Source organism: Mytilus californianus, unplaced genomic scaffold (genome assembly GCF_021869535.1).
Source record: "Mytilus californianus isolate M0D057914Y unplaced genomic scaffold, xbMytCali1.0.p SCAF_4, whole genome shotgun sequence".
Taxonomy (NCBI): Eukaryota; Metazoa; Mollusca; class Bivalvia; order Mytilida; family Mytilidae; genus Mytilus; species Mytilus californianus.
In genome coordinates this window covers 26,715,414-26,781,288 of record NW_026262690.1, presented here as the reverse complement: position 1 = coordinate 26,781,288, position 65,875 = coordinate 26,715,414, and the positions used below count along the sequence as shown (strand labels likewise).

General features: G+C 34.4%; 1 protein-coding gene across 1 annotated transcript; it reads left to right on the top strand.

Moving 5' to 3' along the window:
• Window positions 1-24,701: 24,701 nt before the first annotated feature.
• LOC127736894 (uncharacterized protein DDB_G0283697-like) lies at window positions 24,702-64,202 on the top strand. The gene is made up of 4 exons (XM_052247458.1): window positions 24,702-24,738; window positions 52,902-52,991; window positions 53,415-55,001; window positions 64,189-64,202. The coding sequence occupies exons 1-4, from the start codon at window positions 24,702-24,704 to the stop codon at window positions 64,200-64,202; spliced, it is 1,728 nt and encodes a 575-aa protein (XP_052103418.1).
• The last annotated feature ends 1,673 nt before the right edge of the window (window positions 64,203-65,875 follow it).

Genomic DNA, 65,875 nt, shown 5'->3' with positions numbered 1-65,875 from the left:
ATTAGTGTTTTGTATGATGGAAGTCCTCAGCTGAAATTTAAATTAACCACAATTTCATAAATGAGTTTTTTTCATAGAACAATATGATATATCAAAATTATTGAAAAATATAGACTGGTCCATGTGCTGTTTTTTTTTAATACATGTACCTTTTAAACCATTGGCGGAAAAAAAATTGTCTTTGTATTCTTTAATTGAAATATACTTAAAAAATATTAATGTTGAAACTGAAAATTTTACTGCCACTGGCACTGGAAAATGAGGGTATAGAAGAAGAAGAAGAAGAAGAAGAACAGGGGTGGAGGTATAAAATGTACTGTAAAAGAAAAGTTACGAGTATATGCAGTGATTTCTTTAAGGCTATAATTTTGATAAATAAGTATTGTGAGAAAAAGTGTTTTTCAAGAGTTTTCTAGTTGAATAAATGTTAGTATAGGTTGCACTTTGTAAATACAGCTGTTAAGAAGAAGAAGAAGAAGAAGAAGAAGAAGAAGAAGAATTGTTTATTATAGTGCAACCTGAATATTATAAAGTATATCTTTACATTAAATACATAATATAAAACTTCAGCCAGCCAAATAGGCGTATGATGCACTGTTTAAATCGTTATTTAGCATACATACAATTAAGAGACTTTATCATTGTTCATAAAATTTAGTGTCATGTTATATATATATATAAGCGAATTGCAAAAAAAGATAAGATAAGATAAATAATTTCAAATAAAGTATATCGGATAGGGAAAGAAACTTTGCATTGCAACAGGCCACATACAGACCCCTTAATGGGTTGTTGCAAAGCTTCTTAAGGTGAAAAGAGCGTGACATCCCTCTACACGCCCCCTTCTAGCCTAACGTGCCTGTGTACTTGTACATCCCGCACAGCCAAACGGATGCCCAACTTTGGTAAGGGTTTTACTGCCAGTATAAAGAGGACCTAAGTGACCATATTTCTATTCCCACGCCCCCTTGTAGATAAACAATTGTAGAAAGGATTGTTATAAATCATGTCAGTACCAAAGTTCTGACTACTGAGCTGATGTTAAGCCCGGGGACTTATCCAATGCATTTGATAAACAATGAAATAAATAATCTGTAAGCTTTAATACGATCTTTTTGAAATAATAATAATAAAAAAAACGAAATGCGTATATAATATGCGTACACATCACAAATGTACATTGTCAATTTTTTCTTTCAATTTCTCTATCAAACACTAACCACTTTTTTGACAATTCGTTTAACTCATCCACGGACTTATTCACGAAGGTTCCGTAAAATTTTCAGTTGCGGAAAGTTTACGGATGTTTTACGGATTTATTCCGCATCTACGACGCAACGTTTACGCCGTATTCACAAAGGGTCCGTAAAGGTACCGTAATGTACGGAACGTTTCCGCAAGTAATGTTTTACTAAAAATGTCTTATAATTTTCATATTTGAGTATTACATATGTATAGTCTACTCTGTTGTTTCCTTTGTTCCTTTTTCTAAGAAATAACATTTTCATCATTTTCAGTCTCGTTATTTCTTATTATGTTGAATATATTGAAACATCACTTCGAAAGTCAATAATTTAAATTTATATATTTTACAGATAAAAATACTATCTTGGCCGAGAGTAAGCTATGAATTTACCCAAAAAGTTATATAATATATAACCCTTGTTTTAAGAGTCCTTTGTGTGTCGTCTCTATATTTCATTGTCAAATTTCTAGGCAATGTCTAATTTAAAGATGTTATTGTGGCTCAAATTTAATTTGTCATAAAATATTTGTAATTCGGTAATTTTAAGTTAGATACATGTATATGAATTAATTGAGATGTGGGTTGTACGTCAATAAGAAAGCAACCAAACAATAAAAATAACCTTAAGACATGTAGAGAGCAGTTACAACAGTAGTCAGTTACATGTATCTATACAATATTGCAAGCTCTAAATAGACCAGAGTCTATAAAATTCATTATCAAGTAAACACATGTACATATCCTTTAATGGGTCTGTCATCGTAACCATATTTTCTATATAACAAAATGCATTCATAAGTAAGTAAGACAACCCTTAACAACATTGTGGACTCGGGACAGGCACTCGATAATGATTATGTGACGGGGTTGAACTAGTTTTTATGTTACAATTTGCAACATATCTTAAATTTTTGTACTTGTTATTTAAGATTTAAGAAATGCGTTCGTTTCCGTCTTTCATTCCGTTTGCGGGTTGAGCATTTAGAGAATATCACTCTCTTAGCATGTCCTGGTGATCCGTTGGTGATTTGATACAAAGCAAAGTTTCCTGACAATCGTCATGGTCCAACCACTTTTCAGAACCTATAATTTTTATTCATATTTATTGAACTATTTTATAATTGGCGATTGTCCTAAGTATGCGTGAAACATACCCCCTCCGAAAGTTAACCATAAAACATTTATGATATGTTATTTGATACAAAGAACTAATCACACGTTGGATTGGAGAATTATTGAAGTACCACAAAAAATAGTGAAATGATAGTATGATTGATTGATTGATCGTTGGTGTTAAACGTAAATTTCAGTTCTCTTTGCTACATCGTCGCGGGTATTTTTTATCGGTGGAGAAAGCCGGAGTTCCATGAGAGAACAACCGACCTTCGGCAGGAAAACTGGCAATCTCAGAGTAGAACGCACCTGTCCCATGCGGGGTTCGAACTCATAACCTTAGTGTTGACAGGCTTATGATACTGTAGATGAACTACTTAAAATACTCTGCCACCGAGGCTCCTGAAATAGTAGGATTGAATGGGAATAGAGAAAGATCTGTATTGCTGTTTCCCATCATGGCACTTGCTTGAATGTATTCATTCATGAAAGAAGTATCTGACATCTATAAATAAGGTCAAGACTGTCTCCTATGGAAGCCGGTTAATGTCAGGGTGTAGTTTTATTTTAAGTCGTTATAACGACTTTGCTAACATGTTATAACGACTTACCTAACTCGTTATAACGACTTAGTTTACCTAACTTGTAACAACGACTTAGTTACTCGTTATAACAACTTATATAACTCGTTAAAACGACTTAGCTAACTCGTTATAACGACTTATCTAACTCGTTTTAACGACCTAACTAACTCGTTATAACAACTTAGTTAAGTCGTAATAACTCGTTATTACGACTTAGTTACTTTCTAGTTCCAGGACTTAACTATAATCTATACCCCTTAATATCTTGGTTTATTTTCGAATGTCTTCTTATTTATAGATTTCCATTATCTCCATATTCTTAAAACAAGAATGTGTCCATAGTACACGGACGCCCCACTCGCATTATCATTTTCTATGTTCAGTGGACCGTGAAATTGGGGCCAAAACTTAAAATAAGACAGATCATATTATAGGGAATATGTGTACTAAGTTTCAAGTTGATTGGACTTCAACTTCATCAAAAACTACCTTGACGAAAAACTTTAACCTGAAAACTTTAACCTTAAGCGGGACAGACGGACGGACGGACGGACAAACGAACGGACGCACAGACCGAAAAACATAATGCCCCTAGGTGGGGCATAAAAATAGTAATATATAAGGTTGGGCTTCTTCCTCCTCCCCTTATCAACATGTAACCACTCCCCCTTTTAAAAGTTCCTTGTTCCACTACTGATAAAACTAAGCGAACCAATAATAGACTTCTGTGATTTACCTCTTCCGATTGAACAATTCATCAAGACAAATTAAACAATTTAGATTTATGAGTAAATATCTTAAATTTGGCACCCTTTTAAAGTTCTACATTATCTGGAATTGCTTTCTCTCTTCGATGTATTTCGGGCATTTAAGTAAAAAATGTATTTCATCTTCAATTTCATTTTTTTCAATTGTACATCTTCTAACTTCTATTTTTAATCAATGTGCACTAGTCGAAAATAAGAAATCTATAAAGAAGAAGACAATCGAAAATAAATCATTACCAATATATTAAGGGGTATAGTTAAGTTTTGGATTTAGAAAGTAGCTAAGTCGTAACAACGAGTTAAAAGCCGATCGTGATGAGAAGTAAAAACGTGTTATATGTGAATGTGCGATTTGCTCACCCCTTTTGGTCAATTTAAGATACAAATATAAATAAGAAGATGTGGTATGAGTGCTAATGAGACTCCTCTCCATCCAAGTCACAATGTGTAAAAAGTAAACAATTATAGGTCAATAGGCCTTCAACCTCTACTTAAATCCTTAAGACTTTGCACTGTGCGAAATCTGCAAGCGTCACATATATATGTATAAAGGTTAAAAATACCGTAAATTCGGAGAAAATAAATCAAAATTGGAAATCATTTTTTTATTAATCTTTTTTAGGGGGGGAGGGGTATGGAAAATTCGGTCGTATGAATTCAGGTTTTACGATTCAGAAAAATGCGAAAATAATTGGAATTCATCGAAAACAAAAAAATAACCGATTTTGGAAAAAGGGGGAGGCCAAAAAAAATTGTCCTGTCCCCAAGTACCTATGTTAAAATGTAGTTATTTTTTATCCTGAAACAAATATTTTCGTAAAAAAGATTTAAAATTTACACAAGTGCCCGATTCCGCAACGTTTACGGATAGTCATGACGTCCCGTAAATATTCTCAGGTATTACCGGACATATTCTGCAACGTTTACGGATGCGAAATTTCCGCAGCTTTTGTGAATACAAAATTTTCAATTCCGCAACCATTCCGCAATGTTTACGGGTGCGGTAACTTTACGGATGCTTTGTGAATAAGGTCGTGATTTACCACAAATTCTATCTACAATGAATCATGATCCGCACAATTGAACGACGTGTCATCTGCCAAATTTCTTCAGAGAAAATTAAATGTTTCCACAATGTCAACACTAAAAAATAGAACGGAAAAAAAATCCACCAGATATTGACTCTGCCATCTTCAGATCTGTGGTCGTTACTTTCTATACAGAAATTACGAGTTAGTGAAATTGTTGAAGACATCTTTTCTGTGGAGAAAGATCTTATGAATCAAACATTTTGTTTTGTCCATTGTGGTGCATTGTTTCCTTTCCCAAACCTTGTTGTTAAAAATTGTTTGATAAGTGAGGTATATGTCAATGAGACAGGGTATTTATAGTTATTACTTTATCCATCTTTACTTCCCGCTGTGTGTCCAAAACAAACGGTTTCCGGGTGGTGACTTCAGTATCACTTGCTTGATTAAAATGACACTTATACAGACAGAAGGTGTAGGAAAGGGGAATAATCCTATTGATTTGGGAGTCAATGGTCAAGGTCGCTGTTGCTAAAAAACATTAAATTGTTTCCACCGGATGGCAACTTGATTTTCACTTGCATGATTGGAATGACACTTATAAAAATGAAAGATAAAGGAAAGGTAGCTTTTTTTTTTATTTTGGGGTCAATAGGTTAAAGTTAAAGGTCATTGTAACTAAAATATAAAATTTTGAAAAATGTTTCCCTTGGTTGATTTGAATGATACCTTTACAGATGAAGTTTGATCGTTTATATAAATATACATTGTTAATTTCCATTGTGTAATGCAATGTAGGTGTACATATATTAATAATTTTGCAGCTGATATAATAGTTTTAGGTAAATAAATTGAAGAAAAACTACGGTTTCTTATTGGTGCATTCTGAATAAAATTCGGATCTATCATAACTTTCATTCGTATACACCTCTATGTCTTGCATTGTTCTGGACATAATATTCAATTCCATGAATGATAACATAGTATCAACAAATGAAAAAAAAATAAGAATTTAGCAATTTTTCCATTTGTAAAGGGGCATAACTCTAGAACAGTAAAAGTGACGCCACCATAATTCAAACTTGATCTGTGTATTGTGGTGATAAGCATTGTGTATAAGTTTCATAACATTTGGTTGAGGCAAACTTAAGTCAGAGAACAGAAATGAAAAATTTTGCAATTTTTCCATTTATAAAGGGGCATAACTCTAGAAAGGTTAAAGTGACGCCACCAAAATTCAAACTTGATCTGTGTTTTGTGGTAATAAGCATTATGTATAAGTTCGGTTGAGGCAAACTTAAGGTAGAGTACGGAAACCAATTTTGGGACGTACGGACGTACGTACAGACGGACAAGGGTAAAACTAAATGCCCCCTCCGCTTCGGCGGGGGCATAAAAATATGGAAATAGCATCTTCATCTTTGCAGGATGCTGATATGGCTTTATAAAGTTCCATATTGAACACACCAGCATTTGGATGCTGGCATCATACATATGAATAGACTTTGATATACCTTTAAAAATTTGTTTGGATGCTGGCATCCCAATTATATGCATGCAGACTCAACTTTCTCTTTGGGTGCTACCATTCCATTAAAAAAATTGGATGTTCATCCTTTAAAGTTAATCTCAGGGATGCTGGAATCCCAGTTGTAAGTAAAAGTTATCTCAACACATTATAAATTGAATGCTGACAGTCATTTCCTTTGGATGCTGGCATCTGTTTCTGTGAAAGCCGGTGGCCATTTTGTTTAAAGGCTGACATCTTTGCATTATATGTTTCTTTATATATATATATATTTGACCAGGTGACTTAAGTTTAATCGCTCAATTGAAAAGTCTTTTATCTTTTAAAAAAAATTTCACATATTTGGTGTTTGTTTATTATTTACGGTATATAAAAAATATATAGGGAAAAGCGCATAAATCTAAAACTGGTGACTATTATTGTGATGAATTTCAAAAATACAAATAAAACGAAACAGTAATATACAATATTATATTGTATTAAAGAGTGTTTGGGGTTACTGAAAGTGAGCTTAACCTCATAGCCTGCTGAAATGATATCATAGACATACACTCTACTATTCAGATTGGTGACTGCACTTTATTAAGGTGCTTCATATGAAGTCTGTAAGCCTGCGTTATAATTTTGTGTCTATGACAATGTGAGCCAAAATTTGTTCCTGTGAAAAAAGTTCCAGTGGAACTTATATCACAGGAAATATGTTCTGGGAGAACTTTTTTCACAGGTAATTTCTATATAATTTGTTCCATCTCTATAAAAAAAGTTCCACACTTTACCTGGTGAAATAAGTACCGGGTTGGTGGAATTTGTGCCTTACCTAGTGAAATAAGTTCCGGGTTTATGAGATTTGTTCCTTACCTGGTGAAATAAGTTCTGAACTTGCGAGATTTGTTCCTCACCTGGTGAAATAAGTTCCTTGTCTGTGAAATATGTTCCACTGGTTAAACAAGTTATCTTATATACTGAGCATTTGTCATCAGTGAGTTTAAAGTTATCATTCAAGTGCATTATAGAAATAAGTATTATATTAATAATATAATAAATAAAAAGTGTAAATCATCCAGTTTGGATCCTATATAGAGTATAGCAAATGTTTAATTATATACTCTGTAAAAAATATCTAAATGACACTTTTGAAACAGAAAAGATAAGAATAAGAAAAATCATTCAGAAAAAAAGTATAGTTTTGTCACAAATGTCACACCGGAACAAATTTTTTGTTACAACAAACCCCCATTTTTAATTAAAGTATATACTGGCATTAAATATATAAGATATCATAAGGAGATCTGTCTTCCCTAGTTGCCTGCATACAATAATACACGTACTGCTTTAATAGCAATGCAAAATCTTTTAAATTTTTATTTTAATTATCAGTACTGGTCTCTTTCATCTGTACGCACTGGATATTGTCAATATCACTGGACTTGCTATGTGCACATCATGTCATGATCTGTTTTCATTTCACAAGGAGATCTGTTTTCCCCAGCTGCCTACATACAATAATACATGTCATGCATGAACCACTTTGATAACAATGCAAAATCTTTAAAATTTTTATTTTAATTATACGTACTGGATATTGCCAATATCATTGGACTTGCTGTATGCAACTTCTCATGCGTAGGCACATCATGTCATGATCTACTTTCATTTCAATCACAAAACTTACATTTTCTTTATTACGATCATTGTTAAGCTTTTTTCTGTATTCAATATTTATCAATCATCTAATAAAATCGGTTACATGAACTAGAGCTTTCTAACTTTCTTTTATCATTTATTATTTATCTGAAATCAGCTGGAATCGCAAATGATCATAATGATCTGGTGCTGTTTGGATGTTTTGTCGCCTAAATTCAACCTGTCCAGTAACTTAAAGTATTACGATACATAATACACAAGACATGAATAGTAACCGGAAAGGTAAAGCCACTTCTTAAAAAACACTGAAACGAGAAATGAAAATCCAGTATAGTTTTTAATACAGATAAATATTCTGACCAATATAAATGTTTAAAGAAATTGCTTTAAATGAGTTTCCTGTTGCTTACGTCTTTCATCCACGACAATTTGGGCTCATATTTGTCTCTAATGCAATTATATCACATCTCCTTTAATAGTTTTACATTCACAGTAGTATATAAACTGGCCTCAAGCAATCAATGAGTCTATATACTTCATATAAAATCTTGCAAATATATGAAAGATTGTCAACAATAAGTTTTCGTTGTAACATCACAATACTTTTAAAGTAGATATTCATGTAGAATATAGTGTTAAAAATATATTGCTTTCCTCCCAATGTTCAAAATGACTACTTGTGGTTGCAAAAAAGAACTACTTACACCCTCCCATCCTTTTCCACCCCCAAGAAAATGCATGATTATTTGAAGAAAACCTCCATTTAAACTACACTTTACCAAAGTTTTCCATACCAAGCCTGGTGCTTCTGCTAGTCAGAGATAAATCTATTAAAAAATACATCTGAACCACTAATTAAATCGAATTATAATTATGGAACAACACTCAGATCTATACACTATCAAATAAACAGCTGCGCCATGAGCGCATGATACGCCCGTCGCTTTTTAAAAGAATAAAGTTCAATAACTTCTCAATGTCATATTAGAAATTTATGAAAAACTAAAGGGAGGTTATCTTAATAGATATAAACCAGTCACCAAAGTTTCATGACAACTCCTCAAAGCACTTTAAAGATATTGTCTGAAAACTGGAAAATCACCCCTTTTTTATGAATAAAATCCTATAACTCGGAAACGTAAAATAATCTAAAATTTATAATAATCGAAATGGAGCTTACGTCAATAAATATAAACAATTCAATAAAGTTTCTTACAAATTGGTGAAAGTGTTTTTGAGTTTTTTTCCGAAAACTGGAAAATCCCCCTTTATAATGAATAAAACCCCATAACTTGGAAAGTTAATATCTAAAATTTATAAAAAACGAAAGGGAGCTCACGTTAACAGATATAAACAATTCACCAAAGTTTCATGCAAATTGGTTAAAGTGTTTTTGAGTTATTGTCGGACATGTTGACGACGAACGGACAACAGTATACTATAATACATCCGGTAAACGGGCGTATAAAAAGGGTGCAATTTCATCAATGTCATTCGTTTTGGAGAAATATACCCTACATGTATTTGGAGATATTTCATGAAATTGCAATCCCATGGGTAGATTCATTTTACATCTTAATTTATGTTCCGTTTTTTGCTTGACCCTAGTCCTAAAACACAAACCTTGTGTGGCGATATTTACATTTTCTTTCATTTTTTCGTATTTTCTTTTTCATTCATTTTGCTATTTTCAACTTTTATAATCAAGCTGTCACGAGCTTCAAAATTAAAAAAAAAAGCAAGAAATGAAAATATCAGCTTTAAAGGGGCATGAGCTACATGTACGAGATATGGAAAAAAAAATTTCTATTTTGTTCAATCATTAATGAAAGTGAAATAGTGAAATGATAATTCGCTTTTAGCAGCCAGTTTGGTTCATTAAATCCATTTTTATGTGACCTTCAATAAAACCCCTTAGCTAGAGATTGATTAGGCATAAACTAGGCATGTTCAGCTAATAAAAGGAAAAGAATGTCAACATTGAAACTACAAAAGTGAAACAAAAGTAAACCATTTGGTTGACTGATTCGATCAACAAAAACTCATTCTTATACAGGAAAAAACCATGATTAACATATTTTTTAACCTACAATATGAAATCAAACAGACCAAGAAAAATCCAATTGCACGTGTTTGCTATCTATTTATATCTGTATTTATGTTTATATCAGGTTACATGACCGTCGGCAGTCTTGGAGGTCACCTCGATGGTTAATTAGAGGCGTCTACACTAAAATACAGACGAAATTCTGATACATACTATCGAGTTCATACATTGCAAATTGTTTATTTAAGACTTTTTTTAAATTGGGATATACATTTTAGTATATTATAAATCAAATATGAGAAATTTGAGTCATATCGGTGAACATGAATTTGACAGCTAATGCCCCTTTAAAAACACTAAATAATGAAAAGATGACGCAAAGGCATATATATATATATATATATATGCTCCTTTCTTAAACATTATTTACATAGTATTCATTCACCCTTAATATTCATACATGACAATGCAGTAAGGGTTTTGCTCATTGTTGAAGACCGTACGGTACCCTATAGTTGTTAACTTCAATGACATATGGTCTCAGGCTGGTGGAGAGTTGTCTCATTGGCAATCATACCACATCTTATTATTATATATACTGTAGCTCTGGTTCCTTAACTGATTTGGGTTGGGTCCTTTTCAACATTTTTATTAGCTGTGGAATTGCAGTGGCGGATCCACCGGGGGGGGGGGGGGGGGGGGGGGGCTGGATCATCCCCTGAATCATGACACGTATATGATCCTTGTGATATGATTCGACCCTCAGTTTTAATGATATGAACTATTAAATCAACCAACTTGCTAGATGAGCAAAGTATTATCAAACTTTAAGGTAAGCCTCTATAGTAATAGGTGAAAATGAATGTTATGTCAGATAAATCCCCCCGCTCCTCCCCCACAAAGAATTTCAAATACTTGTTCCCTTCAGACCCGAAAATCAGTAATTCATGATATAAAACAAGGTAAGCGTCTTGGACCTACTTTATCTCTGTATTTTGATACTTGCGGATATCTTCTCAAAGTTCAACGGGAATATTAGAAAAGAACCCGGATAGGACCAAGAAGTTGGGTTTCTATAACCAAACAACCTGGATGTTGAACCAGTTACCATGTCCTTAATAGACGTGTTAGGAAAGTCAATACGATTTTGACGCTGATTTTAAATACCAATACCACTACCGGCTATAGTGGGGACTATCTCAAAAAGCACAGATAATCATTCATTATAGTTACCTGTATGGGTTTGTTTGATAATGCTGAGATTATTTTTTAAACATTAAAATAGTAAATTTATTCCGCAATACACGGACGAGGATCAAGCAAAACAACACGAACATTATTCTTGCATTGTGTCATAGAAGGGATCGATTAAGTTTAAGATCGTTGTTCCCTCATTTCTTACTATTTTGTTGAACAACTACAAGGAAAATCTACAAAGTGATCAAAATAAATGAATAGAAAAAAACACAGGAATCAAATCACATTCGAATCCGATTTTTTACTCTACATCAATCTTTGTTCAAAACGTTCGTTTATTTGAAATTTATTTAAAAAATAATTGTCATGTCGGGGCCTTTCTTAGTTTTTATATGCGGGAATGGTTTTGCTCCGTGTTAGGGGTCTGTCATACGGTGATCTATAGTTGCAAACATTACGTCATTTGGTCTCTGGTAGATAGTTGTCTATTTTGACAATCATACCGCATCTCCTTATTTTATATCATTTTCTAGAATAGAGAAATGTGTTACACAGTAGCGTAAAATTCTAAAAATAAACCAAACTAGAAATTTGTGTACTTGACAATTAAAAAAAAAGACTGAAACAAAAGCGTTTTTAATTTGATTATCTTTATATTTTTATTTTATCAAGAAAGGTCACTGACAATTTTATATAATGTTAAATGAATTAATTCTTATTCACATAAATATTTTGCCCTGACATTTTTCGTCTATCAACTTTTATCAGTTAGTTTTTCGGAAAAGAGAGGTTATCGAATTAAGTATTAAAAGATTACAACGTTTGGACATTATCAAGCATGTTAAATTTACGTTTCGGTGAAGGGTCGGAAGTTGTTTTTTTCTTGTTACCACGGCTTCCTCCACCAACAAAACAGAACACCACGATTAAATTGAGATATTGTTGAAAATGGCGTTAAACTTTCATATGGAGAAGTTAATGTTAGTATCTTTGGGTCAGGAGGTTATTTTGAAAATGGAATATTCATTTTCACCTCTTTCAAAACAAAGTCTGCTAAATTATATGTCGGGCATTTTTTTTTTTTCGATTTGCTTCATTTTGTTTTGCCTTAGATTCACTATATACTCCGCTTTCTAAATTGGACGGTATATAGTGATGGGTGAATTGGTCCATCCGTCCGTTCTTTCGTCCCTCTGTCCATTCACTGCATTCATATCCAGAAAGTAGTAGACAATACGAATCACATATAGCTCATGGAAAGTGGTTTTCTTGAACATTAAAACGATGCGCAACAAGACAACCTTCTACTGTAGCCCCTGCTTCTTAAAGTTTTATATAGAAATAGCACTGTATCCAACTAGACTCAAGCTGGCAGCCACTTTTAGCAGCCAATCAAGATAGCAGCCACTTTTTTCCAGCAGCCAATTTTGATGATATGTCTAAAAACCCAAAAACTATAACAGACTCGAACGTTCCAAAAATCTCAAAATCTAAGTTAAATGTAATTTAAGAGCGGATTTCGACAATTTCACGGCTTGTAGTGATTCTCAAAGGAGTTTTTCGTTTTGAATACCAATAATGATAGCAGCCATTTTTTTCGAAATTCTAGCTACCAATACGATATATGTATTATTTTTTAACGTCTAAATGACCACAGATGTTCAGCCTTAGAAGTGAACGTTGAACAAACCAACACAAATGACGTCAGTAACTGAAAGCACTCACTAGCTTAATTTCTAAATCCGGCATATTGGTGTCAATGTGTATAGAAATATCTAGTTTCTACATAACTAATATATGTGCAGTTAGTCGCCGGTTCGATATTCTATATCCAACTAGCTGTGAGCAGTCGGTTCAATATTCAAACTTATTTGAAAATCATAAAAATTGAGAGTTAAGTGGAGTGAAAAGATACGTAGGAAATCGTTTTATGACCCCTTCAAGCTGTCGTAAATTCTCGTTGTCCCGAATATAATCCCTTATGTAAGTTGCATAATTGTCTTTATGTAAAATACAGTGTTTATCAATAAAACAACATTAAAGATGTATTTTATATACAATATTTCTTAAAACAATAGAAATATAACCTTAACGCTAGAAACATTTAAAAAATATCAAAAGAAATATTTATGGAAAGCCCCTACCTGTCCCAAAAAATGTATAGTAAAAACCTACCAAATTTGAACCCCAACAATTTCCGAATGGGCCTAACTCCCAAAAATTCATTTCAGTGTGGCCTTCCCCAAGTTATTACCTTTCATTTGAGCCATGTCCGGTGGCGAACTTTACCGTACAGCGCTGGTGAGGCTTACCGAAAGAATATAGGGTGTATACATATTTTTTTCCTTAACAGCAACTTTGAACCCCAACAATTTCCGAATGGGCCTAACTCCCAAAAATTCATTTCAGTGTGGCCTTCCCCAAGTTATTACCTTTCATTTGAGCCATGTCCGGTGGCGAACTTTACCGTACAGCGCTGGTGAGGCTTACCGAAAGAATATAGGGTGTATACATATTTTTTTCCTTAACAGCAACTTTGAACCCCAACAATTTCCGAATGGGCCTAACTCCCAAAAATTCATTTCAGTGTGGCTTTCCCCAAGTTATTACCTTTCATTTGAGCCATGTCCGGTGGCGAACTTTACCGTACAGCGCTGGTGAGGCTTACCGAAAGAATATAGGGTGTATACATATTTTTTTCCTTAACAGCAACTTTGAACCCCAACAATTTCCGAATGGGCCTAACTCACAAAAATTCATTTCAGTGTGGCCTTCCCCAAGTTATTACCTTTCATTTGAGCCATGTCCGGTGGCGAACTTTACCGTACAGCGCTGGTGAGGCTTACCGAAAGAATATAGGGTGTATACATATTTTTTTCCTTAACAGCAACTTTGAACCCCAACAATTTCCGAATGGGCCTAACTCCCAAAAATTCATTTCAGTGTGGCCTTCCCCAAGTTATTACCTTTCATTTGAGCCATGTCCGGTGGCGAACTTTACCGTACAGCGCTGGTGAGGCTTACCGAAAGAATATAGGGTGTATACATATTTTTTTCCTTAACAGCAACTTTGAACCCCAACAATTTCCGAATGGGCCTAACTCCCAAAAATTCATTTCAGTGTGGCCTTCCCCAAGTTATTACCTTTCATTTGAGCCATGTCCGGTGGCGAACTTTACCGTACAGCGCTGGTGAGGCTTACCGAAAGAATATAGGGTGTATACATATTTTTTTCCTTAACAGCAACTTTGAACCCCAACAATTTCCGAATGGGCCTAACTCCCAAAAATTCATTTCAGTGTGGCCTTTCCCAAGTTATTACCTTTCATTTGAGCCATGTCCGGTGGCGAACTTTACCGTACAGCGCTGGTGAGGCTTACCGAAAGAATATAGGGTGTATACATATTTTTTTCCTTAACAGCAACTTTGAACCCCAACAATTTCCGAATGGGCCTAACTCCCAAAAATTCATTTCAGTGTGGCCTTCCCCAAGTTATTACCTTTCATTTGAGCCATGTCCGGTGGCGAACTTTACCGTACAGCGCTGGTGAGGCTTACCGAAAGAATATAGGGTGTATACATATTTTTTTCCTTAACAGCAACTTTGAACCCCAACAATTTCCGAATGGGCCTAACTCCCAAAAATTCATTTCAGTGTGGCCTTCCCCAAGTTATTACCTTTCATTTGAGCCATGTCCGGTGGCGAACTTTACCGTACAGCGCTGGTGAGGCTTACCGAAAGAATATAGGGTGTATACATATTTTTTTCCTTAACAGCAACTTTGAACCCCAACAATTTCCGAATGGGCCTAACTCCCAAAAATTCATTTCAGTGTGGCCTTCCCCAAGTTATTACCTTTCATTTGAGCCATGTCCGGTGGCGAACTTTACCGTACAGCGCTGGTGAGGCTTACCGAAAGAATATAGGGTGTATACATATTTTTTTCCTTAACAGCAACTTTGAACCCCAACAATTTCCGAATGGGCCTAACTCCCAAAAATTCATTTCAGTGTGGCCTTCCCCAAGTTATTACCTTTCATTTGAGCCATGTCCGGTGGCGAACTTTACCGTACAGCGCTGGTGAGGCTTACCGAAAGAATATAGGGTGTATACATATTTTTTTCCTTAACAGCAACTTTGAACCCCAACAATTTCCGAATGGGCCTAACTCCCAAAAATTCATTTCAGTGTGGCCTTCCCCAAGTTATTACCTTTCATTTGAGCCATGTCCGGTGGCGAACTTTACCGTACAGCGCTGGTGAGGCTTACCGAAAGAATATAGGGTGTATACATATTTTTTTCCTTAACAGCAACTTTGAACCCCAACAATTTCCGAATGGGCCTAACTCCCAAAAATTCATTTCAGTGTGGCCTTCCCCAAGTTATTACCTTTCATTTGAGCCATGTCCGGTGGCGAACTTTACCGTACAGCGCTGGTGAGGCTTACCGAAAGAATATAGGGTGTATACATATTTTTTTCCTTAACAGCAACTTTGAACCCCAACAATTTCCGAATGGGCCTAACTCCCAAAAATTCATTTCAGTGTGGCCTTCCCCAAGTTATTACCTTTCATTTGAGCCATGTCCGGTGGCGAACTTTACCGTACAGCGCTGGTGAGGCTTACCGAAAGAATATAGGGTGTATACATATTTTTTTCCTTAACAGCAACTTTGAACCCCAACATAATCCGAATGGGCCTAACTCCCAAAAATTCATTTCAGTGTGGCCTTCCCCAAGTTATTACCTTTCATTTGAGCCATGTCCGGTGGCGAACTTTACCGTACAGCGCTGGTGAGGCTTACCGAAAGAATATAGGGTGTATACATATTTTTTTCCTTAACAGCAACTTTGAACCCCAACAATTTCCGAATGGGCCTAACTCCCAAAAATTCATTTCAGTGTGGCCTTCCCCAAGTTATTACCTTTCATTTGAGCCATGTCCGGTGGCGAACTTTACCGTACAGCGCTGGTGAGGCTTACCGAAAGAATATAGGGTGTATACATATTTTTTTCCTTAACAGCAACTTTGAACCCCAACAATTTCCGAATGGGCCTAACTCCCAAAAATTCATTTCAGTGTGGCCTTCCCCAAGTTATTACCTTTCATTTGAGCCATGTCCGGTGGCGAACTTTACCGTACAGCGCTGGTGAGGCTTACCGAAAGAATATAGGGTGTATACATATTTTTTTCCTTAACAGCAACTTTGAACCCCAACAATTTCCGAATGGGCCTAACTCCCAAAAATTCATTTCAGTGTGGCCTTCCCCAAGTTATTACCTTTCATTTGAGCCATGTCCGGTGGCGAACTTTACCGTACAGCGCTGGTGAGGCTTACCGAAAGAATATAGGGTGTATACATATTTTTTTCCTTAACAGCAACTTTGAACCCCAACAATTTCCGAATGGGCCTAACTCCCAAAAATTCATTTCAGTGTGGCCTTCCCCAAGTTATTACCTTTCATTTGAGCCATGTCCGGTGGCGAACTTTACCGTACAGCGCTGGTGAGGCTTACCGAAAGAATATAGGGTGTATACATATTTTTTTCCTTAACAGCAACTTTGAACCCCAACAATTTCCGAATGGGCCTAACTCCCAAAAATTCATTTCAGTGTGGCCTTCCCCAAGTTATTACCTTTCATTTGAGCCATGTCCGGTGGCGAACTTTACCGTACAGCGCTGGTGAGGCTTACCGAAAGAATATAGGGTGTATACATATTTTTTTCCTTAACAGCAACTTTGAACCCCAACAATTTCCGAATGGGCCTAACTCCCAAAAATTCATTTCAGTGTGGCCTTCCCCAAGTTATTACCTTTCATTTGAGCCATGTCCGGTGGCGAACTTTACCGTACAGCGCTGGTGAGGCTTACCGAAAGAATATAGGGTGTATACATATTTTTTTCCTTAACAGCAACTTTGAACCCCAACAATTTCCGAATGGGCCTAACTCCCAAAAATTCATTTCAGTGTGGCCTTCCCCAAGTTATTACCTTTCATTTGAGCCATGTCCGGTGGCGAACTTTACCGTACAGCGCTGGTGAGGCTTACCGAAAGAATATAGGGTGTATACATATTTTTTTCCTTAACAGCAACTTTGAACCCCAACAATTTCCGAATGGGCCTAACTCCCAAAAATTCATTTCAGTGTGGCCTTCCCCAAGTTATTACCTTTCATTTGAGCCATGTCCGGTGGCGAACTTTACCGTACAGCGCTGGTGAGGCTTACCGAAAGAATATAGGGTGTATACATATTTTTTTCCTTAACAGCAACTTTGAACCCCAACAATTTCCGAATGGGCCTAACTCCCAAAAATTCATTTCAGTGTGGCCTTCCCCAAGTTATTACCTTTCATTTGAGCCATGTCCGGTGGCGAACTTTACCGTACAGCGCTGGTGAGGCTTACCGAAAGAATATAGGGTGTATACATATTTTTTTCCTTAACAGCAACTTTGAACCCCAACAATTTCCGAATGGGCCTAACTCCCAAAAATTCATTTCAGTGTGGCCTTCCCCAAGTTATTACCTTTCATTTGAGCCATGTCCGGTGGCGAACTTTACCGTACAGCGCTGGTGAGGCTTACCGAAAGAATATAGGGTGTATACATATTTGTTTCCTTAACAGCAACTTTGAACCCCAACAATTTCCGAATGGGCCTAACTCCCAAAAATTCATTTCAGTGTGGCCTTCCCCAAGTTATTACCTTTCATTTGAGCCATGTCCGGTGGCGAACTTTACCGTACAGCGCTGGTGAGGCTTACCGAAAGAATATAGGGTGTATACATATTTTTTTCCTTAACAGCAACTTTGAACCCCAACAATTTCCGAATGGGCCTAACTCCCAAAAATTCATTTCAGTGTGGCCTTCCCCAAGTTATTACCTTTCATTTGAGCCATGTCCGGTGGCGAACTTTACCGTACAGCGCTGGTGAGGCTTACCGAAAGAATATAGGGTGTATACATATTTTTTTCCTTAACAGCAACTTTGAACCCCAACAATTTCCGAATGGGCCTAACTCCCAAAAATTCATTTCAGTGTGGCCTTCCCCAAGTTATTACCTTTCATTTGAGCCATGTCCGGTGGCGAACTTTACCGTACAGCGCTGGTGAGGCTTACCGAAAGAATATAGGGTGTATACATATTTTTTTCCTTAACAGCAACTTTGAACCCCAACAATTTCCGAATGGGCCTAACTCCCAAAAATTCATTTCAGTGTGGCCTTCCCCAAGTTATTACCTTTCATTTGAGCCATGTCCGGTGGCGAACTTTACCGTACAGCGCTGGTGAGGCTTACCGAAAGAATATAGGGTGTATACATATTTTTTTCCTTAACAGCAACTTTGAACCCCAACAATTTCCGAATGGGCCTAACTCCCAAAAATTCATTTCAGTGTGGCCTTCCCCAAGTTATTACCTTTCATTTGAGCCATGTCCGGTGGCGAACTTTACCGTACAGCGCTGGTGAGGCTTACCGAAAGAATATAGGGTGTATACATATTTTTTTCCTTAACAGCAACTTTGAACCCCAACAATTTCCGAATGGGCCTAACTCCCAAAAATTCATTTCAGTGTGGCCTTCCCCAAGTTATTACCTTTCATTTGAGCCATGTCCGGTGGCGAACTTTACCGTACAGCGCTGGTGAGGCTTACCGAAAGAATATAGGGTGTATACATATTTTTTTCCTTAACAGCAACTTTGAACCCCAACAATTTCCGAATGGGCCTAACTCCCAAAAATTCATTTCAGTGTGGCCTTCCCCAAGTTATTACCTTTCATTTGAGCCATGTCCGGTGGCGAACTTTACCGTACAGCGCTGGTGAGGCTTACCGAAAGAATATAGGGTGTATACATATTTTTTTCCTTAACAGCAACTTTGAACCCCAACAATTTCCGAATGGGCCTAACTCCCAAAAATTCATTTCAGTGTGGCCTTCCCCAAGTTATTACCTTTCATTTGAGCCATGTCCGGTGGCGAACTTTACCGTACAGCGCTGGTGAGGCTTACCGAAAGAATATAGGGTGTATACATATTTTTTTCCTTAACAGCAACTTTGAACCCCAACAATTTCCGAATGGGCCTAACTCCCAAAAATTCATTTCAGTGTGGCCTTCCCCAAGTTATTACCTTTCATTTGAGCCATGTCCGGTGGCGAACTTTACCGTACAGCGCTGGTGAGGCTTACCGAAAGAATATAGGGTGTATACATATTTTTTTCCTTAACAGCAACTTTGAACCCCAACAATTTCCGAATGGGCCTAACTCCCAAAAATTCATTTCAGTGTGGCCTTCCCCAAGTTATTACCTTTCATTTGAGCCATGTCCGGTGGCGAACTTTACCGTACAGCGCTGGTGAGGCTTACCGAAAGAATATAGGGTGTATACATATTTTTTTCCTTAACAGCAACTTTGAACCCCAACAATTTCCGAATGGGCCTAACTCCCAAAAATTCATTTCAGTGTGGCCTTCCCCAAGTTATTACCTTTCATTTGAGCCATGTCCGGTGTCGAACTTTACCGTACAGCGCTGGTGAGGCTTACCGAAAGAATATAGGGTGTATACATATTTTTTTCCTTAACAGCAACTTTGAACCCCAACAATTTCCGAATGGGCCTAACTCCCAAAAATTCATTTCAGTGTGGCCTTCCCCAAGTTATTACCTTTCATTTGAGCCATGTCCGGTGGCGAACTTTACCGTACAGCGCTGGTGAGGCTTACCGAAAGAATATAGGGTGTATACATATTTTTTTCCTTAACAGCAACTTTGAACCCCAACAATTTCCGAATGGGCCTAACTCCCAAAAATTCATTTCAGTGTGGCCTTCCCCAAGTTATTACCTTTCATTTGAGCCATGTCCGGTGGCGAACTTTACCGTACAGCGCTGGTGAGGCTTACCGAAAGAATATAGGGTGTATACATATTTTTTTCCTTAACAGCAACTTTGAACCCCAACAATTTCCGAATGGGCCTAACTCCCAAAAATTCATTTCAGTGTGGCCTTCCCCAAGTTATTACCTTTCATTTGAGCCATGTCCGGTGGCGAACTTTACCGTACAGCGCTGGTGAGGCTTACCGAAAGAATATAGGGTGTATACATATTTTTTTCCTTAACAGCAACTTTGAACCCCAACAATTTCCGAATGGGCCTAACTCCCAAAAATTCATTTCAGTGTGGCCTTCCCCAAGTTATTACCTTTCATTTGAGCCATGTCCGGTGGCGAACTTTACCGTACAGCGCTGGTGAGGCTTACCGAAAGAATATAGGGTGTATACATATTTTTTTCCTTAACAGCAACTTTGAACCCCAACAATTTCCGAATGGGCCTAACTCCCAAAAATTCATTTCAGTGTGGCCTTCCCCAAGTTATTACCTTTCATTTGAGCCATGTCCGGTGGCGAACTTTACCGTACAGCGCTGGTGAGGCTTACCGAAAGAATATAGGGTGTATACATATTTTTTTCCTTAACAGCAACTTTGAACCCCAACAATTTCCGAATGGGCCTTACTCCCAAAAATTCATTTCAGTGTGGCCTTCCCCAAGTTATTACCTTTCATTTGAGCCATGTCCGGTGGCGAACTTTACCGTACAGCGCTGGTGAGGCTTACCGAAAGAATATAGGGTGTATACATATTTTTTTCCTTAACAGCAACTTTGAACCCCAACAATTTCCGAATGGGCCTAACTCCCAAAAAATCATTTCAATGGGTCCTTCCCCAGGCTTACCAGAAATAGAGTGTAGAATGTTTTTTTTTTTAAACAACAAATTTAACACCCCATAGAATTGCCGGATGGGCATAAAACACAATAAAAAAGAGGAATTGCATTGGCCTTGTCTAAGCTTTTAACTTTACTCTAAGCCATGTCCAGTACAGATTTTTTTCTGCATGAAAATGCTGTGGCTGACTAAAGAGTGTAAGGTCACTTTGATAAATCCCTATGAATTAAAGAAACGTTTTTTTACATATCTTTTTTTTTGTTCTGATAATCTGTTTCCATCCTGAAACTATATTTGGTTCAAGTTTACATTTATGAATAACGTATCTACATAAAACCATGATATTTGTTTTTTGCTGACATTTTGAACTTAATTAGGCCATTAGTTTTCTCGTTTGAATTATTTTACTTATGTCATTTATGGGGCTTTTTCTGGCCGAGTATGTGGTATTGTCTTAGCTCATTGTTGAAGGCCGTACGGTGAACTATAATTGTTAATTTTTGTGTCGTTTGGTCTCTTGTGGAGAGTTGTCTCATAGGCAATCATACCACATCGTCTTTTTTTTTATTATTAAATATAATCATTACTTAATTTATTTCTATTCAACAACATATGTCACATGACAATCAGGGTTCTCCTACCATGCCAAAGGAGCACTATCTTTTAGACCAAATTATACATGTAGACGGTTTTGAAATTGTTACAATCAATGAACCCAATTCTAATTTCCTATACCAAATTCAAGTTATTTTTGCAGGTTGAAGTTTTGAAGATATATCCAAAATATTTCCAACATATTTTTTTAAAATTTTTATCACTATGTATTACCTATGGTCATCGTGTATCTTCCAGGAACGTTCATCGTATAAAGTCTATCTTATCCAAGAAATGTGTAATGTTAGGGAAAATGAAAAAAGGGCTTATAGTCAGGGTACGAAGGTTCGATTCCTTCCCTAGGCTTAAACCATAATCAGCTGGTTGCAAAGAGGACAGATTGCCTAGTGGCCTCGCCCTGATCAAGTCTTTTTTTCTGTTTATGTAATGTACCATGAGAAAATACAGTTTTGTCCAACTACTACAATAAAGCTATATAAGTTTACTCCTGGCTAAGAAATAAAAACGTCAGAAAATGTTCAAATATTACCTAATTTCGTAAATGTCGTAAAATAGATATCCGAAATATCTCAATATTTTTTCTATCTTTTTGTCATCAATGACAGTGATATATTGACACACTAATTCTACTTTATCAGCCAGTTTGCTTCAATGTTGTGAACATCAGCTTTTTATTTCAAGTTAAAAATCATCGCGGATGAATCATTCACTTGCAAGTGATTATTTCGACCTCGTTGATCCGTATTCATGTTATCTTCAAATTAAACATTGGCCAGAGATGGGTTACGCATGAATTAGATGTGTTCAGTTGTTAAAATTAAAAGAACGTAAAGATTGAAAGTGAAATGAGAGTAGATTATTTGATTGAATGTATCGATCCACAAGAACTGATACTTATACCGGTAAAAAGGAGGAAAACAAATATTTTTCAAACCTGAAATATGAAATCAAACAGACCTACAAAAATACAAGTAAATACATTTGCAGGTTTTCGTTATCTTTATCTATATTTATTTTTTATACGGGTAATATAACAAGTTTAATAAGTCAATACCGACGTTGATACACTACATTTATAAAATTCAAACAGTAATATCCGAGGTTCTTGTATCAATACTGACTGTAATACTTTACATATCTATCAATTATTTTTTCTCTTCATCCAGTAACAAAAATAGTTTATACATGTTCAACACGAATAAGTAGAAACGATTTCATGAATTAGGGTCCGAAAGACCTAAAGGGAGATACATTTAATTGAAAAGTAACATATGGACCACCAATTAAATCCCCTCTATGATTTTAAATTTCAACATCCGGGCCAGCCAAATGAAGTGTTTTTTGGCAAGTACAATTTAACAAGTCATCACATAGAATAATGAAAAATACGAATTTTTTTCTGGGAAAGAATCTGAAACATTTTAACAGTCTTTCATTTATGACGATTATACTGTTGTGATCCAAAACTTTTTTTTTCAATTCTTGTATTGCTGACTTACAGAAGAAGGAAGTTGCATGGTAGAACATAAGTTAACCTGTGCAAGAAATGACCAAAATCCGACTTAGGATCTCAGAATACTTAACACATTCGATCTTTAAGATTCAAAAATGCAACAATGTCGTTCTCTTAATATTTTGCAATGTGTGCAACCTAAAAACTATTATGTCAAACATATTATGTCAAACACAGGAACATGTCATATAATGTTTTCTCCATGAACATGGGAAATAACATATAAATCATCTATTGAATATACATTTTGTACATCACTGCGGTATTTTTTTCTTATTTTTACTAATTTTACTACTGCATTGCAATTCTTTCTATCTATGACTGTTGAATTTAGTTCTGCATTGATATCTAGGAAGGATCTCATATATGCATTCAGTGGTTGATTGGTCTCTTATTCTTATTCCCATGGCTGAAGTTTCGCCCCCTTTATTTTTTTTTTAAAGATATCCGCCTCTTAAATATTTCAAATTGAAAAACGTAAAAGGTCTCCGTGTTGAAGACCGTACTGTGACCTATAATGGTTTACTTTTATAAATTTTGACTTGGATGGAGAGTTGTCTCATTGGCACTCATACCACATCTTCTTATATCTATGAACAATATATTTGTTTTAATCTTATAACAAAAATCAATAAATCATTTGTACCACATCTCAAGAAACCTTTTTCAAACAAAACAGGATTGTTACAACCTCCCGTCATTTTGGAAAACATCCTAAAAGTTTCTTCTTTCAGTTCTGAAAAAAATTCAATATTAGTACCATTTTCTTTCCGAAAACTCAAATAAATTTCGATTCAGGGGGAGGAGGGGGTGTGGTAACTCCTGGAAAAGGAATTAATATCCGCTAGCGGGGCAAGACAAAAACACAGTTTTGGACGATTTGTTTATTTATTCAAATTCATTTCATTTGTGAAAAAAAAACATATTTTTTTTCTTTGTGATCACATATAAGAACGTACACTTTCTACGCTCCCTGGATCCACCAATGTTTAGTGTTTCTTCATTAAAATTGAGCTTCAATAGATATTCGAACTATCGAATTAATGAAAGATCGGAAGTAAAGTAGTTTGTACGAAAACTTTAAAAGTATAAATATCCATTTTTGTCACAATGAGATAAACAACCTGTAAAATGTAATTTATTTGTATGATATAAAAAAAACCCCAAAATTTACCTTCATTAGATTATTTGATTCTTGCTGCTGGTATCCGACATTCTTATTTGTTTACCGATGGCATAATGAAATTACCTACGCAAAAGATAATACACAGGGCGCAAAACTTTATTGCGCGAGTTTTCATCTCATTGGATAAAACGGTTACGTGATCAATTTCTAACATTAGTTCCAGCTATTACAAATGATATATACCACGTGTACCGCCTAACTCATTTACATATTTGAACGAACTCACCCTTCTGATTTGTTTGTTTAAATATGTTAACTCGTAAGAACCATAGTGTATAAAGTACATTCCATCCACACCCTCGAATCAGTTGCCGGGTGCTTCTGAGAGGTCCGCGTTTGAACAATATAAATAGCTGCGTCAAACTCAATATTTCCCGCCAAACAGAAAAAGAAGAACAAAGTAGTGGTTGTTTGTAAATTCAATGTATTTTCAATTCAAAGATTACTGTTTGATATAGACACTTGGTAAAGGATTTTTTATTTGTGATTCTATCAGATTTTCAATTCTTATGGATGTATCTAAAGCAGTCGGGTAAAAAAGAACAACAAGGTAAGTTTAATTTCTTTATTTTATGCCTGTTATATGTGTTTTTAGGTGTATTTTATTGTTTTTATTTCAGCCCGTCTATTTGTTTTGCAGTCAGTTATGCTATGGCTTATTTTGTCGTATTTATTTACAAACTTAGAATGCCAATTTTGTACCTGTCATTGACATTGTTTTCTTCAATTCTACATTTAAAAAAGAATTTGCTTGATTTTAACTAAAATTAAATATTCATGTTTTTTTTCTCTTGGCTGAATATAACCACATTGTCAGATTTGGGATCCGACCATTCTATGTCAATTAAATGTGATATTTCAATGTTTTAATATCGTAAACCACATTTGTTCAATATCATGAACCTAAATTATGTCAAAATTTGATCCCAATCCGAATTCAGACAGTATCAGCCATAAATATCGTGTCCAAAATTAAACCCACTGTTCAGGGTTCGACCTATGCGGTAGTATAAAGCTGCCCTCAGCGAAGCATTTAATAAAGAAATATTATTATTATAAATATTGACGACAATCTTCTTTGTCGAAAATGATCACTATTTTTATGGCCTCGCAACAAAGTTGTCGGGGCCATATAGTTTTACCCTTGTCCGAAATCCGTCATTCCGTCATTCCGCAACAAACCATTTTACGGTGTTTTTTTTTCTAAACGCCTTCAGATATTGGACTGATTTTTCGTATGTGAGTTAACCATTATGAGTTACAGATCAAGTTTGAGTTTCGTTCCGCTCCACTAATTTTTGCCGAAATTATGGGCTTTGGACTTCGATAAATTGTGGAAAATCACAGTTATACGGGTTTTTTTTCTAAACGCCTTCAGATATTGGACTGATTTTTTGTATGTGAGTTAACCATGATGAGTTACAGATCAAGTTTGAGTTTCGTTCCGCTCCCCTTTTTTTTTGCCGAAATTACGGGCTTTGGACTTCAATAAATTGTTGAAAACTACAGTTATACGGACTTTTTTTCTAAACGCCTTCAGATATTGGACTGATTTTTGGTATGTGAGTTAACCATGATGAGTTACAGATCAAGTTACAGTTTCGTTCCGCTTCACTAATTTTTGCCAAATTACGGGCTTTGGACTTCGATAAATTGTTGAAAATTAGTTATACGGACTTTTTTTCTAAACGCCTTCAGATATTGGACTGATTTTTGGTATGTACGTTAACCATGATGAGTTACAGATCAAGTTTGAGTTTCGTTCCGCTCCACCAATTTTTGCCGAAATTCCGGGCTTTGGACTTCGATAAATTGTTGAAAATTACAGTTATACAGACTTTTTTTTCTAAACGCCTTCAGATATTGGACTTATTTTTGGTGTGTAAGTTAACCATGATGAGTTACAGATCAAGTTTGAGTTTCGTTCCGCTTCACTAATTTTTGACCAAATTACGGGCTTTGGACTTCGATAAATTGTTGAAAATTACAGTTATACGGGGTTTTTTCTAAACGCCTTCAGATATTGGACTGATTTTTGTTATGTGAGTTAACCATGATGAGTTGCAGATCAAGTTTGAGTTTCGTTCCGCTCCACTAATTTTTGCCGAAATTACGGGCTATGGACTTTGATAAATTGTTGAAAATATCTGTTACATTTGTATATGGAGTTTTTTAAGCCATTAGGTTTTGAGCAGATTTATTATATGTGAGACTACCTTCTGGTTTGTGTCCACATGCGGTGTTGAAATTGCAGATTTTTCAAATATTTTAGACGGGGCCATTCGTGTCATTTTGACACATCTAGTTTCCCATGTGTTAGCCCTATCTGACTTGTTTTATATCTGTTTTCTTTTTTTTTTCTTTTTTTACCATAACTTTTCCATATATGTAAATCATGACAGAAAACTGTTATAAGAAGCAACATTATAATAGACATTTGCGGAAACTGTCATACATCTACGATCAAGATTACAATTACACTCACAGGTAACATTGAAATCTGGGGCTTTCTCGAAGTGTAAAAATAAACCGTCGATCCAAAACACTGTAACGATAGTGATGTTTTTCTGTAGTTGAACAACGAGTTTATGCACGGCCGTCAATCGGCTAGCCGAGAGATTGGATGGTTAATCTGCGTTGAGTCTGAGGCTATTTGGGCGGTTAGTCTGTTAATCGGGTCGGTTATACGTCTGTTAAGAGTAAAAGCACAATTTAATGTTTAACTCTGTTAAATATACAGATTTTAAACATACTATAAGAACCAAATTAAAAAAAAGGGCTGCCTAAATGATATCCATTGTAGAACATTTTCCTGTAAAAACATTTCATAGTCTGCGCAGTTTTCAGCAAAACTCAGTAAAAGGCGTCGCGCAAATATATGGTATTTATGCTTATACGCATAGCAATATGTTTGGATAAAGGCAAAAAAAAAACAACATTTTTTTATAACATTTAAAAGACACAAAATAGTACTTTGGTTCTAAAAAAATAATTGACATTAGTAAATATATTACGTGAGTAAATACCACTTTTAAATGAATATTAGGGGAATAAAGTCTGTTTATGGGTTGGACAATTTAAATTGTGTCAATTAAAATATTTAGCCACGACAACAGTTTTGCTACTTTTATATTTTCCCATTCAAAAAGTTAAGAATGAGATTTTCGAGTAGAAAAAATGACAATACGGGGCAACAGTATCCTACAAGGATTTTATATTTTGACTTTCTATGCATTTTCGCCTCTTGAATATGCATGAATTTATTATTAACTTTTTCATTCAGCCTTATATTTTGAATCTTTTAAAAGTCTGCAACATCTATAAATCTGTCAAGTGTTGCAATGCAGCTGGTTAAATTCCAAGAGTTTTCCAATATGCATTGTCCTTTCTACCTAGTCATCGTTGTCATTTTCTGCCAAAGGAAGTGTCTTTACCAAGTAAGGAATATGACCCGTGTTTTCTATTCGTTTGTAAGACGTGGTTCTAAACAAGAAGTTGACATTAGTAAGTTTTTAGCTCACCGGGGCCCAAAGGGCCTCATGTGAGCTTATGCCAGCACTTGGCGTCCGTCGTCTTCCGTCGTCTGTCGTCGTCGTCGTCTGTCGTCGTAAACTGTTTAAAAAATCTTCTCCTCTGAAACTACTGGTCCAAATACCTTCAAACTTTAACTAAATGTTTCTTTGGGTATTTACTTTATAAATTGTATCCGAAGTTTTGATCCATTGATAAACATGGCCACCATGGCTAAAAATAGAACATGGCGGTCAAATGAAGTTTTTGGCTTATATCTCAAAAACTAAAGCTTTAGAGCAAATCCAAAATGAGGTAAAATTGTTCAATTGGTCAAGATCTATCAGCCCTGAAATTTTCAGACGAATCGAATAACCCATTGTTGGGTTGCTGCCACTAAATTGTTAGTTTTAAGAAAATTTTGCATTTTTTTGTTATTATCTTGAATATTATTATAGATAGATATAAACTGTAAACAACAATAATGTTCAGCAAAGTAAGATCTACAAAAAAGTTTATATGACCAAATTTGTTAATTGACCCCTTAATGAGTTATTGCCCTTTAAAGACAATTTTACACAATTTGTTAATCAAGTTTGCTAACATTTAAAAATCTTCTCCTCTGAAATACTGGTGAGCGATTCAGGCTCTTGGGAGCCTCTTGTTTTAAATCAATATTTGTGTATGGTGCTGATTAACAGTCAAGATTTTTAAAAAAATGTCACCAAATACTAGTACTGTGAATTCATTAATATTCGTTGGATACCAATTTCCGAGGATTTCGTGGATGTCAGTTAACCAAAAGTTTAAATGTTCAACAAAGTGTATATTGTCAATTGGCATGTATGTAGACTTTGGAAAAACCCAGCAATTAAATATCCACAAAAGTGTCAGTTTTCCTCTTTTCACGAAAATTGGTTTCCACGAAAATAAATGAACCCACAGTAAAGATTTTCGTGTAGATTTTTCCATATTTATATTAATATGGTTAACAACCTATTTGCTTTGTTCACACGGAAACGAATGCATCGAATGCCAGTGTATATTTACATTATGATATAGGTAAATGTCCTCTTGAAGCAAACAAATTTGGGTATATATATATATATATATATATATATATATATATATATATATATATATATTTAAGCACCTAATGTTTGTGGTTCACCATCTTTGCCGCAAGTTTATTGTTTTCTGTTTGGTATTGATTTAATATAAAGGTCCATTTTGTTACATCTTTGTGATCAATTTTCTTGGCAATCGTTAATGGCAGTCATCAGGGTTTAAGAATATGAGTAGCTCGACATCGTTTTGTTAAATTATACTTTTTCACTCTTCAGGTCTTTTTTGTAAAATGTTGTTTGTGCTGTATTTAGACCCTTGTACAACGAAATTTGTTTTACATGGACACGTATAAAAATTGCGGTTTATATCCAATGCAATCATAGGTTTGAACGTTGTTTTTAATTTAGACTTGTATATATATTATTAAAAAAAATGCATCCACTGACCTCGCCTTCAAACCAAGATGGCCAACATGGCTAAAAATAGAACAAAAGAAAAGGGTGGGGGTAAAAGGCAAGTTATGCATATTATTTTAAAAACCGTATAGATAGATAATCTGATTATGATATATATGTTCAAAATGTTGAGGTCTACAAATTGTTCTTTAGCAGCAAAACTGTTCAACGACTTCTTGTAGAAACTTTTCCCCTTAATTGATGCATTATTTACCTCACCGACCCAAAAAGGCCAAGTAATCGTTTCTAATCACTTAGCGTCCGTCGTAGTGGTCGTCTGTCGTGGTCGTCGTTCGTTAACTTATACAAAAATATGTGTGCCTTACAATTTTCAGACGCATCGGACAACCGGTTGTTGATTTGCTGCCCCTAAATTGGTGATTATAAGGACATTTTGCAGTGTTTGGATATTATTTTGAATATTATAATGAGATAGAGATAAACTGTAAGCAGCAAAATTGTTAAGCAAAGTTATATCTACAAATATGTCAGCCTGACCAAAACGGTCTATTGACTCCTTTTCGGAGTTATTGCCCATTGAAGTCAATTTTTCAAAAAATTTTGTAATTTTGGATAAGTTTTCACATATATTTTCATGTCTGAAACTACAAGGCCAAATTGAACCAAACTTTACCTAAATTATACTCATTGTATCTAGTTTTAAAAATGTATCCTATGACACTGCCCATCAATCATGTACAGGAAATTTTACAGGAATTGATATGTTCATCAGGTCAACACCTATCTGCCCTGAAATTTCAGAAGTATCAGACAATCTGTTGATACGTTCCTGCCCCTTTCTTGGTAACTGTTAGGTTATTTTGTAATTTTGGTAATTATCTTGAATATTGGAATAGATAAAGGTAAACTGAAGACAGCAAAATTGTTCAGCAAAGTAAGATCTACAAATTAGTCAACATGACCAAAATAGTCAATTGATCCTTTAACGTTATTGTCCTAATTGTCAATTTTAACAGTTGTTTGTAAATTTTTATATTCCTTTACAAAAATCTTCTCTTCTGAAACTACTGAGACACATTTAATCAAACTTGGCCACAATCATTATTAGAGTATCTAGTTAAAAAAGTGTCCGATGATCCTGTCTACCAGCCAGCATGGCTGACAAGGCTACAAATAGAACCTACGGGTAAAATCCAACTTTTGTCTCTTTATTTTAAACTTTATTTTTTAACCTTCATGAATAGAGTTAATCTGAAAGGAACAAATAAATATGTTCAGAATAATGAGCTCCACCAATTGTCCATATATGTCAAAATTGCGATGAACTTCCTGTATAAGTAATTGCCCATAACAGACAAAATGTTTTGTTTTTTTTGGGTCACTTTTCTCTATTATCATGATAATTATGATATTAAGAGATACCATTTCTTTACTGTTATGCCTTACACGATTAAAATAATAATAGAATATTGAACACTTTTTTTAGCTCACCTGGCCCAAAGGGCCAAGTGAGCTTTTCTCATCACTTGGCGTCCGTCGTCCGTCGTCGTCGTCTCGTCGTCGTCGTCGTCCGTCGTCGTTAACTTTTACAAAAATCTTCTCCTCTGAAACTACTGGACCAAATTTAACCAAACTTGGCCACAATCATCATTGGGGTATCTAGCAGGCAGATTAAGTTAAACATAGGACCCTATGGGAAATACAAAAACACATGTTTTCTTTTACGTAACCAAATACATACAACTAGTTTCTTTAAGAGAGCCACTGAATAAAATGAAACCAAATATGGCATGAATGTCCCAAGAGAGGTGCTAACCAAGTGTTGTTTCGTTGTGGCCGGACCATTATCCAAAATAGCTGCAAACAAGACTTGGCTTAACATGAGACCCTTTGGGAAATACATGCAAATGCTTCTTCTACAGGAGCACTTTATGGAATGAAACGAAACATGACCTATATGTTCCTTATGAGGTGCATTAAACGCTTCTATTATTAAGTCTTTTCATTGGTTTTCTTCTGATTATCATCATTAGACCTATTGTATTTGTTCTGATTATTAAGTTTTCCACTTTTCTGTGGAAAGACTTATTGTATTTGTTCTGATTATAATTAGGTCTTTCCACTTTTCTGTGGAAAGACCTATTGTATTTGTTCTGATTATTATCATTATTATTATTTTTCCGCCAAATTTTTAGATTTTAGTGTTGCAATATGTTGCTTAGATATTTCTTATATTGTATCGTACAGTTTATGCGCTTTTAAATTTCACCCTGCTAAGACGAACAATTTTCTTTGTAAGCGTTATCTCCTCAAACCCTGTTTTCTTGTGTACAAATCTTCTTCGCAACCGTCAAACATTACAAGAAAATTAATACACCAATATGGTCGTTATATCCGCAGGATCTTAAAAATAATTTTGACCAAAGCGGTCCGAAGACTACATTTGGGAGTTATTTCCCCTTTTATATTTTTAATGAGAATAATGTTGTTGTACCTGGTAAACAATAAGTGATGATACCTAGGGTATTTTGATTTTAGGTCCTTGGTAAAAAATAGATAAAATAGGGTCAAGGTCTAATGTCACGGTTATTTCTTAATTTGGATTTTGGCTTAATTTCACCTCTTTTCAAACACGATTTAAGATATCGACAACATATATTTACTATATTGTAAGTTCGGACATGTCGTAACACCTACATATTGGTTTAAAGGGTACACTCACATCAAATTAGAGTTTTCTCCCCTCTTTTATTTATCTTGTTATTTCACTTTTCGCTGTTTATCCAATGTGTGCAGCTCCTTCGTAACAAAAAAAAATATCGACAAAATTCGTTTTACAAATCATTTGTTACATCTTCTGGAATTTTTGGCTAATTTGGATCGAAGCGATTCCATGAAATTTTATAGGAGTTATCTATCTTCACCAAATAAATTTGTCGGTATGTTTTTTTTTACTTATAAACCGTTAACCGTATAACCCTGGAATGTTTTATTTGAGGCCCCTAGGTCCTAACATAGAAAATGAGGTCAAGGTCAAAGGTCAGGGTTAAATTTACAATTTTGACTTTTCCTTGTTTTTGCATTTTCTCAGACACATTAAAATATATATATAAAAGAACAAGTGCTAAATGTTTGCTTTATTGTAATGAAGATCTGTTACATTTGGTCTGAATCAATCTAAAGGCTTCTTATAGGAGTAAGTGCCCCTGAAATGTCTAAATATAAGGTTAATTGATTATAACTTCAACTTGGTTCAATATATAGCCATAAGACCTTAAACAAAAAGGTTGGGTGACATATGCCCTTGAAAAATGACAACCGGAAGTGACCTTGACAAAACCGGAAGTAACAATTTCTGCACTTTTTTCATGAAAATGTACAAAAAATCCATATATTCTGTAACCTTAATACATAAACTTATCACTAATGACTAGATGTGACTTTTGATAAACCGGAAGTAGCCAATTATCCCCTGGTTAACAGGCAAAAGTATACAGAACTATATATTTTTATAATCAGTGTGAAAAAGCTATCAAATTAGACCGGAAGTGACATTCACCACACCGGAACTAGCTAATTAACTTCCTTATTTAAACTCAAAAGTAAATGGAAACCACTTTTTTTTAGTACGAAGAATCTTATAGTTGGATGCCAATTTTAACTTTGAGTAAACAGGAACTATCTTCTTATCAATTACTTTGAAAATGTATGTGGAAAGACCTTCATAAACAATTGGTTTATAAAAATTATCATGTTTTTATTCTTCCGTCACAACGGTGCATTGTGGTTTTGCAAGATGTCGCTTAGATTTTTTGCATATGGTATTGAACAGTTATTGCGCTTTTGACATTGACCCTGTTTAGCTGAACACTTTTTATTGAAAGAGTTATCTCATCAAACACTGTTTTTCTTGTGTACACGACTCCTTCGCACCCGTTTAAGATAACAACAAAATTATTTAACCAGTTTGCACGTTATATCCTTATGATCTTAAATATAATTTTGACCGAAGCGATCCGGAAACTCCATATGAGAGTTATTTCCCCTTCTGTATTTAAAATAAGTAAAATGTAAATGTCATTGGTACCATAAGTTATAGACACCTAGGCCCTTTGAATTGAGGTCCTTGGTTAAAAAAAAAAATAGGGTCAAGGTCAAAGGTCATTTCTCAATTTGGATTTTGGTTTATGTTTACCTCTTTTCAAACACCATATAAGATATCGACAACATATGTTTACTTACTTGTTAGTTGTGACATGTCGTAACACAAACATGATGGTTTAAAGGGTACGCGAACATTAGATAAGAGTTATTCCCCTCTTGTATTTAAAGATACGCGTATGGTGATATAACTCATCAACCATATATAATTAAGGGCTAGGGTCTTTTGAAAGCCATTCAATCTTGGAAAATCCAATCGGAAGTGACCTTGTGTAAAACGGAAGTATCTATTTTTTGTACTTTATTCATGTAATTATATTTAGAACCAGATATTTTAGGTATTTCAGGTATCATTTTCAAGTTAACATTGAAATAATACTGAAAAAAAAACATTTTTCCATCCGGAAGTAAACCATATATTTTTGGAATCATCGTACAGTTAACTATCATTGACGCTGGAAATGACATTTTAAACCGAATTTAGGGTCATGGTCAAAGATCAATGTCATTTCTTAATATTGATTTTGGCTTAATTTCACCTCTTTACAAACACGATATAACATATCGACAACATATATTTACTTAATTGTTACTTGCGACGTGTCGCAACACATACATATTGGTTTAAATTAGAGTTTTCTCCCCTCTTTTATTAAAAAATATGCATATGTTGATATAACTCATGAACCAAATATATTTTAACTAAGGTCTTTTAAATGAGATCCTTGGTTGATGACCTTGAAATTGTACTCAAGGTCATAGGTTAAATTGACGTTCTAGATTTTGACTTGCTTTTACCTCATATGTTCGCATGATTAAGCCATGGAACTTTTCGCATTAAGTTGCAAGCCATATGACCTTGAAAAAGGAACCTAAAGTGACCATGTGTAAACCGGAAGTACTTATTTTATGTGCTTTTTAAATGTATAAGTATATAGAACCGTATATGTTTGGAACTAGTGTCAATTGAACAGTTTTGATAATACTAGAAGTAACATTTTTTCAAACCGTAAGTAACAAATTATCTCTCTTATTAAAAAAAGTATTGTAAAGAAACCATATATTTTTGGAATCAGCGTACTATAAGCCATCCTTTGACGCTGTTAATGACATTTTAAACATAATTTTTACTACTTTCATATAAAACAAGTGTGGACACAGATCAGTGTGGATAGTATATTTGGATGTTTGATAGTGTTTTCTGACAGAAAGACGTCTCTGGTTCCACCATAGGTTTCTATGTTGAACTGTGATGCACAGTGACATCAGACCTGTACCAAGCACTTAAATAACAGTGTCTTTTATTAAATATTGAGTTTTAATGTCCAAGACAGTCATGGAGGAGACACCAATTTGTAATCAGTGCCAACAGTTCATAGATTTTATTTAGTGAGACATTCCTTAAGCTGCAAAATACACCATGGCTGGTTTCCATTTATGTCAGTGTCCCACGAAAACGTATTTTTTGTTCTGACGTTTGATTGATTGTGTTGTCAGTCAGAATGGTCGTAAAGTGCATGCGAAGTCACAGGCTAGAGAGCCTTATTTTCGCAATGAATGTTTGCATATTTCACAGGTCAATGAGATGTTAATCAAATTGACATATATATACGAAACTGGTTACATGTAGTTGAAAAAACCTGAACACAAACCTCTTTCAAGTAAAGCTATAGCAAATCAAGCAAAACCCCGATTTGATGTCAGGTCTTCTTTAATAACAAATCTACATATTGCCCGACATTCTTTGAGTGCTTCGGAAATATAAATATGTACATTCCTGTAATTGAATTTTGTGCATGTAAAAAAATTATATTTGCTAACATAAACAGTATAATGATCATTTAAACTCTATGTCTATGTTTATAAAAAGTGTTACAAAACCACCTAGCATTATATTGCTAGTAGCATTATATTGCTGCCAGTTGTGATCATCTTACCATTCAGCAGATCATGTGCTATTTTGAGTTGTATGTCAAATTTTTATTTCACAAAGAATGCATTTGCATAACAATGAACTTAGTTCAAAGCAAAGCAATTTAAAATACACTTAGACAAAAAGCTCCATCCAGTGATATACTTTGTTATAGACTTATACTTATAATGAACAAAAATCCTTCATAACCACCTCTATAATCATGGATGATATAGCAAACATGCCAAACTACATGGATCAGAAGTCTTGAAAAAGACATATTTTTGTATATTATATATACGTAACCCAATTAAAACATCTTCAGTTGTGGTCAAAGCATTCAGTTTCTAGCAAGTAGTTGTCACTTCATGCACATGTTAATGATATATGCTGAGTGTCCCTCTTTTTGAAATAAGAACATACTTCTACCTTATCATAGTAAACAGGTTAACAGGATTAAACGATTTCTTTAAAGGAATATATTGGTGTACAAACTCGACCAATTTACTCACAAACAAATCAAAGTCCAGGTTATACACCAATAGATTCCCTTAAAAAGACGTTTCATCCTTATTATTATCTAAAATCATCGATTTACGGCTTTGACCATTAAAACTTCGGTAAAAAGAACTGTTTCTTACACGCATTTTGAAATTTAGCTGCTTTCTAAGGTAACACTACACAATTAGAAAATAAAATTGAAAGTGAATCACAAAATGAGACAAATTCAACCAACTTGGCCACTACCACCATGAGGGTACGGAGCTTAAAAAATGTGTCGGATGACCGAGCCGTCTTGCCTGCCTGCCAACCAACATGACATACATGGCTAATAATATAACATAAGGGGGAAATGCAGTTTTTGACTTCTCTAAAACAAAAGCAAAAGTATAACGGTTGCATTATTTCATGCATCAATTGAAAATAAGAATATATGTTGAGCGACACAGGCTCCATGGAGCCTTTAGTAACAATTTTTCATCAATCTTACAAAAATATTCTCCACTTAATCTACTGTGCCAAAAAAATTCAACTTAGCCACAATTTTGAATAGAGTATCTTGATTGAAAAATGTACCCAATGACATAGCCGTCCTAGCTAAAAAAAATGGGGGTTTACTCTATTGGAAAATTGTAAAAATAATTTCAAATAGTCACAATTCTGAAACTTATGATACTGGGTCTGGTAACTATTATAAGATTACAATGCGATGATTAATTAAACTACTGGGCCAATGTAAGTTTTCTTTTTATGGTATGTATATACCCAACAAAAGACTTAGCAAGGTTCGGTTATATTTTTTTGATATGACAGCGTTTGTCACACCACCTCCTTCTTACCATGTCAATATTAAAATAAACAATGTTCTTGATATGGTACCCATTGTCTGTTAACGACCGTTGTCGTCCTTGTATGTCGTCTAATGTGCCCCATGCATTAACTAGTTAAAGTGGTTTTTTCTAATGATAATACTGAATGAAGTGATACCGAATGTGTCAACGCTTTACTTAATTTATGATAAGGTATGTTTAATGAAACCATCCTTGCATATATGTAATATGATGTTTTGCTTTAAAACTTTAGGAGCAGTTAGCCGGACACACTTTATGTACTTTTGGGACGGAACGACAGACGCAAAGAACAAACAGTAAAAGATATCATCAAGACTCTACTCATCTGATCGGTACCATGCATTGAAAAGAAGAAACAACAGAAATGTAAATAATTGGAATTTTGCATGTTCTCGCTCTCTCTCTCTTTTGTTATGATATATATATATATACATTGTAAGAGTAGGGTTAATACCTTGTGCTAACTTTTATAATATGCAAACATTAGTACAATTTTTATACGCCCGTCAAATTTTTGACGGGATGTATTATGGTATACAAATGTCCGGCGTCCGTCCGTCCGTCTGTCTGTCTGTCCGTCTGTCTGTCCGTCCGTCTGTCCGGCGTAAACATGTCGCACCGTAACTTGAGAATGACTTATCCAAATTTCATGAAACTTAACATAGTTGTTTCTTATGATGGTCAAACGATCTGTATACTTTTTAGTGAAAATAAGATTAAAACTTTTTGAGTTACGGGACTTAGTAACTAAAACAGGTGTGTGTTTTTTTTCACATGTCGCGCCGTATCTCAAAAACAATTTATGATTATTGCTTAAAACTTTACACACTTCTTAGTTATATTAATCTTAAGATCTGTATACTTTTTGGTGATGATTCAAAATTTTATTTTAGAGATATTGAGTATTTTGTTAAAAAAGGGTGAGGGTTTTTTCACATGTCGCGCCATATCTCAAAAACAGTTTATGATTATTGCTTAAAACTTTACACACTTCTTAGTTATATTAATCTAAAGATCTGTATACTTTTTGGTTTTGATTCAAAATTTTATTTTAGAGATATTGAGTTTTTTGTAAAAAAAAAGGGGGGTTTTCGCATGTCACGCCGTATGTCAGAAACTATTTATGCTTATTGCATAAAAATTCACACACAAGTCAACGGGCGTATCATGCGCTCATGGCGCAGCTGTTTTTAGTTCTCTTGAACCAACAAACAGTGTAGACATAAAAGCAATACCTGTACAAAACATCCAAGTATATATACACACTCTCTTATACGATTATTATAAGTTACATAGCGGTTAGTGACCTATTACGATATACATCGTATTAGGTCACAATCACACTATGTAACGAATTTATCTTACCGACTATCTTTATTTGTTCAATGTATACTAGAGTTGTCTCATTTGCAATCAAACCACATCTTTTTATGATTATATTAAAGTATCCAATTGTGTTAAATTCTACAAACCTACTTCCACATGTCTGCACATACAAAATAATGTCAGCAATAACAATTGAATATCAACAACCTTGATATAACAATATTAAACAGAACTTTTAATACATACAAATAAGCAAATAATGCCAAAGTCTTAACTTCACTACTAGTCGTGTATTGAAATAAGCCCCGCCTCCATACCAACCTAATATTGAATATACAAGGTCTCCACGCGGACGCTTTTAACCAATCATATTCCTAGAAAAGTGTAAGAGGTTAGATACATGGATACACCCGTCAATAAAAGACTAATAAATACAAAAGACTTTCTAAAGATGATAGTCGAACGACAACGACGATGCTATATTTAATATGAAATACACATTATTCTAACATATATCTACTGATATAATATATATTTCAAACATCAGTATCAAACAAAATACGTTTCATATATATAGCTGAGTAAACTTTAACAAGATGTATAATTTACAAGCCTTAGGAAAATTTCGACTGTTCAAATTGACGGTGTCGTGCTGAATGATAACATAGGACATAAAGTACCGCGAAAATAATGTTGATGCGGAAAAACGTAACACCCTCTATGATATATGGGATAAAACACACAGGGGACATTAATAACATAATACACTGCCCGTTCACACGAATGAAATTACAAATTTTGTACCGATTTTCTTGCATTAATTTTTATTGAAGAGTATGGATTTTCTATATTTAAATTTATTCATAGAAATTGTAAAGCAATCGATAAATGTGTATGCAATTTGGGTTTGCTTTGCAAAATATTAACTAAGAAATGACCACGATGTGGATGATTGTCAATCACACAACTCTTTAACAGCGAACTTACGTCATTGATCTTACCGTTCAACCTGTGTCAAAGGTAGACAACAAAAGGTAAAAACAAAATTAAATACAAAGCAATACTGTGTATAGTGAAATATAATAAAAAACAAGTTTTATATAGAGTGCATCGACCTTAACCGGTACATGTAGTGTTCACATCAAAGTGGCTTTGTTTTATATATAACCAATATATCAAAGTAGTGACGTAAACAGTTAAAATTCATTGCAGTAGAAGCAGATTTCGACAATTTTATAACCTTAAATGTTGACATCTAAAACATTCTATTTACATTAGGAAGAATTATGGTTAAAACATACAGAAAGAAGTATCTTCATCGACATCAGATTCATGAACAGGAAGTACGGACTGCAATACGAGAACTAGAATTAACAACTTTTACAAAGTCATGGAGGGTAAAAGACTCCGAGTATGGCATGATTTGCAAGTTTTTAGGAAGAAAAAATGATGACAGTAACAGATCCAAAATTCGAGGCATCATTAATTATGGTATCAGTTTACAAAAAAAGAAGGAAAAAGGAAAGAGAAAGCTTGAAGTGACAGAAAGTAATCGACAAAAAAACGAAGAAGGTATTGTCACGGTTGTAGATGTTCTTATTACCTACTGTTCTGTTATTCGTCAAAACCCAAAGAACTCTTGAAACTAACTGCAAGATTTTTCCCGTAGAACTACCATTGTTTAGCTGTTCATGTTAATAAATTGTTTAATGTATGTACATTGCTTTTATTCCAGGTTGATTAAGACGTAAACAATCGTTCACTATACATCACATAAACCATAACCTAATCTCAACATTTAAAAAGAATGAATGCATAATGTTGTAACATGTTTTGTTATTAATAATCTCAAGCTGAAATATACAATAGGAAATTTCTGTATTAACTGTTACTGCATTTTGTTTTGATGATTAATATGTAAATTCTTATGCATCGAATGACAATACCATCTTTTAAAAATTTCAATAAACCAATAGCATCTGAACTCAGAACCCTCCCCCTTTCCCCGAAGATTGGCGTTTTGTATATATATTTGAACATGTGGTGAAATTGAAAAGAATACAACTCATCATTGACACCACATGCTGTTATTAACTTTACGTTACAGTGAAGCCCAGATGAAAAGTTTACAACACAAAATAAATAATGAAAATCCCTCCCCTCATTAAAAAATAAACAAGTGATACCCAATTCCACAATGAAAAATGACGACTTGATTTATAAACACTTTTAGGTCAAATCAAAGTATAACTACTTAATTTCAGACTCCTGACTTTTGACAGGCAGCTGCAGACATGAAGCTGGGATAAACATTAATGCTGAACTAACTGTATCACCTAGCCTCTTACATTTTGCTAACACGAAATAAAAACAAAAGATAGAATTTTTATAAAAAAAAGTCCTAGCTCTTTAAGATAGACAAAGTAACAAATGCTTATGAATAGACGATACATAGAAGCAGTCAGAGACAAATTCCTGTTGCTTTAAGCTACTTCAATGCCAATACAAAAAATATTAAAATTATCTTGAAGTATTAAGCCATAAAATGATTATTAATCATGTCTATTTTCAATACATGGACATATAATTGGCCAAAACGAATTCTTAAATTTGTGTAGACCCATACGTATTTCTTAAAAAGATATATGTAGTTGGTACATGAATATCCTGTTTAAAGATAGGAACTAGTACAATGGTCACACAAAAACGTGACATAACAGGAAAACAAACAAAATTCTCAACCCAATCAGAAAGGAAGTGATCTTACCTAAGATGCTCATGAAGGGAGGGCCAATTTTGTTTGACATCTGTCATCCGACATGAAGTAATACAACTAGAAAATCAATGATTATACAATTTCGGTGGTATCACAGCCAGGACAATATGATGGGATTGTGTGTATGTCAATAAGAACATATCCGCGGTACTTGTTACCCTAATATGCCATCACCGTCTGCCGAGTCGCTTAAACGTTTCTAGTGATATTTTCAGATTTAAGATTTGAACCATCGGTTTCAAAGGTTCATAGGAAAATGAACTGAATATGCATCCACTGCTAAAATATAACTACACAGAAATTGGAATGTTAAAACTGGAAAGCTGAACTTATTTCTGTCTTAAAGTAATGATATGATCCGAGTCTTCTTGTCAATTTCTTTATCTCTGTCAAGGTATGAGGCATAGAAGTTACGTTTTTTTACAACGAAAGAAACATGAAAAGTAAAATAAAGACTTCAGTTCAGTCTTTCCTTGAGACACAAGTTATCATAAGACCATACTTAAAAAAAACATATATGAACCGAGAGAGTCACAATCAAAACATGTTTAGTGACAGAACACGTCTTATATAAATATAACAATGGCAGGATTGATGAGGTATGAACATGATTTATCATGATATTTGCAAAAACATCTGGTTACATAGCTATTAAGGTAGATAGGGTGTGTAAATTTAAATCCACAGAATTGTTTGATGATTTGTCAAAATGTACTTTATATCATTTTTTTTCAAAAATGTAATAAAATATATTGGTCACCCTGCCTTTTCACGCTACAGGTTGAGCAAATAGTCTGATTTTGTATTGATTATGCAACGTAAACCCAAATCTTAGTCATAAAAAGAAAACAAAGCCAAAGAATTTTAAAATAAGATATAAGAATATAGCTCTAATAATATAGAAAATTCACAACTCATTCTATTAGAAGAGTAACTTTATCGAGTTATCTCCTATAATGTCTGAGTAATCTACCCTGATACGGAAATTTTATAGAAACTTACAGGACAGAGAAGCACACGAAAGAAAGAAAATATCATACAACAGGAATAATTTAATTATTGTAAAATACTGCCGTAAACATGATAAAACACATTATTTCCTATATAAACATAAGTCTTGCAAAATGAATTACATACTACTGTCGAAATTTGCAAATTTCATTAAAGATCTAGACCGACTGCAATCTGCTTTTTTAGCATTCCTGGCCCGAAGGGCCAAGTGAGCTTTTCTCATCACTTGGCGTCCGTCGTCCGTCGTCCGTCGTCGTCCGTCGTCGTCGTTAACTTTTACAAAAATCTTCTCTGAAACTACTGGGCCAAATTTAACTAAACTTGGCCACAATCATCATTGGGGTATCTAGTTTAAAAATGTGTCCAGTGACCCGGCCAACTAACTAAGATGGCCGCCATGGCTAAACATAGAACATAGGGGTAAAATGTAGATTTCGGCTTATATCTCTGAAACCAAAGCATTTAGAGCAAATCTGACAAGGGGAAAATTGTTTATTAGGTCATTATCTATCTACCCTGAAATTGTCAGATGAATCGGACAACCCGTTGTTAGATTGCTGCCCCTGAATTGTTAATTTTAAGAAAATTTTGCCGTTTTTTGTTATTAGCTTGAATAATATTATAGATAGAGATAAACTGTAAACAGCAATAATGTTCAATTAAGTAAGATATACAAATAAGTCAACATGACCAAAATGATCAGTTGACACCTTTAGGAGTTATTGCCCTTTAGAGTCAATTTTTAACAATTTTTCGTAAATTTTTGTAATCTTTTACCAAAATCTTTTCCTCTGAAAATACTAAGATGAATTTAACCAAAGTTGTACACAATCATCATAAGGGTATCTAGTTTAAAAATTGTCCGATGACCCCGCCCGCGAACCAAGATGGCCGACATGGCTAAAAATAGTATATAGGGTAAAATGCAGTTTTTGGCTCATATCTCTGAAACCAAAGCATTTTGAGCAAATCTGCCAGGGATAAAATTGTTCATTAGGTCAAGATCTATCTGCCCGAAAATTTTCAGACCATTCAGGCAAACCGTTGTTGGGTTGCTGCCCCTGAATTGGTAATTTTTAGAAAATTTTGCAGCTTTTGGTTATTATCTTTTTTTTTTTTTTTTTTTATAAATGTGGTATGTTTTTATTTGCACGATACTATTTTTAACTTAAATTATAAATTCCAATAAGACAACGAATCTTATATTCACATATCTTCCATTTCTAACGAGATGTGTTCTTTTCGATGTGAAGAATAAGCGATGTTTTTGAGATGTTGATTGACAGTGCAGCTCACTGTTGTACAACTAAACACTATTGTAATATGCAGTTTAGTAGAAAAAAAAAACGTCGTGTTATCAATACTGACTATAAAAAAGCAACAATAAAAATCTTACTTTTTGTACTTGTATCCAAAGTTCCTCCCCTATAAGTTTTGATGAACCAGTAAAGACAAGCGACTCATCAGTATAGCTACACCCATGTTGCTCCTTGGGGAGCTTTTGGTTATTATCTTGAATATTATTATACATAGAGATAAACTGTAAACCGCAATAATGTTCAGCAAAGTAAGACCTACAAATAAGTCAACATGACCAAAATGGTCAATTGACCCCTTAAGGAGTTATTGCCCTTTCTATTCAATTTTTAACAATTTTCATAAATTTTGTAAATTTCTACAAAAAATTTCCACTGAAACTACTAGGCCAAGTTCATTATAGATAGAGATAATTGTAAGCATCAAGAATGTTTAGTAAAGTAAGATCTACGAACACATCACCATCACCAAAACACAATTTTGTCATGAATCCATCTGTGTCCTTTGTTTAATATGGACATAGACCAAGGTGAGCGACACGGGCTCTTTAGAGCCTCCAGTTTAAATCCAAGATGGAGAAAGACACCCGATCTACCTTAAGCATTTCACAGTTATTCATTTTTCACGGTAAAAGGGCTTCCCCTATTAGTAGTTGTTAAATTTGTATTTCCCAAAACAGTATCAATAAAGTTTTGTGAAGTAAAAAAGAATAAAAAACATGTTATTCCGTAAAAAAAATATCTTGCAATGTAAATTAGAAAGTAATTGTTCATGATGTTCTTTTCTTTAAAAGCATTTTATAGAAAAAAAACAAGATATGGTATGATTGCCAATGATACAACTCTCCTACAATGACGTAGCAACCTATATATCACTATACGACCTTCAACAATGAGCGAAACCTATATTATGAAAAGAAAAATGTAAAACAAATTAAAAGTCAAAACCAACTAATACTGATAAATAAATCAATAAACGGAAAATAAATATAATATACAGCAACATACGAATTCCATTGAATTACGAACGAAGACAGGCACATACATAAATTGCGGGTTGAAATTGCAAGCGGACCACAACCCGCTCCGATGGCTGTGACATAGTACACCAAAGGTACACTAGAACAAAGTAAGAACAAACTACTAAACAATTAATAACCAATTGTTCAAAGAACAATTGAAGGTCTTTCCACATCAATTTTCTAAATAATTGATAGGAAGCTACTTCTGGTTTACTCAAAGTTATTAATAGCGTCAAAGTATAATTTTCTTCATACTGATTCAATAAATAAATGGTTTCTATATACTTTTGCCTGAAATAAAGGAGATAATTGCCAACTTCCGGTTTAGAAAAATGTCACGTCCGGTCTCATATGATAGCTTTATTCACACTGATTCCAAAAATATATAGTTTGTATATACTTATGCCTGTAATAAGGAAGATAATATGCTACTTCCGGTTTATAAAATGTCACTTCCGGTCTCAAATGATAGGTTTACCTATGATCATTCAAAAAATATATGGTTTCTAGGTACTTTTCCATGAAATAAGTGCTAAAAATACTACTTCCGGTTCACTCAAGGTCACTTCCGGTTTACTTTTTTCAAGGTCATATGTCAACCAACAGTTTGCAAAAGACCCTATGGTTTTATCATGTACCAAGTTGGAGTAATAATCAATTAACCTTAAACTGAATCATTTCAGGGACAATAACTCCTATAAGATATCATTGGATTGTTTCAGACCTAATGTATCATATCTTAATCACAATTAAGCAAACATTTTGCACTAGTTCTTTGATTTGTAATTTTAAAAGTGACAGAGGAGATCAAATAACAAGGAAAAGTCAAAATTTAGAATATGACCTTGGCCTCAATTTCATTTAAATGAACCAAGGAACTCAAATCAATATACCTTAGGTATCTATCACTTACCATTCATGCTATACATTTATATATCCCTTATGTCAAATACAGAAGGGGAAATAACTCTCATATGGAGTTTACGTATCGCTTCGGTCAAAATTGGACAAAACATCCTGAGGATATAACGAGCAATTTGGTAAAATAAATTTGTCGCTTTCTTTTACGGTTACGGAGGAGATGCACGCACAAGGAAAACAGTGTTCGGGGAGATAACTCCTACAAAGAAAAGTATTCAGTTAAGCAGGGTCAATTTCAAAGGCGCATAAACTGTTCGATATCATATACGAAACATCTATTCGGTTGTCATTTTTCAAGGTAATATGTCACCCGACCTTTTATAAAAGGTCAAAGGGCTTTATAATGAGCCAAGTTGAAGTAATGATCAATTAACCTTATAATTAGACATTTCAGGGGCACTAACTCCTATAAGATGTCATTAGATTGTTTCAGACCAAATATAACATATCTTCATCTATATATTTAAATGAGAAGACCTCATTTTGTGTGTCGCTTCTCTTCCTTCCACAATAAATTAATGGTCATGCCCCTGTGTCCTATAGGTACTATACATAGTCGCATTTGTCATCCTCGCTTATGATTATTCAGTTTGCTATATTTTGGGAGGAAAACGAAAATAAAGGCGTCCGGATATTGTTTCCGTCATCAGACGGACTTTTAAGTCATAGACAAGACTTCCGTTATGGACTGTTTTAAAATTACACATAATTGTCCTACGTACTAGGGGACAGGACAATTATATTCACGTTTTTCTGTATACTATGATCATACATATACTATAAATAAAGTGTATTTGCTATTTACTATCAATTCCAAGTTTACTACCCACGGCGGTCACTGAAATATTATAAAGAGAGCCGTGAATAGTAAATTTGGAATTGATAGTAAATAGCAAATACACTTTATTTATAGTTTATGTATGTTCATAGTATACAGAAAAACGCGAAAATAATTGAAATTAACAGAAAAAAAATAATGGACCTTGGAAAAAAGGGGGAGGGCTAAAACAAATTGTCCTGTCCCCAAGTACCTATGACTTTTGATACCTTTCCTGAAATTCTCCAGTAATAAAATCTTTTACAAAAATTCATCTTACAACAGTTTACATACTTTCAACCACGCTCTTAATGACCGCGATTTCGCGGGTGTGTTCTAGTTACAATAAAGCAAACATTTTGCACTTGTTCTTTTATATATATCTTTAAAAGTGTTGGAGAAAATGCAAAAACAAGGAAAGGTCAAAATTTAGAACTTGACCTTGACCTTTGACCTTTGACTTCATTTTCTAAGTTAGGGCCTCGGGGCCTCAAATAAAAAGATTCCAGGGTTATACGGTTAAAGGTTTATGAGTTAAAAAAACATACCAAATTTTTTTGGTAAAGGTAGATAACTCCTATAAAATTTCATCGAATCGCCTCGATCCAAATTTACCCAAAATTCCTGAGGATGTAACGAACAATTTAAAAAAGAATTTTGTCGATATATTTTTTTGTTGTGAAGGAGACACACACTTGATAAACAGTGAATAGGGAGAAAACTCTTACAAAGAAAATTGTTCGTCTTAGCAGGTTGAAATTTAAAAGCGCATAAACTATACGATGCAATCTAAGAAATATCTAAGCGACATATTGCGAAACAAAATTAGGCGGAAAAAAAATAATAATAATAATAATCAGAACAAATACAATAGGTCTTTCCACAGAGAAGTGGAAAGACCTAATAATTAAACAATTCTTGTTTATGAGACCGAAATAGCAATAATTTAACATTCAGTTAAGTAAGTTAAAGACATAATTATAAATATTTGAAAATATCATCTCGTTTTGTGTCCCCCAAAAAAGGAATCGGCCGATTGTAGGACTATTAATAGTGCGTTTTCAGATTCATCACTCAACAACATCATCTTTACCGAACATTTGTATCATTTTACGCATGATAGCCAAATTGAAAATTTTCGTCACATTTTTCACAGGAACTACAATACAGTTACAAGGATTTCGGAAATTGTATTTTCATGGTTCATTAAGTCAGCTATACCGTGTGATGCGTTTTCAGATTCATTTCACAACAACTTCTTGTTTATCAAACACTTTCTTTATTTTACCTATGATAGCCAACATGAAAATGTTTATCACATTTTGCTCAGGAACTACAATCTCCGGTTTTACCGAAATATTTGGGCGGAGTATCACCAGTGAGCAGTAGCTCAAAGTTTCACATGTATCTACGAAAGAATTTAAGCAGTTTCTTTAAACAGAATTTGCAAGTGATAAACAGATTTTTCATTGAAATCTAGAATGTCAGAGATGCATAGGGAACAGGGTAGAATATTTACACACTGTAAATATTTATCAAAGGTACCAGGCTTATATTTAAGTACGCCAGATGCACGTTTCGTCTACATAAGACTTATCAGTGACGCTTACATCAAAAAAGTTATAAAGCCACACAAGTACGAAGTTAAAGAGCATTGAGGACCCAAAATTCCAAAAAAGTTATGCCAAATAAGGCTAAGTTAATCTATAATTGGGATAAGAAAATCCTTGGTATTTCGAATAATTCATAATTTTGTAAACAGAAAATTTATAAAAAGGACAATTTAATTGATATTCATGTAAACACCGAAGTGCTGACTACTAGGCTGGTGATACAATCGAGGACGACACGTCCCCCCAGCAGTGACATCGACCAAGTAGTGTAAATAGTTATCAAAGGTACTAGGCTTATAATTTAATACGCCAGACGCGTGTTTCGTCTACATAAGACTCACCAGTGACAATCACATCAAAATAGTTATACAGCCAAACAATTACCAAGTTAAAGAGTATTGAGGACCCAAAGTTCCAAACAGTTATGTCAAATATGGGCTAAGGTATAATGACAAAGGAACACTAGTCCAACATATGACAATCACATTTGTACAAAAGAAAATCAATATCAATGCCATCATTTACTGTGATTGCATTATCTTCATTGTTAGTTTAACTTTTATTGTTAAATATAATAATGCATTGTATAAACAAAATTTTACATAAAAAAAATTCCAAAGTTTTCTACTGATTTATATTTGAATTCATTAATTCTGAAGAGAAATAATAAATTTAGACATTTTTCGAGAAGCCTTCTAGAAATTACTATATCAAGAGCCAACCAATCGTATACGCCAAAATGCTATTTAACTTTGTGAATAAAATACCTAATAGAGATATTTTATTTTGATAGATCATAACTCTTTCGTTTCGATATTTCTATTCTTTGTATTAAGTTAAATATAAAATAAAGCATACCAAAGTTTAATACGGGGATGTTTAGGCGAAAACATTGTGATGTTTTTTCTATGATTCTCAAAACTTGCAATTACTGACAACAAATAAAAAATCAAACTATATATATCCATGAAGTGTCACGTTTATTTTTAGAAGGTGTAAATACCTAACAAAGTGCAGTCACCATAACATTGAGTTTTATAAGGCCAAGGGGATAATACGAATAAATATAATCATAAAAAAAGACTTCTAGATTAGCTTGTGCTGTCATATTTTTACTACAGTTTACTCATCAAAATTAAACTCGTCTCATGTATTCAAATGTTTCTTACTTTGAAATACTTATAATAAAATTGAAAATGAAAATGGGGAATGTGTCAAAGATAAATCTATATTTCTTACTTTTCAAGGTATCTATCTATGAATTGTAGGCAAAAAAACTAAAAAAAAGATATTTTTTTTTTTATTAAAAGTCAATAACTCAAAAGAGAAAACAACTGATGATTTCGGCCATGTATAATACTTCTTGCTTATCATTTCTGCTTCTTCAGTTTATATATATATAGAAAACCTATTCAATCTAATAGGAGTAAACACAAATTATATTAATGTTATAAATCGTTTGTAAACTGGCAGGGTTGGCCATATTGAACTGTTTGTAAAAGAGGGACAGTCAAACTCATAAATCGAAAATAAACTGACAACGCCTGGCTAAAAATGAAAAAGACGAACAGACAAACAATAGAACACATGACACAACATAGAAAACTAACGCGAACCCAACCAAAAACTAGGGGTGTTCTCAGGTGCTCCGGAAGGGTAAGCAGATCCTGCTCCACGTGTGGCACCCGTCGTGTTGCCTATGTTATAGCAAATCCGGTAAAACTTGTCATGTTGAAATTTTTTATCGTAAATAAATGGTAAACAGATTTTAACATTTTGAAAATAGCATACTTTAGTTTCACGACTTAAATTCGGCCATTCATGACTCCTTTAATTGAGGACACCATCACGACTCCAACCCGACCATAGATTCAATACATATTCGATTATTCCAACCAATTCGCGATTTTTACAAGTCTTTGCTCGACTTGCTAGATTATATAAACTATGCTCAATCTCTGCCCGATCTAGACCAGACCAAATCGACCTGATTGTATAAAGGGGTTGTATTAATAATCGGGAAGTGGTTGGGTATGTACAAATTTCAATTAAAAACCGTCAAATTTCTGGTTGGACTAAGTATATCAATTGGCTGAACGTCACTACACTTGTATGTCGCAAAAATAGTTTTCGGTCTCTAACTTTAATTTCCATCAATCAAAGGTTATGAAACTAAACTATGATATTACCATAAAACACAGATCAAGCTCGATTTTGGGTCACTTTAACCGTTCTTCAGTTATGTCCCTTTATAATCTTATATGCAAACTGGCGCATGCACACATTTTACATTTATTTGTGTATCATGCAGTAGTCATGGTAGTTCACTGATGCCTTCTCATACAAGTGGAACTTTCCTCGTGCTTGTGGAGCACTGAATGGTAAGCACACATGGAAGAAGTGCACAACATACTGTGGTAGGCTAAACTGCAACTGTTTTTTTTCTCAATCACACTACTGGCTCCCGCAAGTACACATTGGTTAGTGTAACTAACAGTGGAAGTGCATCCCATGCTAACCTTTTAAATCATTCTGAACAAAGAAATGATAACAGAACAGAGACTATATGCATCTCTTTTTCAATTTTCCAGCAAGTTTCAACAGGGATAAGGAGAGTATGATTTAGTTAACATATTTGTAAGGTCCCTCATATATTGCTGTTCGACGCACGCAAAGGCTCCATGTTGAATGCCTTACTTTAATCTATAATGATTTACTTTTACAAATTGTTACTTGGATGGAAAGTTGTTTCATTAATATATTGGCACTCCTACTATATCTTATATATATATATATTATAATATTATCTTCAAATACCCAAGAAGTAGCATTTTATACGGAAGACGTGCGTTTCATATACATGGACTCAACAGTGACACTGGAATAAGGAAGTGTTACAATTGAGAAGTATATATTACAGTTTTATTAAGTGGCTGTTTCTTTATTGACCCTGTTATAGATTCGAGGTTAGCTTTTGGACCATAGACTCGAAGAGTCGACGACGAATACAGCTGATCGATAATATATCACAGGGCCGACACAGAAACAGACAGTTAATAACACCTTTATTTGTTGATTTTGATTCTTTTAATCAAAATAAACTACACATGAACTAAGATACTTAAGGTGAAGAAGATACGTAATCACGTCAATTGATTTTTTATTCATATTCCAATTGATTATAGTGCAAACTGGTAAGTCTGTTGATGACCAAACACACGTTTTGCATATCAAGTTATAAGTTTGTATTCTTTATTGGTTATTTACCACTACCATGACTTTAACTGCTTATTGTAATTGCTGTTGATATTGAAGTGGTCATTACACATTTTTGTTGTCAATATCCTTCAAAAGACATGCCTTGACGGAGAGTATTAACCGTTGCACTTCCGTCTTTTTCATACAAATTTTTAACTAAAACTATTACAATAGATTAAGAGAAACGTTACAATAGATAATTTCTACAAATAAGTCTGCATTGAATAAATTGTCAGTCGATGCCTTATTAGAGTTGGGCCGTGTTCACACCAAACGCCATGTACAGTAAACATGTTTACATTTAGTTTAAGGTAATGTACACTGGTTTCACATTAAATGTGTTTAAATCTATAAACCTTGTTTAATTACCTGTACATACTTTTAAACTATATGTCATTTAAATGTTCATTACGTAGAACCAAATGCAAATTTTTCTGACAACTTTTCTACAAGTTAGGGAACGACCATTTGACTTCAAAAAAGGGGGATGGATTTTTCTTGAAAAATATTCTGATCCCCAATTTGATAAAAAAGAAAAGAAAATCTGGTCATAGAGATGATTAGATAAATGTTCGAATCCAGAGTTTCCCAATACTTTCCAGTGTTAAATGTTGAAAAATTATATTTGATTGCTGGCATCGAAAAAAACTGATTAAAAACAAATATACCACCCCCCTTTTTGAAGTTAAGTGGTTGCTCCTTTGTGAAAGCCATTTTGACGATTTGCATGGTTTAAAGATACTAAAGATGTCTCGATTTCGCATTGACCAGTGGCAAATATTTCCGTGTACGTCCAGTCAATTCGGGGAAGACCTTTTCAAATGAATTATGTGTTTGGCAATGATGATGTTTTGAGTCTTGATAAGGGTTTAATAAAGCAACCTTAAGTTTTTCTTATAACAAATAAATATATCAAGTTTAGACAAATATTTCTGTAAAGAACTTTATTCATAATTGTTATAAATATGAATTTTATTCAAAAGCCGTTCTTTAATAGTTATCCCATGAGGACGCGGCGTGTTAGTGTAAGATCATCCCGATGGCCGGAGGCCAGAGGGTGATCTAACACTGACACACCAAGTCTGAATGGGATAACTATTTTACATCCCAGCTGTTTTAGATTAAACGAAAAACCATTTACAATACAAAAAGTCTTGTTTAGAACGCCACACAACCATTATAATATATCTTATATATTACTATATAATGTATACCCTTTATGACCCCCGAACACGATGATTAAATATGAATCATGTCAACTCGCCCCAAAAGCCAATCGGCCCACACTAAATCGCCCAACTCTTGTTTACCAGCTCGCCCCACATTTGAAAGGGGGTAAAATCCCACTGAACAATAAGTCTGACAACTCACTTATTTAAGAAAAGTGTTAAAACCCCATTGAATAAAGGTCTTAAAACTCGTCCTACTTATGAAAATATCTTTCTTCCTTTTAGTATGTTAAATTACTAATAGTTGGTATCCAGTCGTCCTAGTGTAGGGTTATGTGTCGTTGGTTGTTATGCTAAAGGTCTTGAGTTCGAATCCAAGCACAGACACTGAATTTCTTCTACATAAATTTTGATAGATAGCCTTTTCCGTATAAATATTTCTAAGTTTTATAGTGGATTTGACATTCCCGCTAAAATGTTACAGAACAAATGAAAGCATGCAAAACAAAGAAACTCAAGCTGGGGTGATCTGGAAGGGGTGATCCGGCTCAGATCACTCCTGGTAGAACAAAGGAGCTGGGATGTAATTCCTTAAATATACTTGGTAAAATTAAAGTTCTAAATGCCTAGTTTTGCGTAAACTTAACCTACACAAGGCCTACATTGACTATCGACTGCATGTAGACAAAACATAATTAAAACTACATGTACACGTAACCATTGAGTTTTATCAATGGGAACGTAATTGTGTTTAGTTTACGTGTGAGTTACACTAACACAACACCGAGTTTAGGTAAATGTGAACACGGCCATAGATCAATTTATCTAATAAAAGCTTTTTATTCAAACTTTTGCAAGAGCAATAAATACGGATTTCGATATATATCGACTGCAATTATGACTGTAATATCTTGATAACAGGTGTCGGTCTAATTGCATGTTTTTCTTGTTATGGATTTGTGGTAATTGGAGTTCTGAAAATAATTACGGACAGCTATTCACGTAATTTATTACAGTTTGAATGCTTCATGAAATAATTGAGTGTTTTCATTCATACAATTATAGGACCAAGTGAGCATGATCTGATTGAAAACGAGGAATTCCAAGAAGACCAGAAGCAGACATTAACAGATGAGGATACATCAGACCCGGAAAGTCAGAAAACCGGAAAACGAAAGAAACAAAAGAAAAAGGACAGTCATGAAGACATTAACACTCATACCAGCTCTTTAACTTCTGGAAACACTGCTATAAAGGAAACAAATGTAAGTGATGGGACGAAGAAGAGTAACCAACACACGAAAGACCGGACGCTAAGAACTATGAAATTACCAACAGATATGGTTAAGATCGATTCTAAGTTACCGTTGGGACGCACCAGAGAAGAGACCAATAGAGGTAAAACATACAAAAAGACAGATAAAGAATATTCGTTACAGTTTCCGACTGAAAATGTTGTTAAAGATACTACTGTCACTTACCAGAATGAGCAGGACAAACAACTGAAAGGTCAAGACCAAAAACAGAAAGAGGAAGTATCTTTTAAAAATGCTGAAAAACAGTTAACGCCTAATGAAGATCTGTTAGATACGAACGACAATCATGCACCTACTACAAAAGCAGAATTAGTTGGAAGTGATACTATGATACAGTTAGGAAGAAAACAAGAGATGAAAAAAGAAAGAAACATGGACAGAAAAACAGACAAAGGATATTCATTACAGTTCTCAAATGATAAGCCTGACACAGATATTAATATGACTGATCAGAATGACAAAGACAACCAATTTAAAGATCAAGAGCAGAATACCAGAAAGGAAGATGACTTCAAAGTATCTTTAAAAAAAACGAAAGGACCGTTAGCGCCAAAAGGAGATGTGACAAAAATGAAAGACCATTATGACCCTAGTGCAGAAGAAGATTTAGTTGAAAGTGATTCGAGTTTACCTCCTTTAAAGTTAAGAAGAAATCAACACAAGAAAAATGACAGTAAAACAGGCAGTAAAACAGGCAGTAGGACAGACAAAGGATATTCATTACAGTTCTCAAAAGATAAGCCTGACACAGATATTACTATGACTGATCAGAATGAGAAGGACAACCAATTTAAAGATCAAGAGCAGAATACCAGAAAGGAAGATGACTTCAAAGCATCTTTAGAAAAAACGAAAGGACCGTTAGCGCCAAAAGGGGATGTGACAAAAATGAAAGACCATTATGACCCTAGTGCAGAAGAGGATTTAGTTGAAAGTGATTCGAGTTTACCTCCTTTAAAGTTAAGAAGAAATCAACACAAGACAAATGACAGTAAAACAGGCAGTAAAACAGGCAGTAGGACAGACAAAGGATATTCATTACAGTTCTCAAAAGATAAGCCTGACACAGATATTACTATGACTGATCAGAATGAGAAGGACAACCAACTTAAAGATCAAGAGCAGAATACCAGAAAGGAAGATGACTTCAAAGCATCTTTAGAAAAAACGAAAGGACCGTTAGCGCCAAAAGGGGATGTGACAAAAATGAAAGACCATGATGACCCTAGTGCAGAGGAGGATTTAGTTGAAAGTGATTCGAGTTTACCTCCTTTAAAGTTAAGAAGAAATCGACACAAGAAAAATGACAGTAAAGCAGGCAGTAAAACAGGCAGTAGGACAGACAAAGGATATTCATTACAGTTCTTAAATGATAAGCCTGACACAGATATTACTATGACTGATCAGAATGAGAAGGATAACCAACTTAAAGATCAAGAGCAGAATACCAGAAAGGAAGATGACTTCAAAGCATCTTTAGAAAAAACGAAAGGACCGTTAGCGCCAAAAGGAGATGTGACAAAAATGAAAGACCATTATGACCCTAGTGCAGAAGAAGATTTAGTTGAAAGTGATTCGAGCTTACCTCCTTTAAAGTTAAGAAAAAATCGACACAAAACAAATGACAGTAAAACAGGCAGTAAAACAGGCAGTAGGACAGACAAAGGATATTCATTACAGTTCTCAAAAGATAAGCCTGACACAGATATTACTATGACTGATCAGAATGAGAAGGACAACCAATTTAAAGATCAAGAGCAGAATTACAGTATAACAGAAGGGGACACAGAGAGTGAAACCGATACAGAGTCCTACACATATACATCAAATGAATACTTTGATAAGAAAGGTCCAATGACAAACATCAGCAATGTAGACAGACAACAAAGAACCAAACAGAAAGGCGACCAAAAAACTACATATCAAAGTAAATTTGAAGACTTCAGCAGAGAATACTCTTTTTCAGATGGAATTGCAGGTGATCGTTTTGATGACATATCGGAAGAAGGGCAAAGTAGGCACAAAAGTGATATTGGTGTTAAAAAATTCTGTAAAACAACCTTAGAATATGCATTTGGACCAACAGCCACCAATGAATATTTCGAGAAAGAAGTTCCTACAAAAGGGGAGTTCAAAATTAAATCTTCACAATGGCAAGAACTTTGTAAGACGAAAAGAAATCGATGCTTTGCTCGTGGTTCTTGGGAGCACATAATTTCTGATGGTATACAAAAAACAAATCCCTATTGTGTGTACATATTTCGATGGCACAAGGTATCTATAGCCAGAAAAAAACCAACAAAGACACCGTTATTTCGTGGTACAGGAGAATGTAGGTTCGATGGCTGCAAAAATAAATGCAATTTTTCCATGGACAAGTCGTATAAAGTTTCATTAGAAATTACATCTCAAGTTAAGCACAGGATGACTGAAAGCCATGCACGTCCAATTAGTGGAGCGTTGAGGCAGAAAACAAAACAGGAATTTACCTATGGCCAAAAACCGTACAAACATTATCTTCATAAAATTAAAGAAACACCTGTTGATGTTAAAATGGCTGGCAATTTTTCTAACTTTGGAACCACAACAAGAACATTCCAACAAATATCTAGTGAATCAAAATACCAGAACAAATTGGATAAATCTGAATTTGAAAGTTTGTGTATGCATGCACAGGAAATGAAAGATCAAATTGTGGGGAAAAAGATTTCTGGATTTATACAACATATAGCAGTGCTACCACCTTACATAATGTACTGGACTGAAATGGGTATACGCATTTGGCACGACATGGCAAAGTCAAGCACTGTATATTGGGATGCAACAGGTAGTATTTTAAGCCATCGCAATGACAACTTGAAATATTATTACTATGAATTAGCATGTGTTAATCCTGTGGCAGGACAACCAGTAATACCTGTTTCGTCAATGATTTCGTCTCTTCATTCCACTGCATTGGTTAGATTTTGGCTTGCTGAATTTCGTAGGTCCGAGAAAAAGATATATGGCCATGCAAATGCATCTATCCCCCATCAAGTAAACAGCGACAGAAGCATGGCTTTCATCCAGGCTTCTTTATCAGAATTTAACAATGAAAACCTGAACACATTTAGAAACAGGGCATATAGAATAGTAACTGGTGCTGCCACGGATAATGATTTTGATGGAACTTTCCCTCATGCCTGTCTGTCCCATGTGATGGGTTCATTTCGCAAAATTATCAACGATCACTACAAAACCAATTATGATTTCGGAATGTACTGCTTTAGTACTTTGTTAAACTCGGCAACACTTACAGATTTAGAGGAAAGATTAAGGGCAATTTACTACGTTCTCTCATCAACAGTTTTAGACAAAAAGACATTGGAGTCCATTGAGTACATTCAAGAAAAAGTTTCTACTTTAGACATTGACAGTAACGCTTTGGCAGATATTTGTACCGATAGCCTGTATTCAGGGGATGCAAAAGTTACGGAATTGTTTACTGAGGAAATAAACCCAAATTTTTTAACTGAAGAAGATTTTGATATGAGGTCCACTAGAAATGAATTTTGTTATGTGGCCAATAATATTTTGCAGACAGTGAGGAATGAGCTTGAGGAATTACCGATACTTGCACAGTTACCTCAAAACAAGAGATATTCTCCCGTCCTACTAGACAAAATACACAAATTGTACATACCAACAATACCATTATGGACAAACCTACTTCTGGGGGACCTATCCAGACACGGAACAACAAAGGTGTATAACAGAACTTATCCCTCTGATGTTGTACGTGGAAACACAAAAATTGAAAAAAGGTTTCAAATACTGAAACATATACAACTTGATGGGAAGACCACTAATCGTTTGGATGAAATATCGGTCCAATTGAAAGATCACATCACTGTTGTACAAGAACTTGCCGTTTTAAAGTCCATAAAATCTGGCCATCGGGTAGTCACAAGGAAGGGTAGGAGTACTAAGACTATTGAAGAAAGTTGGGACAAAAAACAAGCAACTACAAGAGACAGCCAATTAATTGGTAAATATCAGAAAACTCCATCGGCAATAACGATAAAGAACTTGAAGGATAAAAGCACAGTAACGCCGAAAAAAACAGTTCTCAATGAGAAATCAACAAACAAAGTAGAAGTGAAGGGAAACGTTGAAAGGAAATCGAACTCCCAGAACACTGATAAGCCGGTTGATAAACAAACTAGGATGTTTAAAGATGATAATCGATTGACTTGTAACCTGAAAGACCTTAAGAACAACAAATATCTTCAAGAGATTTACAAAGACATGGGCAGAGATTACAACGACCAATCATTTTTACAGCTGGTGAAAGATTCGCGGTCAGGATTAGAAAACGTAGGCGAATCGTGTTGGTTCAATTCCGTTGTCCAAATGTTCACCAACACTAAATTCATGAGAAACATTAACGAACAATTTCAGACGGAGCTATCGTACGAGGAAAACATTAGGACAGTGTTGGGTGTGTTTGACAAAGTGGGAAAAGGAGAAGAAGTAACCCGTGGTGCTCTGCAAAACGCACTGAATGATTTATATACCATATATGGACTGGAAACGGAACAACAACATGATGCGCATGAATTTGTGCAAACAGCCATACAGCATTTTATGGAGCTGTATGGGGAGGACACGTACATCAAGGTATGCTAAATACTATTTATTGTTTTATTGTTGAAGGGTTAGGTTACGTGTAGTTATCCATAATAATGATAATTCATAACTATTGTTCAATCTACAGTAGACTCTTATATGGACCAATTATACATATAACAGTGCAGGGAGGGGATATTTCCAGTCTTTATAATAGTGTTTTGTATAGTTTGTGCCCCGAACGTCATTAGCGTCATAAATTGACAACATGTCTCTAGGATGTGTATGTCACCTATAAATCTTATAATGACAAATTTAGTCTGTTGATAGAATTAAGAAAACCCGAAATAGACATACAGTACAAAGATTTTGGTCTGTTTTACGTCAATTATAACATTTCTGTTTGTAAATATAGAATTTTACATTCATGATAGAAAAAGTAAATTTTTAGTGCTAACTGAAATCCTCCATGCAGCTACAGGAACGCCTTTTTCCTTCACTTCTTCACGGTTGCTACTTAACATAATTTTTCCGCATATTGATTGTGATGAGCTACTGCGTGTCAGTGTAAAACAACAACAACCTGTTTGTCGATATTTTATACGGCAACATGTGCCTAAATGATATACTTAATTGCGATTAAACGCTGAGTTGTAAATGTAGTGGTAAAGCGGTCTGTTCGACCCAGATATTTGAACGAAATTTTCTCGTATTTTAGTCAGAAGTTTAGTAGATAAACATAAACAAAATATTGCATGTTATTATTGGACCTTGTATCTATAATTTATGTCAATAGGTCAAAGAGTCCTACATATGCACTTCATGTGGAAATAGATCAGGAATTGGTGAACAAATTTACAGCGATTTACAATTGAGTATCGGTGACGATGTTAAATCACATGAAGGAATTCAGGTGAGTCCGCTTTTAGAACAGTATATCATTTTAAAAGTAACTCAATAGTTACTCAAAGTACCAAAATAAAGCGTGTAACTAAGATAGATGGTGTTCGCTGCCTTGTTGTGAAAATTTTTTGAATCGGCTACATTTACAAAAGAAACATAAATTGTCCATGTACATTTTAATGTACATTTGAATGTCAGATATCACAAGATCTGAACAAAACTGTAGTTTATCAGAAAATACTGGTATCCAAAAAATATACTTGTAAGCAAAATTTTAAAAACAATAAGGCTGTCAAAAACTCGTAAAAATACAACGACATATAGAAATATTACACTGTGACAACACTTGTACGTAATTGTTGATAAGAATTTTCTAGCCTCCCTAAATTGTCTCCAAAAATCGTCATTCTCCCTAGAAATATTAAAAAATTATGTAAAATAGCTTTGTTAGCGCTCACAAAGGTACAATTTTTGTCAGATTTCCAAAAAACTCATACTTTAGGTTAAAATCCGCAATATATCAAAACAAATCTTAAATTGTGGGCGCTTGAATTTTTTAAAAGAGTTATGCCCCTTAGAAATATTAAATTTTGTGAGCGGTCTCACGGATAAAATTCATGCACGATTACAATAAAACTTATATTAAATGTTTCTATCAGCGATATCTCGGACAAATTCCTATAACGGTGGCCGATCGACTTTTTTGTTGAGTTATTTTCTCTGGAAATATTCCTTTATGGGAAATGGTCTAGTTAGCACTCTCACATGTACATCTCTTGCACTGAATTTTTAAAAATGATACTATAGGTTAGTATCAGTGTTATCTCAGATAAATTATGAATAAACTCATCATATTAAAAAGGTGGACGATCGTCATTTTTTAAAGAGTTATTCCCCTTATAAGTATTCATTTCATGAAAATAACTTCGATAGAGCTCTCCCTGGTACAAAAGAGGGACAAAAGATACCAGAGGGACAGTCAAACTCATAGGTCGGAAACAAACTGACAACGCCATGGCTAAAAATATAATTAAAACTAAAGACTAAGCAACACGAACCCCATCAAAAACTGGGGATGATATCAGGTGCTCTGGAAGGGTAGGCAGATCTTGTTCCACATGTGGCACCCGTCGTGTTGCTTGTGTCATTACAAATCCGGTAAAAAGTCTAATTTGATAGGTCACATTAATGAAAACGGAAGGGTATTGTAGTTACGACATAAGAAACATATCCGATATCATCTGTGAAACGGTTATTCCGTAACGGTCAACCAACTCGTGATGGCGTCCGTAAAATGAACGAATGGATGATTTCAATTTCGCCATTTGGAACTCTTAATTCAATAGCTTCATTGTGAGTAGCAATCCTCTATCAAGGAAATCATGATAGGAAATACAAGCCCGGGAATATCGTATTAATTGGGAGATATATACTCCGTATTCAGGCGCTTCTCGAATGTTGCTACATAGAAATGGAAAGTTCACAATTGGGAAGCTGTAATCATCTTTTTGTCGTAAAGTTTTTTTTAACCGACCCTCATTGTCAATTTCTAGATGTAAGTGTAGATATGAGGCAGACTTAACTCTATCTGTAGTATCCTTTATCTCCAGTTTGATGGGATAGATTCATTCAACATAGTAACCCAACTGTTTATTATTTAGTGAGAGAACATCATCTATATAGCTGAACATAAAGTTAAAGGATATTGCTAATTTATTATCTTTCTTCCTTACAAGCTTCTGTAAGAAGTCAGCCTCATCATAAAAAGAAACTTGACAAGATACAATTCTTGACAGATTTTTATGAAACTTATGATATAGGTTAATATAAACAATATATCGGACACGTTTTAAAATGGTGGCCGATGAACCTGTCTTTTCAAGTTAGTTATTCAATTTGGAAATATTAATAAGTGCAACCTGTGCGTGGGACATTGGAACTTTGTTCTTCTATTATCTTGAAAAATTGATATATTTTTAATGACGTCATAATTGACTTGATTTTATGTTTACACAAAATTTGCAAAGATCCGATTTTTTTGGGAGACCAGAATGATATGATAATTTCTCGCCAATACTTATTTCTGACGATTTGTGTTATTTATTATGAATGATTTATCTTGGATTAATTAAATACTATCGACGGTTGTTTTATTGTGATACGTGATGAAACTGCTTGGAAGTTGAGTAGTATTTTTTCAATACCAAATAAGGAGATGTGATATAAATTCCAATGAGACAACTATTCACCACAGTTCTTATGAAATTGATGTAGCTAAAAATATGCAACCATAAGGGCTTGCTTCAACAATGAGAAACCCAATACCGTATTGTCGGCTATAAAAGGTCCCGACATGTTAAATATGAAACAATTCAACTCATAAATCCCCCCATATCTAAGGAATTTTACAAAGAGCTTCCAATAGTCCGATATTGTGCACTTTCAAATATTAAGTTATTTTGGAATGTTTGGCTACTTTCATATTTTATATTTCGATATATTTTAACTGCATGTCCAATGTATTCTCAAATGTTTCGATAGCAATCTATTCAAACTTGCCATTTGTAAATGTTGAGTAAAAATTGGCTTCCAAATGCTAGGCTTTGATATTTCCCAGTGAAGATGAATTAGAAAAAAAAGCTGTTATACTCTAACCATACTTTTAACTTATATTACCTTATGTATACAGAATCTAGAAAATCGATGGGAAATGATTATTATAATTGTCTTCTATTAATTTGACAGGACCACTCCTCCCAGTACATGAAAGATGCAATAGAAATATGCCTAATAGAGTCCATGTACAATGTCCTTGCTACTTGTTATGTAATCTCTTTATCGCGTTTTTAAAATTTGATTTTATTTTTGTGAGATGATAACAAATAATCTATATTACATCTATCTAGCGGTTTCATCTGCTTATTTTACTTTCCAGGATTTATTGAATCGATATTTTAGCGATGAAGAAATCGACTTGACATGTTGTGAGGACAAAAAGAAATGGAGAAATGTCAGACTATTAAATATTCCAGCAGACCTATCAATATGCTTAGTGAGACATGGTATTAAAAACAACAGGGCCATCAAGAACAGTAAGCCTATTTCTATTGACCGAATTATCAATATGGGGAAGTATATGTATCCACAAAGCGACGTGTTTTATAGGCTTACAGGTGTAGTCATGCATCATGGGGCAGGAGCAAGGAAGGGACACTATACATACGTTAAGGAAGATGGAGGTAAACCAGTTTTATTCGATGATGCAGCAATCAGTTCATTTGACAGTAACAGAATTCTTACCGACGGTTATTTGTTTCAGTACGAATTAATTCCTGACGACGAAACTATCTGCCATCACAGCTTACCAAATGTATTTCATGCAATAAAAGAATCCATGGGGTGGTCTGAGATAAATAATAGTGTCCCATTTACACCAGGGTTGAGTGTGAGAAAGAACGAACTTTTTAAGTTGATTGAAAAACTTGAAGTATCGGATGACAAGATTCACAATTCATGGAAGATATATAAGCTGCTGCAGGAGTCAATTGGACAAGCTACCTTTTATAATGGGGCAGACTATCTGGAAGAACTTATAAAAGCTGTTTTGGAATATTTCTGCAGAAACTCTCCAAATATTCTTCAGCGTGCGTTTGGCTTAGAAACCATTAAACATGCTCACTGTGCATCCTGCAACTTTAAAAGCACATATAATCAGCACGATATCATTACTGATATAGAAGAATTGAAACCGGTCTATACTTATCTATCCACTGCCAGCAAGTCAACATGTACAGTATGCGGAAAGGAATCATTAAAAGAAGAGAAATATATAACAAACATTGGCAGCACAGTTATTGTGACAGGTTCCTTAGATATGATCTATCCAAAATCACTGAAACAACTTGGAGACAAGTATACACCCCGTGCAGTACTATCGTCTTCTGGTACCATCCTATTCAGACAAAAAGAGGAAGAAGCTATACCTTTATTGCTGGAAGAAAATGGTGCATTGATTGATATAACAAGTAATGAAATATCTAGTCGCTTGCAGGATACCACAAACACCTGCATTTTGTTCCTAGATAGAAAGTCTGACGGTGAGGTATTCGATCATTTATACAAACTTGTTGAAGTAAATGCTGATTTTCAGACTGATAGTGAAACATTATCACTATCAATTGCTGCCGAAGACAGAAGTGTAATTGAGAAATTTAACGCACCTTTCACCTGTGGATCACTACGATTAGACAAAAATGATGTTAACCGATTTTTGCACGATGACTTCTCGGATAAAAATATTGATGCATTTATTCAAACATTAACAAAAGAGGAGGATTGTACCATTATGCCTGCAGCCTGGTACCACGACAGGCTGTCATCATTGCAGAAGGAATATACTTGGTATGACAAAAATTGTATAATGATTCCAGCAAATGTAAGACACAATCATTGGATTCTGATAGTGATTCGGCCCACAGAGAGAATCATGTATTACTTAGACCCACTTGCAATGGAACCAATAACAGAAGTGCTGGACAGAATATGTGGTGTATTGAATAATCAGTGTGTTCTTGAAACTTTCAATAGTGTGAAAGGACATTGGGAAGTACAGAACTTGATGGAGACAGGCTTGTTCCCTATGCAAAGAGATTCTTCATCGTGCGGTCCTTTAACTTGCTTGTATGTTGCGATGATAAAAGGAAAGAGGTCAGTGAGGCAATTAAACGTTACGGGCATACAACTAAGACAATATATTTTAAACGAAATCATCAAATCATACAAGGAACAAACAGAGGATAACAGCGTTTTTGGGATACATAATATTATTTTAACATCCGACTTAGACGAGATTGTGTATAATATCGTAACAGGAAAGCAGAAATGCAACACAGCACATAATAATTTTTTGAAAAATCCAAATGCTATTCACCGCAAAGCATTGATAGGATATGGATCAGATTTTATCGAACGGGACGAGTACTATGAAGTTGAGAGTTACCTATTTGACAGATACTTTACACAAATTAAAAAGCCTTTTAGATTACCTAATAATCAGTGTGTATTTGATGATGCCGATGGGCTCAATAAGAAACTACAACAGAACTTCGTCTACAGAAGTTGGTATGTCGATTGTGTGCTTGTGAAGGAGGTTCTAGCGGAAGTGCTTGGAAGAATTCATGATAAATCAGGAACGGAAATTAAAAGACTATGCATAGAAACTGAATTCTCAGCTACAGAGGCAATCAAAAATGAGATTAAGGGTTTTAGAGAAGCTAGGAAGAAGTCAAAGATGGACTAGTAATCAGCATAAAAGGGATTGGAAGAATTTTTTTGTCATTGTATTTACAAAATGTAAATAGTAGAAACAAATAAGTGTTATTGTTTTGAACAATTTTGTTAATACTCTTTCTATCATGGTAAATTTACAAATAATATTTTCAATTTAATTTGGTATTTCAAAGAAAACGAAATACAACTCATGTACATTCAGCTTTCAAAATGAGATATATGATTTCTCATTTCAGCAATGTCTATCTAGACAATAGCACAACGTAACTTAAACTTGGATTTTGTTAATTTCAGATATTTAGATTATTGCGGTTAAAAGCAACAAATAGTGTGTGTGGAAACTATATTTCCATGTCAATTGCATTACTACAAAATTTTTGAACTATTGAAAGAATAAAAGTTTGTGTCCAATTGATATTTCTATACAGTAATCATAATAGCATGCTAAAAGTATATATATATATATATATATATATATATTTATATAGATTAGACCGTTGGTATTCCCGTTTGAATGGTTTTACACTAGTAATTTTGGGGCCCTTTATAGCTTGTTGTTCGGTGTGAGCCAAGGCTCCGTGTTGAAGGCCGTACCTTGACCTATAATGGTTTACTTTTAAAAATTGTTATTTTGATGGAGGTTGTCTCATTAGCACTCATACCACAACTTCCTATATCTATATATATTTTTTATTAAGTGCACCAATAGTTTTCAAAATGAAATGATGGTTTTATTCCATAAAAACAAATTGACGTACACTTCAGTCCTCATTTCAAACATTAAAAGTAATATTTGCATTGATAAAGCAATTGATTTCTTTACATTTGTCAGATTTAAAACTGTCCAGTTAACATTTTAAAATGGCAGTGCAATTGAGTCCACGCCAATATTTCAATTTTAATTTTACACAAGTACACTATATAAAGCTTTCTAAATATGTTCATGTAACAAAAAACTATCTTACGCTGTCTTCAATTCAACGTAACATTTTTACAGGAAAACATTAATTGTTTGTAGCAATAATCATACTAAAAACCATATACATCATCAAGTCACTGAACAATGTTATTTTAACTTTACGTGATTTATATTCCATGTTTTACCAGTTTGTTTTAGATTTCAAAGTTTGAAATGGTGATTTACTTTGCAAATCCACCAAACATGAACTGATTGACTCAAGTGAGCACCCCTTTTTTCAACGAAATATAATATTCCAACACAGTACATACATATGTATAGCAAATTAATAAAAAAATTAGGGCATCATGAATTCTGTTTCAACCGTCCTATATAATAAAACATGTTATTCCCTCCGTTCGTTTCAGTAGATTTGCCCACCTACGATAGTAGAGGGACATTATGTGTCCTGGTCTGTGCGTCCGTTGGTGCGTCTGTACGTTCGGTCGTCCGTCTGTCCCGCAACAGGTTAAATTTTTTGGTTGAGGCAGTTTTTGATGAAGTTGAAGTCCAATCAACTTTACACTTAGTACACATGTTCCTTTTGATATGATCTTTCCAATTTGAATTCTAATTTAGAGTTTTTACTCCAATTTCACGATCCACTGAACATCGAAAATGATAGTGCGAGTGGGTCATCCGTGCACTATGGACACATTCCTGTTTTTTTTTTTGTTTTAAGGTGGTACATACATGTAACACTGCAGGGAGATAATTTTGTAAAAATCAGCTGAACGTTTATATCACATTCTACTCTAAAGCAAATAATGAACGATTAAATTATAAAAATTAGTGTTTGTCAAAATGCTATAGATTCAATGATATTTTTCTGATATATAGTGTGTGGTTCAATTATTTTGAAATTTATTTTTTTCAAAGGGTCAAAGTAAATATTTTGTCAAAATGTTTTGAAAATGAAACGAGCCAAATAAATTTTTGACAAGGTCTTTAGTACCACCTGAAAC

Bases quoted from the DNA above. Each gene is read 5' to 3' on its own strand.
- LOC127736894 (XM_052247458.1), top strand. From the start codon at position 24,702: ATGTATCTAAAGCAGTCGGGTAAAAAAGAACAACAAG. The intron at 24,739-52,901 runs GTAAGTTTAATT...ATACAATTATAG, and splicing joins GGGTAAAAAAGAACAACAAG to GACCAAGTGAGCATGATCTG. The intron at 52,992-53,414 runs GTCAGAAAACCG...CGCCTAATGAAG, and splicing joins GGATACATCAGACCCGGAAA to ATCTGTTAGATACGAACGAC.